This window comes from Dermochelys coriacea, chromosome 1 (assembly GCF_009764565.3).
Source record: "Dermochelys coriacea isolate rDerCor1 chromosome 1, rDerCor1.pri.v4, whole genome shotgun sequence".
NCBI lineage: Eukaryota > Metazoa > Chordata > Testudines > Dermochelyidae > Dermochelys > Dermochelys coriacea.
In genome coordinates, this window is record NC_050068.2 from 338,747,952 (window position 1) to 338,819,617 (window position 71,666).

At 43.8% G+C, this 71,666-nt stretch overlaps 2 protein-coding genes and 1 long non-coding RNA gene across 5 annotated transcripts in view; all 3 read left to right on the forward strand.

The window, feature by feature from the left end:
* The first annotated feature begins 9,059 nt into the window (after window positions 1-9,059).
* On the forward strand, window positions 9,060-28,235 carry PHYH (phytanoyl-CoA 2-hydroxylase). Of its 3 annotated transcripts, XM_038417945.2 has the most exons (9): window positions 9,061-9,419; window positions 14,929-14,984; window positions 15,947-16,057; window positions 16,273-16,441; window positions 17,332-17,413; window positions 18,547-18,728; window positions 21,587-21,733; window positions 23,512-23,646; window positions 26,979-28,235. In XM_038417945.2, the coding sequence occupies exons 1-9, from the start codon at window positions 9,336-9,338 to the stop codon at window positions 27,030-27,032; spliced, it is 1,020 nt and encodes a 339-aa protein (XP_038273873.1). In that variant the 5' UTR covers window positions 9,061-9,335; the 3' UTR covers window positions 27,033-28,235. The 3 variants fall into 3 exon arrangements, with proteins under 3 accessions (XP_043354292.1, XP_038273873.1, XP_043354296.1); XM_043498357.1 differs by lacking the exon at window positions 14,929-14,984 and having other exon boundaries at window positions 9,060-9,150; XM_043498361.1 differs by lacking the exons at window positions 9,061-9,419; window positions 14,929-14,984 and adding an exon at window positions 13,096-13,536.
* A 12,553-nt stretch (window positions 28,236-40,788) lies between these two features.
* On the forward strand, window positions 40,789-49,696 carry LOC122456834. Its single transcript, XR_006275924.1, has 3 exons — window positions 40,789-44,544; window positions 46,706-46,789; window positions 49,376-49,696. It is a non-coding gene; the product is annotated as an uncharacterized LOC122456834 (long non-coding RNA).
* An 11,746-nt stretch (window positions 49,697-61,442) lies between these two features.
* Window positions 61,443-71,666, forward strand: part of UCMA (upper zone of growth plate and cartilage matrix associated) — a 12,834-nt gene continuing 2,610 nt past the window's right edge. The window contains exons 1-4 of the mRNA XM_038417957.2: window positions 61,443-61,855; window positions 62,386-62,451; window positions 62,573-62,668; window positions 68,566-68,664. Of these exons, the coding sequence (XP_038273885.1) occupies window positions 61,798-61,855; window positions 62,386-62,451; window positions 62,573-62,668; window positions 68,566-68,664 (319 nt within the window). The 5' untranslated portion in view covers window positions 61,443-61,797. The remainder of the gene's footprint in view (window positions 61,856-62,385; window positions 62,452-62,572; window positions 62,669-68,565; window positions 68,665-71,666) is intronic.

The window sequence follows — 71,666 nt, forward strand, 5'->3', positions numbered from 1 at the left end:
ACCTCCAGGATAAGTCATCACACCAGGGCCCACCACATGGGTACTATACAGGATCTCAGCATCATCAATTTATCAAAAGTACCTCTAACCAGCACAGAACTATCTGTATTCTCCGAGGAAGTGAACTTCTGCACCACCACAGAACCTGATGATACCATACTAACATATGGAGAATTAGAAGAATTTTTTTGCCGACTCTACCTCAAATAATTATTTTACAACAACGACACCACCCAAAACTACCGTGTCCCACTGGCAGTCATAAGTAAAAAAAGAATCTTCTGATTGGACACCCCACAGTGGATGAAACCACACACTTGATCATTATGTTGATTGCTTCAGGAAAAAAAAATGGACTATGAAATCCTTAAGAAACATCCCATCCCAGAGACAATGCATCGGTGGGAAGGCATGTGGAGTCACATCCCCCCCACCCCTGAGCTGCTGCTTGGCTTGCACTGAGCATGCTCAGTAACATCTGCTAAAGCTACTGCCCTCACTCCATCCCTCCCCCTGCCCAATCGGTAGGTAAGAGTCATTTCTGCCATCCACCACAATCTCTCCACCTCTGAGAGGACAGCTGTACAATCCATGAAATCCAGCCACCAGATAGTGATCAAACTAGTGGACAAAGGAGGTACCATCATAATTCTCAACCATGATGACTACATCGGTGAGGCCAACCAACAACTCTCTGACACCACCTACTATAAAGAACTCAAAGAAGACCCCTCACCACAATTCACCCATGAATTTAAGGATATAATCAAATACTTCCCCAAACAACTCCAGGAGAAACTCTACAACCTCACCACCCATAAACCCACTGCTGGGATCTTCTACATGCTTCCTAAGATACACAAACAAGGGAACCCAGGTAGTCTACTCCTGAGGGAATTGGGCACAAATAAAATAAAAATTCTATGACAAAAATTAAAATTCTGCGCACAGTATCTTAAAATTCTGCAAATTTTATTTGTCAAATGTATGTGGAGGCTCCAGCATGGCATTGGGGAGCACACACTACTGGCTGCCCAGAGGTGGGAGATCACTGTGCAGCTCCCCGCACTAGGACACGGACTCAGCGATGAGGCTGCACCCAACCCTGACACAGCACAAGGACAGGGCCCTTGAGTATTTCTGGGGCAGGCCCTGCCCTCCATGCCAGGTGCACCAGGTGTGGGCAGGCAAGCTCAGCAAGGCAGGATCTAGGTGTGGAGGGGCTTAGTGTGGGGGGATACAGGTGTGGGTTGAGAGGGTTCTGTGTGGGGCAATCTGGGTGCAGGCAGCTAAGTGGGAGATCTGGGTGCAGGGGGGATCTTGATGCACAGGGCTTGTTGGAGGGTTCTGAGTGCAATGGTAATGTGACTGCAGGGGGGTCCAGGTGAAGGTGGTCGGGGCTCAGCGGGGGGTCTGGGTGTGAGGGGGAATAGAGCTTGGCAGGGGTCTTGGTATGGGGGTCTCAGATACTGTGGGAGTGAGGCTCGGTAAGGTGGGAATCCAGGTGCAGGTGGCTCATTGGGGTGGTCCAGATGCAGGGGGATTGGGGCTCATCAAGGGGGGGTTCTGGGTGCAAAGGGGTGAGGCTTGGAGGGAGGGTCTGAGTATGAGAGGGTCTGGATGCAAAGGGGTTGGGTGGATGGGGGAGCAGCTCCCTATAAAGTGATCCCTCCCCCTACAGCTGAGGAGTGATGGGTGCAGGAAGCGTGTGTGTTGGGGGGAAGAGTTTGCAGAGCTTCCTACAGCCAGGGGAGAAATCTGGGGGTGAGTCTGACATAGCCCCAGATGCCGTGCAGGGGAAAAGGAAGTACCGTCCTCCCCAGCCCAGCTGGGACTAGCAGATGAGCCTGATGCAGGGTAGGAACCACCAGCCAGGTCTTCCCCAGTACCATCCCCTGCCCCACAGAGATTTACCTCTCTGCCAGCTGACCTGGGCACCCAAAACATACAGCTGGGGCAGATTGCATGCTGCTGTTGTGGCTTCCCTTTGCTTCCCTGTCAGGAAGTTATTTTTCTGCGAGGAAGCAAAGAAATCCGCTGGGGACAATTTCTGCACATGCGCAGTGGCACAGAATTCCCCCAAAGGTAGTAGACCCGTCATAGCTGGTGACAGTACTTTTACAGAAGGAATATCGGGATTCATAGAAACCATCCTCAAACCACTCCCCACACAAAGGGCAAGCTTTCTCCAGGACACAACCGCCTTCCTCCAGAAACCCTGCAACATTAACAACCTCCCTCAGAACACCATCTTTGCCACCATGGATGTCTCCTCCCTGTACACCAACATCCCTCACAATGACGGCATTGCTGTCTGTCTCAAATATCTACAAGGTAATGGACAACACTCCGATATCCATCCCAGACTCATCCATTTCATCCTCAGCCATAACAATTTTACATTCAACAACAAACACTTGGTTCAAGTCATGGGAACAATCATGTTTATTAGGGTGGCCCTCCAATATGCCAGTCTCTTCACAGGCCTCCTTGAGGATGAATTTCTGGACAAACGCAGCATGAAACACCTGAGATACATGGATGACATTGTCATTCTCTGCACAGATGACCTAAACTCCCTCCTAGATTTCCACCACGCTTTCAACAACCCCACTCATCCATCAGACTTCCTCTAGAACACCTCTGCAACAGCATCAGCTTCTTGGCCACTATGATCAGTGTGACCGGGGTCCCAGGAGGGGCCAGACTGAGATTGCTCAATCAGGGCAAACAGCAACAAATGGGGCAGACAATCCCCAAAACTGGTGGTTATTCTAATAATTAGATTCACCAAGCCAGCAACAAAACAGCTTTTACAATACCTTACTGGTTAACCAGAAGCCAAAAACGGTTCCCTTAAAGCAATCCATCGTTAGGCTCCCACCCAGACAGCCAGGTCAAATATGAGGAGGATTACTGAAAATCTTGTTAATCATATATAAAGTTCTGCTTACCCACTAGGTCAATGAATATTTCAGATCTTACTCAAATACAGCCAATTCTTATTAACTAAACTGAGATTTATTAAAAAGAAAAGAGAGAGTATTGGTTAAAATATCATTTTAAATACAGATATGAATAAAATTCTTAGGTCTGCTTCATAGTAGAGGTGGTGAGCTTTAGAGCTGCAAAGAGTTCTTTGAGAATTAGTTCCATAGGTTAAATTCCAATGTCCAATATCAGGGTGATCCGGACTGGAGCTGGAGACCTGAGTCTTGCTATTCAAACTTCCCCTGAGGAAGCTTAAGCCGATCTGAGATAACAGGATCAGGGCCCTAGAGTTCTTTTATAGATCTCTGGAAGGCTATTGACAGCCTCTTGACAGTAAGTGAATAATAGGTGATCATCATGGCTTTGAAGACTTCCTATTTCCTAAGTTTCAGAGTAGCAGCCGTGTTAGTCTATATTCACAAAAAAGAAAAGGAGTACTTGTGGCACCTTAGAGACTAACAAATTTATTTGAGCATAAGCTTTCGTGAGCTACAGCTCACTTCATCGGATGCATTCATCCGATGAAGTGAGCTGTAGCTCACAAAAGCTTATGCTCAAATAAATTTGTCAGTCTCTAAGGTGCCACAAGTACTCCTTTTCTTATTTCCTAAGTACCACCAGTAATTAGCTGCATGGATTAGCATAAGGCAACTGCCCATCTCCTGCCATTTACAGGTAGTTTACTACAAACTTCAAAGAGAAATAAAGACAATGATACAAAAATATTATTAAAGCTAATGTTAAAAAAATTATATAGTACATAGGTTGGGAAAAGAGTGTCTGTACATCTGGGTATAGCGCTTAGATCATCCACAAATACAAAATTAGTTTTTTAAAAGTCATATGATACATAGAGCACATAATCAGCAATAAACCAAATTTAGGTGAATAGATTTAACAATACAGTTTAGCAATTAGAATCCAAATACTCAGGTACATCACTCATGAAAAGCTGTACAGAGATTTGGTTGTGGAAAGCAAAATATATCAATGAATGGCAATTGTCCCTGAGTAATTGAGAATTAGGTTGGTTGCCCATCTAGAAAATACTTTCCTAACTGCGCTTTTCATCGGCACTCTAGCTCATCCCTCCTGGTATTGCAGATGTCCAGTGATGTGTTCTATGTAGATATCTCTCGACCACATGATGGTGTCCGGACACCATGAGTTGCCACATCAGCTGAGCGTAGCATTGACCGATTCCGCATTCTCTCAGCACTCACTTGTTACTAGGGTCCCATGTGCTTAAGGCTCCGATGATCAGTATGTGTGTCTGCACCTGGTAACCCTTAGTTCTCAAGGTTTCGGCCAGAGGGGCATATTTCTCTACCTTGCGAGCTCGGGCATCTCCTTTTGATATTTGAATCAACAGAATGGGGTTCTCAAACTGGGGGTCGGGACCCCTCAGGGGATTGCGAGGTTATTACAGGGAGGATTGTGAGCTGTCAGCCTCCAGCATTTATAATGGTGTTAAGTATATAAAAAAGTGTTTTTAATTTATAAGGGGGTCACACTCAGAGGCTTGCTATGTGAAAGGAGTCACCTGTACAAAAGTTTGAGTACCACTGCAATAGAACATAGTGACAGACAGGAATTCTCTGGTTACATTGTTAACCTCTAACAAGATATAGTTAACAAAGTAGCAGCCGTGTTAGTCTGTATTCGCAAAAAAAAGAAAAGGAGTACTTGTGGCACCTTAGAGACTAACAAATTTATTTGAGCCTAAGCTTTCGTGAGCTACAGCTCACTTCATCGGTGTACTCATCCGATGAATTGAGCTGTAGCTCACGAAAGCTTAGGCTCAAATAAATTTGTTAGTCTCTAAGGTGCCACAAGTACTCCTTTTCTTTTTTGCGAAGATATAGTTAAACAGACACTAAAACAATCACTATCTTCTTCTAATTCTCTAACAATACAAGTCTACATTTCAAAGCTCTAATTTATCTAACATGGAATGGCCTTAATTACCCATTTACATACGTTTTAATACGTCTCTAAAGGTTGAATTTGGGTCATGTAGCCTGCTAGGTGCTTAACCCTTTCTGGCTCAGTGACACAATCAGCTTGACCAATGGAACCCTACAGATAACTATATACAAGAAACCTGTGAGATCACCATACCTACCTTCACACATCCAGTAGCCACCTTGTGATGATGTGTTCACCCCACACCAGTCCTGAAGGGACTAAGGTGGCATAGACAGGGCCAATTAACCTTATAGGCCACACCCGATTAAGAATCTGGCTTGACTGAAAATGACTAATGGCTGATCAAACCCAGCAGGAGGAGAAACTGGCTAAGGTATAAAGCCAGGAAGTTGGGGGCAAAAAGGGGTTGAAGTGTGAAAGCTGGTAGTCGCTCTCTAGGTTTAGGGAGGCAAAAGGAGGAAACCCTAGGGACAGAGAGATGTCCTGGGATCCTGGCCCTGAGGGAAGGATTTATTCAGAAGTTGTGAGGAAGAAACCCTGTGGGATATGAAGTAGGAAGCAGCCCAGTGAAAGAGCAGCAAGATTAGAGGTTGTGCAGACCTTGGCTGCTGATTGTAGGGTCGCTTGGCTGAAACCCAGAGTAGCAAGCAGGTGGGGTTCTACTACCAGCCGCTGGGAAGTGGCACAGGATTGTGGGGGACGTCAACCAGACAACTTGTCCAGAGGCACTTTGACAGCTCTGAAAGGGGGATTATATAGTGACCTAGCTGGAAAGCTGAGCCATGAAGAGAGAGAGAGAGAGGCCACAGGGTGAATGTGAGGTTCTAGGGTGCAATCTAAACTAATGAAGAGTTGTCACCTTTTACCCTGTACCCCTGAGTGCCTTATTATGCCTTGCCACTGTGGTTTGTCTGCCTGGAACACCCACAGACTGCAACAAGTATGAACTTAGTCTCTATGTATTATACAGCCCTAGTTAAATGCTTTGGATTTCAGGAGCCTGCCTGCCACACCACAGACTTCCAATGGTCTTCACCAGCATTGGTTAACCACTGGTAAAATAACTCCACATCTCCCCAGCCTCAATTTTGCCCAAAAACCTGGGTTCTGCACTGTCCAGCCCTCTCCAGGAAGCTGAGATTTTAAAGGTCCTGTTGTCCCTGTAAGAGTCAATATTCAGCAGTCTGCTATTTTAATTGGAGTTACTAAACAGTTCAGTTTAAACACAGCACTGAATTAGTTTAGATTAAAAATAAAATAAGTTTATTTAACTACAAAGAGAGAGATTTTAAGTGAGTACAAGTATCAAGTATTTAAAGTCAGAATGGTTATAAGAGAAATAAAAGTAAAATGCTTTCTAGAAGATAAAATTTAACAAGCTAGACTTGGTTCAAGATAAAATCCTTATTACATGTTCCCAGCAACATGACTGACCAAATTCAGGGCTGGTTCTTTTGTCTTCTTGGGCAAAAGAGAGATGAATCAGGGTGTTTTTGCCCCTCACTTTTATAACCAGGTCACCCTTTGAAATGCATTTTCCTGAGGGTTATCCCTAAATAAAGTTCATTCCAGTTGTGAGGAGGGAGACATGGAATCTCATGGTGAAAGAGGTTCCAGGCTGTTTGCTAAAATGCAGATCAAACTGTTTCTGCGCCCCTTTGTTGCCAAAGAATGGCTACTTGACAGGTGATGGCCAATCAACTTTGATGCCACCTGGCTAGAGGCACCAACTTGTCTTTTGTCTTTGATAATCCAGTTTACCCACTCTCCAGATTTGTCTGGTAAACCCATTGTAGTCATAATTTCAGTTTATGTTCATCTTAATATGCATTTCATACATACATTACAAAAGAATATTAATTATCAGTGTGTTGTTATTTTTAAAGGATATCTCAGTAGGCATATTTTGCACAAAGATTATTACAATAATATGCAGGGTGTGAATACAGGGGTGCTTTTTGTCACAGTGAGTGAATGATAGAAGAGGGCGCCAGACTGGATGAGAGCTGATACCCTAGACACAGCCATTAGGAGGGGCCCCAGTGGTGAGTGAACCCCGTTACACATCCCAAATACACCAAGAAATTTGTTACCTATAGCCAGGTCCTCAGACACCACAGAATATGCTGCGAGGAGAAAATCTGGGATAAACATCTTAAAACTGCCTTCACCAAACAAGGACACTCTGCAGAGAAGCAGATCGGCTCATGGAACAGGCTACCTGAGTACTCTGAGAGAACCTGCTTCAATACACAAAAAAAGCAACCCTCTGATCACACACCCCTAGTTGTCAACTACTACCCCACACTGAAACCCATACAGGGTATCATTAAACAATTACAACCCACATTCAATGGGGACCACGTCATGAAAGAAATCTTTCCTGAAACCCCTGTTCTGGCCTTAAAACCACCTCCCAGTCTTACAGAGCTCATCATCAGAAGCAAACTTTCCATAGACCAGGATCCACCAACTCAAAGTGGCACCAGACCTTGCCAGAATAACCGATACAAAACCTCCAGATATATCTCCACTGCTGCGATGATCAATACCCCCCAAAACACACCTTTCAAAATCCATGGTCCTTCACATGTCTGTCACCTGTGGTATACCTCATCCAGTGCACTAAATGCCCCAATAACAGTTATGGGTGGGTGAAACCAAACAATCACTACACTCTTGAATGAACTCACACAGAAAAATGATAAGTTTCAGAGTAGCAGCCGTGTTAGTCTGTATTCGCAAAAAGAGAAGGAGTACTTGTGGCACCGATGAAGTGAGCTGTAGCTCACGAAAGCTTATGCTCTAATAAATTTGTTAGTCTCTAAGGTGCCACAAGTACTCCTTTTCTTTCTGAGAAAAATGATAGACAAACACATATCACCTGTCGATGAACGCTTGTCACAAAACGAGCACTGTATATCTTATCTCTTAGTCCATATCCTCAAAGGAAACCTGCACAACACCTTCAAAAGATGAGCCTGGGAGCTGAAATTCATAACTTTGCTAGGCACTAAAAATCATGGCCTGAATAAAGATTCTGAATTTATAGTTTATTACTACAATCTGTACTCCGTTAACCCCCCTATTTTGATTTATGACTAAAGGGATGAACGGGCCACTTCAGTTTGAATTGTCCCTTAGAATATGTGTTAATTACTTTTGCTAAACTACCTGTTCCACCTCCTAGTTAGCTGACACTCTGAGTACCTTTTCCCAGACTGGAGGAAACTCTGTGTAAGCTTGAAACTTGTCTCTCTCACCAACACAAATCGGTCCAATAAAAGTTATTGCCTCACCCATCTTGTCCTTCTAATATCCTGGGACCAACACGGCTACAACAACACTGCAAAGATAAATTATGTTATTCTAAGGACAATGAGTCATAAAAATACCACTTTTAAATAAATGGAGTGAAACTACATTTGCCATGGCTTACAGGAAATGGAGTACCATTCAGGCAATCAGAACAGCAGATAAGTCAAATTTGCAAGCTGCTTTGAGGCTATAGGCAGACATGTTACTCGGGTGACCAGATGTCCCAATTTTATCGGGACAGTCCCGATTTTTGGGTCTTTTTCTTATATATGCTCCTATTACTCCCCACCCCTGTCCCAGCGGGTGGAGGGTAATACATTTCACATTTGCTGTCTGGCCACCCTACATGTTACGTCTATGTAAACTGACAAGGAATTACTTTAACACCAAAATCATGTGTGACAATTATGAACCGTTCTAGGGTGGTGGGTGGGTAATATCATTTCCAACCCAGCGAAGCAGCTGTCGATGGGCATTCGTGGGCTACAGCCTGCTTTAAGAATAGCCTCGTGGAAGGGGTGCTGAGCTGCTTCAACCACCCCGCTGTCTCCGCACCCTATATGGCCACCCCTGCAGCTGGCTCACCCAAGGGTGATAACTTTGATCCTGCTGCTGCTGTCTGGCAGCTCAACTCACCCGTCCCTAACCCCAGCCTCCTCCATCCTCACCCTGAGTCTGCCTATCTGCCCCTCCCCCCAGCTGTCTGGACACCCCCCCCCCATAGACACAACCTGGTCTCTGCACAAACTCCGCCCACTTCCCGGGGACCTGCCCTTCGCCAGAGCAAAGAGGCAAGTAAGTGCGGGCAGGCAGACTGAGGGCAGCGGCTTCAGTAGACCTCACTGAGCCTGGTCAGATCGCGGACGCATGCGCAGGAGCAGCCATCACCCCCATCATCATCAGAGTCGGACAGTATGTAACGCTACCCTTGAGGGGAGGGGCGGTGTGTGAGGCTCGGGCTGGGCCACGCCCCTCTGTGGGCGGGGCCTGGCGCCGCCCGGCGCCGCCCCGCCCCGCCCCGCGCGGAGGCGCGTCCCCAGACCTGCCTTGTGTCCCGCCGAGCTCCTGTCCCCGTCCCCGCTCCCGCCGCCGGCGTCATGGAGGAGGCCGCGTCCGCGTCCGCAGCCCGGCTGGGCACGATCCTTCGGCACCTCTGCCCCCGGACGGGCGCTGCCGCCCTCGTATCCTTCCCGAGCCGAGCCGAGCCGGGCAGCGGCAGAGCGGGCCCTGGCCCGGCAGCCTCGACTGCCCCGTTGCTCCCTCCGCCCCTCGCGGACTCCGCGTCCCCGGAGGAGGGGGTGTCTGGGGGGGGCGGCTCTGGGCTGCTTCCTCTCTTCCCGCCCCACTCCCCCGCCCTGGGCTGCCTCCCCCCGTCCCTTCCCTTCCCCCCCCCGTCCCCTCTTCAGCCCGGGCTGCCGCCTCCTCCCCCGTCTCCTCCCCCGTCCCCCCCCCCGTCCCCTCTTCAGCCCGGGCTGCCTCCTCCTCCTCCCCCGTCCCCGTCCCCTCTTCAGCCCGGGCTGCCTCCTCCTCCTCCCCCGTCCCCGTCCCCTCTTCAGCCCGGGCTGCCTCCTCCTCGTCCCCCCCGTCCCCTCTTCAGCCCGGGCTGCCTCCTCCTCCCCCGTCCCCCCCCCCCGTCCCCTCTTCAGCCCGGGCTGCCTCCTCCTCCTCCCCCGTCCCCCCCCCGTCCCCTCTTCAGCCCGGGCTGCCTTCCCCCTTGTGTATCCCCCCCACCCTTCTGCCAGAGTTGACTCCCCCTTGTGTGTGTGTCCCCACAGACACTGTCACTGTTCTGCCCGGTGATTGTATTAGACTGCAGGGTGTGGATCATGTCTCTTTCTGTGTACAGTGCTGAGCATGCTGAAGGGCTGGGTAAATAGCAGTGATTCTGCCACCCACTGCAGGCTGGTACCTTTGCCCTTACCCCTTGCAATCATCTCTCCGCAGTTGCTTGTTGCTTCAGAGAGTATTTTACAGGGAGCGGGGTGCTTGTTACCCTCCTTGTACACCCCGTTCCCTGTGCTTTCTTCCTGAAACTCCAGGCCTGTAGCTGCTGTTGGCCTTTGTACCTGTTATGCTTTCCTAAGGGGCACATGGCAGCCTTACTGTTCATTGGTGTGTTCCCCTGTTTTGAAATTGGTTTGAAATTGAATTGTTTTTTAAATGCTAGATATGAAAGGTCAGATTTTCAAAGGTGCTTTGAACCTATTTGTGCACAAAAATTGGATAGCCATGCAAAGGAGTTCCTGTTCTTGTGTACAGCTGTCTGATTTGCTCACATATATGCTAGTTTATGCACACAAGTCTGGGGAAGAAAGAGGCTTGTACATGTTAAGCTTTCTCTATATTTCCAAGAGTTTGTGGGGGGCTAAATTCTGTAGTATTCAAATTTCATGGTGAATCTTAGACCATGCTGAGATATGAGCATGTGGAAACAAACACAGAAAGGTTACAGGTTATGTATGTTCTATACTTCTGCAAACTTCCTTTAAAAACATTTTAAAAGTTCACAGGAGGTGAATGGGACGCTTAGAACATTGAAAAACACAAGGTATAGAACAGAAATGGGATGAGAGAGAGCTTTTATAGTGATTTTTTTTTGTATGTACTACATTTCAACTTAATAGCCTTCATGCAGTCCTTTGAGACACTAAGTATTCTCTATTTTATAAGTATGGAAATTGAGGTACAGAAGAGTCATGTAACTCAGCAATTGTAAAATACTTTGTTTTTGCTGCAGTTTGACTATAACGTGCAGTTAAATTCACAGCAAAAGTTGGGAGATCAGAAGCATACTTTTGAGTAATAATCTGGTGAAAAGATAGTGATAGAGAACGTCAGAAGTCTACAAATATCTGAAGGTTCTAAACACCAAGGGTAGATAGTAATTATTTAGAATGGCATATGAAAAATTTGATTAAATTAAGAATGGGAAATTTAAGCTGCATATCAGAAGAAACTTTCTGAGAGTGAGAAAGGAACAAATTCCTGATGAAAGGTCTAAAACTAGACATACAAACATACTGTAGGGAACAGTTTTGCATCTGCTGAGTATAGATGGGGTGATGTAATGCTGTAGGTATTTTCCATTATTTTATTATATTTGACATATTTTAGTGTCACCTAGAGGACTCAATCAGGTTTGAGTACTATTGTGCTGGGCATTGTACAGAAATATAACAAATGACAGTCTGCTCCAGAGAGTTTAGAATCTAAAAGATATGACCCAGCAGGTGAATTAGATAAATGAACAGGTGGGGGAAGTTGAGGCTAATAAAAATAAACAGGATGGGACTGGCTGTGTGTGCAATTCTTTTCCATCTTAAACTTCTGTGGAGGATTTGAACATGGTTAAAAGGTTGCTTCTTCTTGTAGAAAATGTCATTCTCTTTTTTTCAGAGTGGTAGCAGTGTTAGTCTGTATCAGCAAAAATAAGGAGAAGTCCTTGTGTTAGAAACTAACAAATTTATTTGGGCATAAGCTTGTAATTTGCAAACTGGATACCATCAGATTAGGCCTGAATAGAGACTGAGAGTGGTTGGGTCATTACAAAACCTAAATTTAACTTCCCCTTACTGTTACTCACACCTTCATGTCAACTGTCTGTAATGGCCCTCTCTCTTACCACTTCAAAAGTTTATTTTTCCTCCCTTGATATCCTGCTATTAATTGATTTCTCATTATACTGACCTCACACTTGGTAAAGCAACCCCCATCCTTTCATGTATTTATACCTGCTCCTGTGTTTTCATTCCATGCATCTGATGAAGTGGGTTCTAACCCACGAAAGTTTATGCCCAAATAAATTTGTTAGTCTCTAAGGTGTCACAAGGACTCCTCATTATTCTTTTTTTTTAATTCCCTTCAAGATGGCAAAGCCTCTCTATAGTGACATCATACATCTCCAGGGTTATGAAAGATTCAGATAGCCCTGAGACCATCTAACCTAATTCTGAGCTGGTATTGGTGGATATGCAAATGTATACATGTGTCTTTTTTTGTGTAATAATCCTTTAGTTTGTACTCCTGGTGCCAAAGCACTTCAGGCTCTGGTCTTGCCAAATTTTATAAGCTAAGCAAGGCGGGTCTTTGTCAGCACTTGGATCAGAGACAACTATGAAAAATGCAGGTGCTGCATAAAGTGGTGTTAGTGATTTAGAAGGTGTCACTTTTCCCAAGTAAATGCTGCAGGAGGTGCTGTCTTCTCCTTCTCCCCCCCTCCCCGCCCAAAAGGTGCGAAACTCAGGTCCTGTCCAGGTGTGTTTGTTTAAAATTAATCCCACTTCATTTTTTTTCTCCATCATAGAGAGGCAAACACCTGGATAAATTCCCACTGAATGTTACATTCTATGTGCCTAAATGGTTTTATATAGCACAGTGGTTCTCAAACTGTGATCCTTGAACTTTCCCTGATGGTGTCCAGAGTGAGGTTTTCAAGGATAGAGACGATCCAGGAGAAGATTTCTCATGGACACCTGAATTAAGAAGCTGGAGTACAATATACATTATTGCATACAAAAAAGCTACACACAATTTTATTTAGGAAATGCCCACTTACTATTGCCCATGCAACTTTAATTCTGCCCCCTTGTGTGTCCAAGCTTTGCACTGACTGAGGCAGGGGTTCTATGGAAAAAAAGTGAATTGTATAATTCACTGCATCATAATGATCCTACATAAAGAAGCAAAAGTAAGGTTGCATGGGGAAGCCTAAATTTGCCTTTCCTAACTTATGAGTGCTTATCTCTGCAACCCAGATAACATTCTTCAAATGCAAACAAATTATTTTTTAATTTCTTTAATTTTTATTAAAGGAAAAAAGTAAAAAGAAATTCTTATGTCCAACTGGAACTCTTGTGCCACTCTGCCCCTCCCCCCCATCATGCATTATTAGCAGGGTTTGAGGCCTGAACTGGTAGCGCTGTGGCATAGAAATCTACCACTTGTTAGTCCTGTAGCTCTAGAAACAGGACAAGATCATTATCTTAAAGGGAAGATGGACTGCAGACATACTTGTTTTGACTCTTTCTCCTCATCTGACTTCCCATCCCAGGAGGTGGGGGGCTTCTGCCTAATGTGGTACCTTCAGAGGTAGGGATGGGCTGCTGGGGCCATGTCCAGCATTTGAGATGGTTACTAGTGGGAGCCCAGCCCTGTACCCACTTGCTAGGTTGAATTGCCCCATGAGGTGCTCGTGAAGGGAAAGATCAGATGCTTATGCCTTGTGCTTGGTCTGGAGAGTGTGACTGCGGGAGGGACAGCCTGGCCCATATCCATCGCCTGCTGCAACAGCTACTCCAAGTAAGACACGTGCTGCTCTTTTGGTGATAGTGTGGTGTGGGCTCAGGGCTGTAGACTGTTTGTGTTCAGTTATTATTTTGACATGCTGCCAGCATTGTCCAGAATCCCTTCCACAAGAAAAGGGGAAAGGATGATTTTTAACAGTTCATAATTTTGCTTAATCTGAATGAAATTTCAGGAGAGGTGCTTCTCTTGCTTTTCCCCTGGCAGATTTCCAAATCCCGCTTCACACAATGAAGGTGTTAGAGCTTCTAAAACAAAGCTCCAAGGATTTTTTTTTTTTTATAACAATGGGAAGTGTTAGGCAACCTAAATGAAGTTGCTCTCAGTGAAGAGCACTTGGGGAAACTAGGAATGAGAAGGTTTTATGAAGGTATCAATTATCAGAAATTCAAACAAAAAATATTGAAGTCTATAGTGTTAGATATTTGTTTATTTGGTTTAACATATGCATTTTCCATGAATAAAACATTCCTGAAGGGAAGTGGGGAGAAAAAGGTATTATGTACGTGGTCTTATTGTTCAAATTAAAGATGAACATACCGTTTGTAGCTTCTTTATATTCTGTTCCATTTGGTTTTGTATTTGAGAAGTGTATGTGCAGGGTCTAGAATTGGTATGGTTTGGGGGTTATTCACATTAGTCTTTTACGGGACTGTCAAAGCCACACATAGGGTTGAAATTACCTAAGATTTTTTTGTTCTCTCGGTCTTGCAGTTCATAGATAGTTGCACCATCATGATAAATAATTTTGATCACATAAATGGCTCCGAGTAATTAAAATACCTAACCAAGGTACAGCAGAACTTCCCAAATCCATACTTCACTAATATGCACAAAAATATAACCATCTCTCAGCAGTGGTCTGATAAGCAGAAATGAAGCTGTAGTATCTCATTTAGTAGTAAGTGAGGCTTAATTGTTTTACAGATTATACATCACAAAGTATTAACTAATTAAAGCTAAACTTTTTAAAATATCACAAATTTACTTCACCTTAATTAATCTTCATTGGATGCTCATAGAGGGCCCTATCATGTGGAGTGCTAAGACCCCCTCATCTCTTAAGTCATTGGGAGCTGAGGATGTTGAGCACTTCAGGATGGGGCTCTAAGACGCTGATCTGGCTCCTGTTGGGAGTTTTGTATTTACTTTAGCATATGCAGGATCAGGCCCTTGGTAGTCTCTATTTTGAGTAGACAGTCTTGAAGCAAAGTACAGAAGAAGGGGGAGTGGATTCTAGGGAAAAATGGACCACAATCCAAAGCAAAATACATTTTTAAAGATTGAACCTGGATTACAACAAACTATCAGATTCTGGAATTCCAAACCAACTTTAGATCTGATACTCAAGTTATTGTACTTTATTATTTGCCTTAATTTATACTCTAGACAACATTTCCTACTTCAGCACAAATTGCTTCTGTTAAACACCCAGTGGAGTTTCAGTAAGTGATATTTTACTATTTTCTGCTATTAAATTTGAAGATTATTTTCTCATCTGTATATAATCTTCATTCTTATTTCCATGTCTTGTCTTGTCTTCTAAAATTCACCTGTTTAAAAGTCCTCATATAGTTTCAAATCTTGCAAGGACACTTTCTGAGCTGTTTAATTTGGCTTAATAAAGTAACTTAGAGCTTGATCTTGAAAATGTGAATAGTTTGACTTCAAGGGTCTTTTTACATAAGTACTGGTTCTATGAGTAAGAATATTGAAGATTAAACACCACCTTTCCACTCCCTCCTTTTGACAAGGTATAATTTTTGTCTCAAAATATCTTACATTTACAAATAGGAAAAACAATTGTGCTAAATCATGTAATGCATTGGATGTACTCAACAGGATTAAAGTACAGGTGTATCTTGTGAAAGAGCTTAATTTCCTCTACACATCTCCTTCTGGCATATTGTGTGCATATTACCCTACATCTCATCATGTTGTTCCACCCAAAACTGCAAATTTCTGAGGGCTGGGCCATTTCTATGTATTCAATATAAATTATCATGCACGTCTCTGGAGTTGTATACAAATATTAACTCATAGTAAAAATTACAGTAGGAATTATTTTTTCTACTGGAGATAAAAACTTCATGTTGAGAGAATAATAATTATTTTTTCTGACTATTTGATGTTCACAGAGCAGATTGTAAGACCAATGTGTGTGGGGTGTTGTTTTTTTGGGGGGGGGGTTTGTTGTCTTTTGAGGCTTGTTCTAATCTACATTAACTACTGAGAGTCTGCAGATAATTGTTGACAGAAGAAAACTAAATAAATTCTGTTAACTTCGTACTCTTCCTTTCAGGTCACTGCTGAGAAAATTCTCATCAGATTGCTTTTTATTTAGTCTTCTGTTTCTCCCCCGCCCCACAACGTGTACTTGTATAATTTCTCTTGTTTATCTTTGTAGTTACACCCTGGACAATAACCTTTTAACTCCAGAGCAGAGGCACTTTTATGATGAAAATGGTTACCTGCTCATTAAAAACCTGGTTTCTGGTGAAGACATTGAGCGTTTCAGGTACAGAACAGCTGTTTGGCTAGACGCAATCATATTGATATTTAGTAATGCTGTGAGGCTTTTTAAAACAGCATGAACTTGGGTTCTCCTAAAATGGAAGCATTTTATTAACAAATAACTTATTGCTTCATTTAATAAAAATGTTTTGGTATAGTAAAATAGTAGAATGTGTGTTTTGAAATGGTTTTTAACTGTTTTTTGTGTTTTTCCCCTAGAAATCAGTTTGCAAAGATCTGTAAAAAGGAGGTACAAGTGCCTGGTTTAATCATAATGAGGGATGTGGCCATTGCTAAATCAGAGTTTGTTCCAGATCAAAAAGCAGTTACTAAAGTACAGGATTTTCAGGAAGATGAAGAGCTCTTCAGATATTGTACCATGCCTCAGGTAAAAAGGGAAAAACCCTGGTGTATGTTTAAGTAATTGCCCATGAAAAGTAACTGAAATCACTTCCTATAATTTTTCTTAAAACAACGAGGAATCTGTGTGAATTCTCGGAATAACTGACTGAATTTTCATGTTTAGATGCAGCTTAACTTAAGGCATTGTACAGTTTAGAAAGCTTATGTTAATGCTCAAATAGCTTGAAGGAATTCTTGTGAACGTTTTTCGCTGTTCCTCACATTCCTCTTTCACGTGTATGTCCGTGGCAATGGATGATGGAGTATGGAAGTAATTTTTGGAAAATAAATTAGTCTGCTTGAAGTGCAGTTGCTATATAAATAAATCCTCACTTTGTAATCAGATTGTATTGCACATAGCAACCTAAAACCAGAAAATGTTGCTTTTGAAAGACACTTATCTTGCAGACTCTCTTAGAAAAGAATAGATAAATGCACAGAATGTTATAGTTCTTCTGTCTTTGCTTTAGCCAGGTATAAGTATATGTGAGTTCACTTTTTTTCTTAGCCACTTTCATAGCAGCAGACACTGCAGCTAGTTCTACACTAGGAATGCTTTGCTGGTATAGCTATACTGGTATGCCAGACTCAGCAAAGTGTTCCTAGTGTAGATGCAATTTTATAGTGGCAAAACTGCTTTTACATATCTTTTCCAACACACACACACTGTCTGTCTCTCTCTCTCAGGTATGTCCGTCATAAAGCACACCTCATCATACCCCTGACCAACATAGTTATGCAGGAAAAAATTTGTAGTGTATATTTGGCCTGCATGATATGATATGATCAATTTTGGTTTGATTGTAATACAAAATATATATATATTGCAGCATAAACATATAACTTTTTTTCTAATATATATATTCTTTACCTTAGATCCTAAAATACGTTGAGTGCTTTACAGGACCAAACATCATGGCCATGCACACGATGTTGATAAATAAACCTCCAGATTCTGGTAAGGGGCACTTGTGTGAGGAAGAAAAAGGAATATGATTTTGTATAAAGGGGACATGGTCTAGTTTAAAAAAAAAAAAAAAAAAAAAGAAAACAACCCACAGAACAAAACAATTTCTAAGACATTAAAAATGTTACCCTATTTTATTCAAACCAAAATAATTTTGAAAATTGAATAAAATTCATTTTGACAATGAAAATAAAGTAGGCTGTTTCGTTTTCTGGCTGTTAGACTCCAATTCAGCAATGTATACATGCCTAACTTTAAGCATGTCAGTAGTCTCATGTAGTGAATGCATGGCTCTTTGTAGGATCTAGCTCTTAGCAGCCTGGCTTTCAACAGCACTGAGTACTAAGCAGCTCTCGTTGACCTCAATAGAACAGAATAGAGGAAGAGTGTCCATCTATACGACATATGCTCTCTTTGGACTGAGAGTTTAGATATGTCAAATTTAGTTTGGACGTGTAGATACTCACCTCAGTGGAAGCTGTTGGGTGCTCTGAACTTTTGAAAATCTGGACATTTATTTAAGTGCCAAAATATGGATTTAGAAGCCCAACTTTTGGCTCCTCTTTTTGAAAATCTTGGCATTAAAATCTATGAGATACTGAGGTTTGGAATACTTTAGATACACTATTATGGCTTCATAATATTCAGCTATATGCTATTTTTATTATTCACAATGATCTTGCTTTGTATTTTCAGCAGATATTGATTTATGTCAAAAGATTAAAATATTTAGTTCATGCATACCATCAGCGCTCTCACCCCAGTTAAAAATACAGAAGAGCTACCAAATGAGTTTAGAAACATAGTAGATGGTTGATAGCCTTGCTCCATGTGGAATGCTATTTAAACAGCACAAACAACAATTTAAAAAAAAGTTAATAAAATTAATAAGCAGCAAAGGCAGAAGTAACCTGTTGGAAATGCAATGGATTTCAGTGTTTGTTCTGATGTCCCCTAAATACAGCTGTTCTTTTGATCAAATGCAGAGCAAGACTAAATCTTGCAGCATGCCCTGTCCCCTCAGTGGAATTGAACAGTGTTCAGTTTAAAATCTGAATCTCTGTTTAGTTTAAAACCATTTAATTTTTTTTTTTCTGATTCAGACTCTTCTCTTTTTATTGCAGGCAAGAAGAGCTCTCGCCATCCCATGCATCAAGATTTGCACTATTTTCCATTCCGGCCTGCAGATCTCATTGTGTGTGCCTGGACTGCCATGGAGCGGATAGATCGCAGCAATGGCTGCTTGGTGGTTTTGCCAGGAACACACAAGGGTTCCCTGAAGCAACACGATTACCCTGATTGGGAGGTAGGTCTATATGTGGGATTAATGGGTCTGCATTTTGGAGTTGGCGGAGGCGAGGGGATTTGTTTTATGGTTCACAACAGAGTTGGTGAAAGTTAGTCAAGTTTTACCAGGCAATTATGAATATTCTTTCTTGGTCAGAGACATGAAAAGGCTTTGAAGTTTTTCCACGTCTAACCTCGTGATAGTGTATGCTTACTCGGGCAGGGACTAACTTCCTCTGTATCTGAAAAGTGCTAGCTTGTTGTGGGTGCTTCTGCAAACAAAGTAATAATGATTGTAATATGTGTGCTTCACGTGAACCGTATGCAGCTGCACAAGCCAGCTGGTCACTAGGCTGACTTATCCAAGGTCAGTCCAGCAAACAGTAGAGCAATGGAAGGAGCCTACCCATATGCAAATATTGAGAAGGCATTATGATTGCTTATTGACTTCTTGATGATGTTTCATGGCATTTGGGTGTGTTAGTGTCAGAGATTCTGTCCCTGGGGATGGAGAGGAGTTTGGCCACGTATGAGCTATGCAGCCACCTCTGGAGGATTGAGGTTATTCTCCCAGCACTCCGTTGTCACAACGTCTGGACAGACCATTAACCTCTGTCAAGCTGCGTCAAGGTTCCTTCCCCACTCTGAACTCTAGGGTACAGATATGGGGACCTCAATGAAAGACCCCCCTGAGCTTATTCTTACCAGCTTAGGTTAAAAACTTCTTTCCCAAGGTACAAACTTTGCCTTGGCCTTGAACCGTGTGCTGCCAAGCGTTTTAAACAAAGAACAGGGAAAGAGCCCACTTGGAGACATCTTCCCCCAAAATATCCTACCAAGCCCTACAGCCCCTTTCCTGGGGAAGGCTCGATAAGAATCCTCATCAGTTGGTACGGGTGAACATGTACCCAAACCCTTGGATCTTAAGAACAATGAAAAAATCAATCAGGTTCTTAAAAAATTTTAATTAAAGAAAAAGTAAAAGAATCACCTCTGTAAAATCAGGATGGTAAATACCTTACAGGGTAATCAGATTCAAAACATAGAGAATCCCTCTAGGCAAAACCTTGCATTACAAAAAGACACAGCTTATTTTACCAACCATTAAACACAAAATCTAATGCATGTTCTAGCTAGATTACTTACTAACTTTACAGGAGTTGTAAGGCTGCATTCCTGATCTGTTCCCGTCAAAAGCATCATACAGACAGACACCCCTTTGTTCCCCCCACCCCACCCTCCAGATTTGAAAGTATCTTGTCTCCTCATTGGTCATTTTGGGTCAGGTGCCAGTGAGGTTCTTATTTTAACCCTTTACAGGTGAAAGGGTTTTGCTTCTGGCCAGGAGGGATTTTATAGCACTGTATACTGACAGGTGGTTACCCTTCCCTTTATATTTATGACAAGCTGTTTAGCAGATATGGATGCAATGTTTGGTCCCAGGATATTAGAGAGAGAGAAGGTGGGTGAGGCAATGTACTTTATTGGACCAACTTCTGCTGGTGAAAGAGACAAGCTTTCGAGCTTTCACAGAGCAGTGTAAGCTCAAAAGCTTGTCTCTCTCACCAACAGAAGTTGATCCAATAAAGTATATTACCTCACCCAACTTGTCTAGCATATACAAAAGAATCTAGGGCCTAAAAGGCTCTGTAAGTACATGTTTATCTTCCTAAGGCAATTGGGACCACACATCCATTTCATATCCATGTAATTATTTTTATATCTTAGCAGTGTGCATTTCTCATTAGGGTGATGTACAAGCTGAAGTTTGAAAATTAAGCTTTTTTTTTTCTTATCTGAGTAATGTTCTTGATGAGAACATTTTCTCAAAGCAAAAAGTTGTTTTCTTGTTTAGTATAAATAAAAGACCAACTGAACTTTAGCAGACTTTTCCTGTTACGCGCGCACACATGCTATCCTTTGGCTGGAATTTTTCATGGCTTTTATTCAAATCAAAGTCATAGCCTTTGAAATCTGGGAGAGTGCTCCCTTAACAACAGAGTCCTTATCCTGGTATAAGACTATAGTACCGGACATCATTCATTTCTGGATCAATGCCCTTTTTGCAAACTTTAACACAAATCCACCAGAGTTCTTTGTGGTGGGTCAGGAACTTTGAATTATATGGTGCATTGTTACATTTCAGACACGCACTGTGTGTGCATGTGCATGTAACAAGCCTTTTCCATCACACTGACCGCTCATTCCAATCTGTTCTTTTAAAGCAGAAAACAAACAATATGGCATCAAATATAGTTGTATGAAGTGAACATTTCAGAGGGACTAGTAAGGTGTTTATAGGTCAAAAGAAAGCAAATTAAGAAAGTGCAATGTGAATGTCATGTAAGACTAGAATCTTGTTTGTTTGTTCAAGGAATTCAGATTAGGATATTGGAATCTGAAAAGCAGCAGGTAAATTCTGACTTATCGACTGTCTACATTGCAATTAAAAAGCCATGGCTGGCCTATGCCAGCTGGCTTGGACTTGGGATAAACTAAGGGGCTGTTTAATTGTGGTGTAGATGTTCTGACTTGGGCTGGGACTCTCCCACCTTGCAGGGTCTTAGAGCCTGGCCTCCAGCCCAAGCCCAAAAGTCTACACCACAGTTAAGCAGCCCGTTAGGCCGAGCCCCTGGGGCCCAAGTCAGCTGCCATGGGCCAGCCATGGGTTTTTAAATGCAGTGCAGACATACCCTTAGGAGCTGAGCTAGATTTGGGCTTTTAGGGGTGAGAACACTCAAAGGCGAATAGGCAGACTCTTAGGCAGGCATATTGCATACTTTGGATTGTTATCTGAAAGAAAGCTGAACAGCGCAGATTTTTGTGTACGTTGTGTACGTTTTAATAATTATCCCATGACATAAACTCTGTTTTTAGGGTGGTGTTAACAAGATGTACCATGGGGTGCGTGATTACAACAAAAATTCCAGGGTTCACCTTGTTATGGAGAAGGGAGACACAGTATTCTTCCATCCCTTGTTGATTCATGGCTCTGGAATGAACAGAACTCAAGGCTTCCGGAAGGTAGGAAACCATTTCAAGTTACAGCCATTGAACATGTTTTAAAACAGATTGCATAACACTAAGACTCCCTCCAAATTTATGGAGACTTCATAGTCTCTTGCATATGAAATAGATTTTTGTAATTTTGTTTTGGTTTTATAGATTTCTGATGTAATTTTGATGTAATGATACTTAATCTTGGATAACTAGTTTTGGAAAAATTATATAACCTGAGTTAGATTTCCTGGTAGGTGTATGTTCCAGCTCTGACACAGGGAAGTGATTAAGCACGTGCATTCCTTAATCAGGACCTTAAACATGATGGTGGTCAGTTTTGGATTCTTCTTATGCAGAAGCAAAAAAACAAGGTCTCTTCCTCTGTCCTGACTAGCTGTGAATGAAATTTTTGTCATTCTCTTTTCTGAGCACTGGAGGCCACTGTAATCTGATTATTAACAACATAATTTAATTATTAATTACCTGTATACATGGCATAACACTTTACAGAAAAAGTAAATGGAGTTACACTGCACTTCACTCTAAGGACATGTCTACGCTTACCAGGGATCATTACTGTGGTGATCGATGCATTGGGGGTCGATTTAGTGGGTCTAGTGAAGACCTGCTAAATCGACCACAGAGCACTCTCCTGTCTACTCCGGTACTCCACTGGAATGAGGAGAGTAAGGTAAGTCGATGGGAGAGCATCTCTTGTAGACCCAGCGCCGTGTAGATACTGCAGTAAGTTGACCTAACCTATGTCAACTCCAGCTACGTTAAGCTGAGGTCGACTTACCCCTGTAGTGTAGACAAGGCCTGACCTGAGAGTAGAATCGGACAAAGAACTTACAAAGAAGGGCCTGATCCTGCATCTCTCACTGCTGGACTTAGTGGTGGTGGTCGTCTCCTTGTCTTGTGTACATCAGCATAGCTATACTAAAGACAGTGGGATTGTGCCTATGTACGCTAGCTGAGAATCAGGCCCATTGACTTCCATTTTAGTAAAATGGAGCAATAGTTATAAATTGTTTTTTTTTTTTTTTTTAATAAAAACTTGGAGTGTTATGAGGATTCTTGTTTAACACCTTCCATTAGCCTCCTTCAGGGCTAAATAAGAAGGAAGAGTAATATGCAATGTTATAGCTGTGTTGATCCCATAATAATAGAGAGATGGTGAGTGAAGCAGTATCTTTTTTTTATTGAACCAACTTCTGTTGGTGAGAGAGAAACATTTGAACTTACACAGAGCATAAAACTATCACTACTCCAATTCCATCAGCAGCATAGAAACTTGGGTTTTCCTTGGAGATTTCTTATCCAAGTACCCATCCAACACAATTCTGTTTAAGTTTGAGATCTCATGAGATCAACACACAAGATTGTGTAACAATATGGAAAAAAGCAGTTCTCTTTGCTAGCGCGCTTTGTGTTTTTCCTTGTTTCTTTCTCTCTCCCAGTCCAGTTTTCCTTCTACTTACCCTTTCAGAGAAGTCATAGTCAGGTCTTTATCATGTGCGATATCATAAAATGGGTGCTTTGACCTCACCGTATGAGTGAGGAGAAGATGGAGAAAGTGATTCATTAAGCTTACGTTATTGTGCAAGTTTTCTTTGTGAATCTCTAGCAAAATTTTTTCCAAGTGAACATTTCCAAAAGCATGAGAAACAGAGAAAATATTCAAATTTGGTTACAATGGTGATATTTGCATTTAAGATAGTGGTGTGTTAATACATGTCACTGATCAACAGTTCTTCACTTAACAGCTACACTGTGATTTATTCCTGACTTCCTTCATGCAGGCGATATCTTGTCACTATGCTAGTGCAGGTTGCCACTATATTGAAGTCAAGGGCACTAGTCAAGAAAACATTGAGAAAGAAGTTGTAGAAATTGCACAAAGAAAATATGGTGTGAGCACGCCTATCGCTCTGAAGGTAAGCTTAAGTGTCCTGCAACAACAGTATATTACACGCTAACCCTATTTACACAGCGAAAGGTTAGTTACATTTTACTTTTATAAGTATCTCTTTACTGCTGCTTGCGAGAGTTTGTGCTTTTTATAATTAAATTCATAAGCAATTTTAATTGCATCAACCCATCCAATCATATATAACACTGTGGGTTTATGTAGGACTGATCCTGGGTCTAAGCAGATACTTATCTGGGGGGCGGGGAATCTTGATTTCCTTTGGAAGACAGTTGTTATGGTGGCTGGCAGATTAGTTGTTCTTCATTACACCTTTTTATTAAAGCACCTCTCTTTAACTGGTTTAACTGTTTTGTGTGGAATGGCAGAGCTACCTTGGGAGATGATAGTGTGCTAATGAGATGACCCAGTATATGGCAGCGTGGATACAGATTTCATATTGCTAGCCACACTCTTCCTTCTAAGATTAATGGTGTGGGTGAATATCTAAAAATTAAACTTAAAGCTCTTCTCAGTTACATGTGGACTGCACAGAATGGACATTAGCAGCTGGAAGGTACTTGCCCTCCTAATTTGCAGATGCAATTTTTGTACTCATTAGCAATAGGCTGAATGCTACTATGTTCAGAACAATAATAAGATTAGAGCATGATTATAGAATTAGAGCAAAATTCTGTCTTTAGGTAATGGGTGTGACTCCTGTTTGAAATCAGTACCTACACCCATATATCTGATGGTAAACATTGACTCATTTTAATATAATCCAGTAGTAATCACTTAAACTTGTGGCATTTTGAGGCAGTGGATGCATGGGAGGTGACCCTTTGTGCTCTGATCCATTCCAAAAATAATGAATGCAGCAAGTTCTTCTCAAATCCGCAGCATAAAAATCTGGTTTCTACAGTGGGGTGACAACTGGAGGGGGTTAAATCCAACTATCACTTGGGTTTTGGTGCCACCTAATCTTCCAAACTCAGATCTACTGCATTTTTAAACGACCAATCAATATAGTATCTGGAGGTTAGATTTAAAATATATGTGTGTGTGTGTATTTATTTATTTAGGCACCTAGTGGACTCGTTTCAAAAGCTGCTAACTCCTATTAGAAATCAATGGTATTTAGGCAGAAAGGTGCGTTTCTATGTGCTTTAAAAATCTCACTAGGTGCCTTTCTGCATCTTTAGGCCCCTAAGTATCTAGGGACAGATTTTTAAATATATTTATCAGAAAAGCATAAGTCTGCTTTGCCTATGACTCCTGCATTACTAGTTATACACTGATATTTTGCGTGTTAATGTAGGAACAGTTGCTTGTTTAAATGAGCAATTTCTACAGTTTGCTTGCTTACATTGATAACACTTTGTATCTAAATTAGCTCTGCGCATTTCACTGTTACTCCTGGGGGAATTCTGCATCACTGCGCAGGCACAGAATTCATATGATCTGCAGATTTCTTTGCTTCCCCACAGAAAAATGGGGAAGCAACAAAATCTGCGTTTGACATGTGCCCCTTCCCTGGCAAACCAGGCGCATCTGTTTGAGCGCCTGGAGCAGATGGCAGAGGTGTAACGGCAGGGCGTGGGGATGTGTGCGCGCTGGGCGTGTGTGGGAAGACATTAATCAGTGCCCGGGGATGGGGCTGTGCGTGCAAGTGAGACACTCTGTCCCTCTCACACATCCGGCATGGAGGACTAGTGGTTTTGGGCTTGAGGTAGGCTCTGTCCCCTGAGAGAGAGCAGAAATGTAGCAGCCTGCCTACGTAGGTGTTAATGATCCTATTGTTAGTTAGTTGTTCCCATTCTTACTCAATTCCCCCAGGAGCACAAAACACATGTAAACGTTTTAAGGCTCCTTTACATTGCCCGAGTGGTATAAAGGAGCCTTATTGTAAACATTTTATCAGGGAATCCTCTGCTAAGAAGATCTATGTGCTTTCTTGCTTCCCCCCCCCTCCCCCCCCCGTGCCAGGGTGTCACCTTGGTTACAACTCAGGATCTATTTTACTTACCCATTTTAAAAAAAAAAAATGACTGAGGGCAGATAAAACGTTTATCAGGCAGTCAGTAACATGTCAGGACAATCAGCACTTCCCAAAGTAGCCAGTCAGGATTATAACTGGAAGGCAGGGTATGGGTTACCAAGTATTTGTAACTTAACTTTCATGTGTTTAGGAAATACTGGATAGTTATTGTGACTATTTCCTGTATTGTAGTTTAAATAAATTACCAAAATAATTGAAACTGGTGTGATTATACTGTATTTTGACAAATTAAATATGCAGAATTTAATTTTTTGGCACAGAATTCCCCCAGGAGTACATCATACTTTGTCTGTTTTAATCAGATTTTAAACTTTCTCTGAAGAATGCTTAGCACTTATTTTTAATCTTCAAAGCATTTACAGGCATGAACTAACTAATCCACACAGCATCCTCCATTCCCATACAGAAGCTGAGGTAGAGAGGTTTCGTGACTTGCCCAGGGCAAGAGTGAGTTGCTATCAGAACTGCAGTTGAAGCTGATTTAATAGCTCAGTTCTGTGCTCAGCCTCAGCCCATCACTCATCCCCCATGCTATCTTGTCAGTTGGCACCACTGTGACTCTTTTCATTGGTTATCATGATTGCTTTGTGATAGCAAAGTGTGAAAGTTCCTATTTATGGTTGATATTGGTCCACTGAATTCTGTTTTAAATCTATTCCCTCCCTGCTTTCTGTGTGGTGCATAAGTAGAAGGATTGCATGCCTACGTAATGTTCGTTGCCAGCTGTAGATGGACTTTGAGAAATCCAGTGTGCTTTTTGAATTGTAGAGAAGATAGGAGCAATTGAAAATGTGTTAAGGAGGCATAATATAATGTGTACAAGAAAATGAGAAGGAATGTTTGTTTTTCCCTGTCATCTGGCTTGCTCCATTTGCAATACAAGGATGATGCTAGCCAGGCACATTATTTTATAATGTGACAGCTTTTTGGTTTTGGTTCGATAATTTCAGTGTAGTGCTGTTTGTGTATCTCTTCCTGTTGCTGCCTTTCTTGATTGCCTTTTATGCATCATGCAATTCATATAAATCTCACAAATGAATTCATCTTTTTGGTGATCTTCAATATTTTTGTTTAACTTTACCATTTGTTGCATTATAATTTATTAATGTGTTCAGAGCCTATGGATTTGAAGGGAAGATCAATAATTCTGTTGATACTGTACTTTGTTTTTTAAAATATGTAGGTAAGTAGAGAAAATAACTTCTGCTTTATTCAGAAGTAAACATTGTGGCTTGGTTTATTTAATAAGCTCTTCTTTCTTTGCTTTTTTTTTTTTTTTTTTTTTTTTTTTTTTTTAGGATACTTGGATGGTACGAGCGCGGCTTGTAAAAGGAGAAAGAACTAATCTTTAGAACAGTTTTTGAATGGCAGTTAGAAAAATGTGTACTTGAGTATTGTTTTCCCTGATCAGAAACCATGGTCCTCACAAATGTGCATTGCTTTTTTGTTAGAATTTATCCAAATACTTGTCCCGGATGTTCATTTACAACAAATTAGTCATACAAAATATTGTAATATGAATGTACTGAAGTTTAACAATTAGCTAATATATACTTGGCATATTTTTAACCTATTAACTACAGTAAAGGCTTCTATTTTTGTAATTTTAAAAATCATTTGTTTTAAAATCCACTGCTTATAAAATGGATGAGAACTCCCATCAAATCAGCTCTTTAAATACTCAACACTGTTACTTAAGAACCAATTTGGATTCAGATGTGGCTATCCTGATATAATTTTGGGCTGCTATTAATGTAACTTTTATGCTAACTCATGGCTATAGTGAGTCTAACCCTGGGTGGAAAAGACCAGTTGCATCATCTAGCCCTTTACCTTTGCTGGAGCATGACTGTATATTTTCTAGTCCTTTGTCCAGTTTATTAAATGTCTGAAGCGATTGTGCTTTTACCAGTTCCTTTGGGAGGCTATTGTGGAGTCTAATAGTTCTCACTGCCAAGAAGTCTTTCCTAATATTTAGCCTCTTTAATTTTCTACCATTACTCTCTATCATCCTAAATAAATCTTCTGTCCTCTTTACTTATGCTTCAAAGTGTGTGTGTGTGTGTGTGTGTGTGAAATTCACAGTAACTATCATGTACTGTATTGAAATGAACACAATTTGGAGAAAATGCCCTCTACCCCTTTAAAGACATATTCTGATCAGAAGCAAAGTAATTTTAACTGTGGTATGGTAGTCACTGTGACAGTGGTTATCTCTGTGGACAGTGAATTCATTTGAAACTAGTTGTGTGGGATTGAGTAATTTTATCTTTAACCTTACTTGCATCCTTTCCCATTTTAAACAGAGGAGGGGTTACCTCTTTTGACTCTGGCATCTGTAAGGGTAGGCTGGGTAATTGACTCCAGTGCAGGAAAATTATACAGAATGAAAGAAAATAAACATATTAAATAAAAATTGGAAGAATGGGGATGCTCATCATAATTATCACAAGGCATAATATCTGTGGTGTATTGAAATGCAGTTTTTTAAATCATTATTTTGTTTCAAAAATAAAAAATGTTTGAAATACAGATTAAACTAGAGCAAAAACCAAGTATGGGCGCATTGTTGTATTATTTGTACGTATTAGTCTGGTGACAGATGCTATAGAAAACCCTTATGACAGAAAAATTGTGGGTTGTGGTGATTGATGATCCTGTCAATTTCATGATCCTTTTAACAGGTAGCCTTAAAACTATATTCCATAAATAGTTAAAATATGCTTAACCTGAAAACCTGGAGATCATTTTTCTGTGGCATCTTTGTGCCCGATGGAAAGCCCACTGAATTTCTCTCCTGGAGCCCTCTTCAATTAATTGAAGTCTTTCTGGTGACTTCAGTAGGCTTTGGATCAGGCCTTTTCTAACTACCTTCATGGGATCTTTGTGATGACATCTGACAGCAACACCTTAAAGACAAGTTCACTAGCAGACTTGATTCTTTAGGGCTCTGTGCATGTAACTTAGCTGACAGCAGAAGGAGCTGTGGCCATGGAAGAGCTGCAGATTTTCTCAAATTCCCAGTCAGCAAACCTTTTTTAAAGATGGAGTTAAGTTTTAGTTAAATTTATCACTTCAGGAAAAACCCCTTAAGTGAATGTTACAGGAGTCTGTAAAAAATCATTTTGGCTGCAAATTCAAAATTACATTTTCACGTTCCTTAAAGAGTATGGAAAGCACAGTTAAGATCACCTGTATAACCTAAACTCAGCCTTTATACTACCTGTGAACCACCAGAGTTGGAAACAATGACAAAATGTTCATTGACTTCAGTGGGAGCTGGATTGGGCCCAACGTGAGCCTTGAATTGTGTGGGTGTGCACACATGGTATAGGATGCAACAATTAACACATTTCATTAAGTTAATTTAGCCTTCATCAGGGATAGCAAGCAGTTATATCATCTAAACCATACCTGTGCCATGCAAGTATCCATTCTGTGAATCCCACCCTCAGGTGCTTATTTCTCCCCATTCATTGTGCAGGGAGCCAAGGCACTTAACTTTGTGAATCCCAGTGATTTTTCTAGTTGCCCAAAAGTTAGATGTTGCCATGTTTCCTTGTGACTCCCATCTGATGTAGATCATAGGTCATCCAAATAGCAAATGAGACAGCGTCATTCCCTCTGTACACAATACCAGAATGAAGCCAGTGGGAAAAGGCTTGTTGGCAAATAGTGTTGGAGTGCTGCCACGCATTGTGCAAAGCAAGTTGTTGAGCTGTTAGTTGGTCTTATGGGAGCCAATCAGAATCGTGCCCTGGAAAAAGGCCTCTCCCTCATCTCCTTGGTACCATCCCGTTCACCCCCTAGCAATTTGTCCCAATTTCTGTTCCCTTCAGTGCCTGCAGACCCAGCTCCCTGTACCTCTGTATTCTCCCCTCCTCATTGCCTCAGCACCAGCAGGGGGGGGCACTGAGAATACAGTCTAGACCAGTAGTTCTCAAACTTTTGTACTGGTGACCTCTTTCACAAAGCAAGCCTCTGAGGGTCACCCCCCCCCTTATAAATTAAAAACACTTTTTTACATATTTAATACCATTATAAATGCTGGAGGCAAAGCAGTGTTGGGGTGGAGGTTGACAGCTTGTGCCCCCTGAGGGCTCCCAACCCCCAGCTTGAGAACCCCTGGGTCATAGACAGCCTCCCTCCTTTCTTGGCCCTACAGTTGCCGGGAGCAGCAATTGCAGGGTTGCTCCTGCTCAGCTTCTGTAGCTGTGAACTGGAACATGCCCAGTTATGCTGTGGAGATGGTCTATGCACAATCCAGTCTGCACATCTCAGCTGTGGGGGGATGAAGCACTATTAGTCGCTGAAGCAGTGACTCACTCCCAGGTGAGTGCCCCTCTGGGCTGGGCTACAAGGTCATATTTTTTTCTCTCTCTCTCTGTCTAACCCCCATCCCCAATGACTGATTAAGCACTGTATACAAAGCGAAGAAGCTTCAATAGGCAAGACTGAGATACCCTATAGCTCAGTGGTTAGGGCAGTCTTGTGGGAGATGAGAAACTTCAGTTCAAGTCCCTGTTCCACATCAGAGGAGGAATGTGTACCGTAACTGCCCACTGCAGGGAGTGCTATAACCAGCAGGCTATTGGACGTAAGGGGGAGAACCACTTCCTCCAGCTGTGTTTTGTGCAGGACCTGATCCATTAGACATGTTTTGAGGCCACCTAAGAGCACATCCAATGGATTAGGCCCCCAGGTGAGACAGATGGGGGAATGCCTACTATGTGACTCCACCGCGAGGAGTTGGGCACCGAACTACAGGATTTAAGAGGCTGAGTGCATCCCCATTGGCAGAAATTTAAGCATCTGGAGGACCTTACTGGTGGAAACTTAGAGGCTGGGGGATTTTTAGGTACCTATAAGGTTAGGCAGCAGCCTTGAAGCTGTCAGTGTCCACATGGTGGTGTTAGGCACCTAAAGAGGCAGATAGGTGCCTAAATATCTTTGAGGCTCCAGCCCTTCGTGCCTCATTTCCTTTTATGTAAAATGGGGATAATAGCACATCCCCCCCCCCCCCAGGGGTGATGTGGGGATGGGTCTTTTCAAGATAGTGAGGTGCTCGTATAAGTACCTCAGATAAGCAATAGGTAGTAAAGGTGTGAGAGCACAGCAGCATGGGGGGAATCATTCAGAAAGAGCTGCTGCTGCCTCCACTGCTCTTACCTTGGAGTGTCATGCTTGTAAATTACATCTGACTCCAGTGCAGGTTGACTAGGGCCTGGTCTACGTTACCAAGTTTTGCCAGCATAGCTGTGTAAGCTAGGAGTGTGCGGGGGGAAAAAAATCACACCCCCTCAGCTAGCTTAGGTGGTTCCCTGCTCCTCTGGCTGGCTTCTAAGGACCCCTTTCCCAGGGTATGTCTACACTGCAATTAAGCACCTGTAGCTGACCTGTGTCAACTGACTCGGGCTTATGGGGCTCGGGTTGTAAAACTGGGTTGTAAAACTGCAGTGTAGATGTTCAGGCTTTGGCTGTAGCCTGAACTCCAGCAACCCGCAAAGGGGGAAGGTCCCAGAGTCCAGGCTCCAAGCATCTATGCTGCAATTTTGCAGCCCTGCAGTCTGAGCCCTGCAAACCTGAGCTAGCTGACATGGGCCTGCCACAGGTGTTTAACTGCAGTGTAGACATACCCTCAAGTGCCTAACTCTCCATGTGCGTTGTATTACTCCTGGGGGAATTCTATGCACAACATTTTAAAATTCTGCAAATTTTATTTGTCAAAATAACGCAATATAATTGAAACTGCCCGTTTCAATTATTTTGGTAATTTATTTCAAAATATCTGTCAACAAGTATGTACAATACAGACAACAAAGATGATTCAGGAAATGTTTTTTGACAAATAGATTCCTTACTAGGCGTATTAATGCAGATACTTGAATAATAATTCAGTTAACCTACAACATTTATAGAAATGTGTTTCCTGGACTCCCCAGAAGCAGTGCGAAGGCTTGGAGGTGTCAGGAGGAGCTGAGGGAAAGGGAATTCCTGGGAAAGAGCCTGGGAGTGAACCTGGAGGGCTGTTGGATGTGGGTAGGAGAAGTACTGAACAAGGGTTTTTTTGGGGGGGGGATTGTTAGGGAGGTGGGGGAACCTCCCCTATGCAGACCCTGGCTGACCCCTAACCTCTCCCATTCAGTCAGGCACATCTGCCCTCTCCCCATGTGCCCCTGCCCCTGTCCTCATCCATCCCTGCACGCCATTCAGCTATCCTCACCTCCTCATTCCCATGTGTTCCTGCACCCTACTCAGCTACCCTCTTCCTCATTCCCTTGTGTACCTGCACTACCCTTTGTGGGGACTGATCGGTTTAGATTTAATTTGTTTTGTTTGATTATGTTTATGTATAAATGAAGATAATGTATGTAGATTAACAAGTAGCCTTGTTATTCAGTAGAGATTAAACTGCTATTAATTATTAGTTATTATTATAAAATGTTATAAAGTTGGTACTTAAGAATTCAGTTTGTTCTTTTCAGGCTTGATTGTGGAGCGGCTGACCCTGTAAAATCCTTGCTGGAAACCCTCAGTGACTGAATTCTGGCTCTCCATGGACTTTTCTCTAGGAATTGTGTTGAAGCGCCAAGAGAGGAGAGGTAAAGCAAACTCTAGCCCAGTAGTTCTCAACCAGGGGTCCGAGACCCCCGGGGGGCCATGAGCTGGTTTCAGGCATCAGAGAGGTCTTGTGGCTGAAGTGCAGGACCTCAAGCCCTAGCACCTCCGTGGGTCTGAAACCGGAGCAGAGCTGCGGGGAACTCTGAGCTTGGATGCCCCCTGTGGGGCTGAAGCTGGGTGCGGAGGCACAGGGCTGAAGCCCTGAGTCCTGGTGCCCCCCACCAGGCTGTAGCCCCGAGCTCAGGCACCCCTGCGGGGCTGAAGCTGTGCGCGGAGCCATGGGTCTGAAGCCCTGAGCCTGGTGCCCCTGTAGGGCAGAAGCCCCAAGTCCCCCCTGACCCTGCAGCTGAAGCCCCAGCTCTCCCCTGCCTGGTGGGTGAAGTCCAGAGCCCCAACCTCCTCCCCTGCAGCTGAAGTCCTGAGCCCTGCAGGGGCTAAAGCCTCGAGTTCCCCCCACCCCTGGTGGCAGAAGCCAGGGACCCTGAGCATCCCCCCCGCCACCTCCCGTTGGGCCCTGGAGTTTTTATAGTATGTTGGGGGGGGTCTCAGAAAGAAAAAGTTAGAGAACCCCTGCTCTAGCCCACCTAAAGCTTACATGAACACAACAGGGATGGAACCATACTCAACACAATTGTGTTTAAACGTCCATTTGAAATGAATGGGCATGGAAACAGTTTGTACTGTTTGCCCATCTCTAGTTATATGTGTTCAAAGCTTGTACAATTTCTTAACCATTTCACCCCAATCCTAAATGTAACAAACCATTTCTCAGGGCATTAGAGAGAAAACCAGACATTCATGACCTTAGTCACCTCTCACTTAATGTCAGTCTTACAATGGTATAAATCAAATTGACTTCATGAGAGTTGCTTTTGTTTTATGATGGTTCACAAACTCAATAATTAACTAAATATCTTATTGCTGCAGAATTGTCTAATTTTTCCAAAAATGGAAATCTAGAATCAGTAGAACTGCTGCGATGTCTGAGTGTGTGAAAGTTCTGCACTATTCTGTTTTCTTTTGGGTCAGGATCCCAAGTATTGAATAGCAACCCTAACCATCTGCCTATTGGCCTGGTAGATAGTCTCAATCTGATTCAACCACTGAAAGTCAAAATGTACCAGTGGCTAACAAATTTTCTCTAAAATGATTTTATCATTTGACTTGAGACGAAAGAGAAAAGTGGTTTAATGAGCAAGTTCCCTCTCTCATCGCTTAAGAAATATAGAGAAAGCCATTGTGAAACAACTGGGGACTGCTATCGTTGGCCTGTGAGTAGATCACGCGCAGGAACTCGTCTGTAACAATAAAATCATAATAAATAGATAAATAGCAGTTGGGGTAAAAATGCCTTTCTTGAGGTTCTTGTTTGGTAGACCTCGAAGTTGATGTTGATGATAACTAGCTGTGTCTGAGGCTCACAGCTAAGTGGCAGATCCTATGTATTGCTTGGAATACATCCAGGGGTGAGGATAATGTTATGTGAAGGAGACTTTGTCCACAAGGTATTGAGAGCTCACAAGTGGAAAAAGTAAGATTTTGTATGAACATGTTCTTGAACTGCATTGGTTCAAAATTTCCAGTCCATCATCTCCAAGCTGTAGGCAACCGCAGGTGAGTTCACAGAACACTGCTATTGCTTGGGGGACTACCTCTCCCCACCCCGGGCCATGCTGCCAGAGTTATAATTGGAAGAGGCACTCAAACTGGATTCCCCTTAAAAAAAAAAAAGAGAGAGGGGCAGGTGGTGGAGTATTCTCTGTGAGGGGCTCTTCACTCTGGAACATGCTTCCCTCCACTCCACTGATCCAAAAAAGCCTGGTTCTACTGACCTAGTCCAGCAGTTCTCAACCAGGGGTCTGAGGCCCCCTGGGGAGCTGCGAGCTGGTTTCAAGGGTTCAAGGGGACTGGTGGCTGAAGTGCAGGGCCTCAAGCCTTGGTACCCCCATTGGGCTGAAACCAGAGCATATATCTTTCCAAATATAGACCAGAAATACTTATTGAACACTTCTGCTTTTTCTTCATTATCATTAACAATTTTTCCATCTAGTAAAGGGGCTGTCCCATTGCTAGGATTTCTTTTGTTACTAATACACTTAAAAACTTTCTTATTGTTGTTAATCCTGCCAGCTAGGGAGTTTATCCTGATGTCTTTAGCTTCCTTTATCAATTTTGTGCACTTCATAACTTCTAGTTTATATTGATTATCTGTTTCCTTTGTTTTCGATTTGTTATATATCACTTTTTTATTATTATTTCTGATTACTGCCTGTGCTTTGCCACTGAACCAGGATGGCAATTTAGCCAAAGTTATCATCTTTATTGACTGTGGAATTGTGACTTTTTGCCAGATATCTAACAAACTCTTTTTAAACTAGTCCCAATTTTCATTCACATTTTTCTGTCTAAATTTTTCTTCCCAATCAGTTTTGCTCAGAATCTTCCTGGACTTTGGGAAATTAACCCTTTTGAATAATTAAGTATATATATTATTGGTGGGGACTGTCCTCTGTTTGCCCAGATTGAATGTAATTAGATCATGATCACTGGTCCCTAGGCAGCCACCGACTTCCAGTCCAGTGATTGATTAATCTTTATCCATCATAATAAAGTGCAAAATAGTTAGATGCAATAACTTTTGTGTTAGAAAATCACCTATAATTTTTAGAAACTCTAATGATGTTTTATGAATTGGCTACATGAGACCTCCCTCCGTAAGATGACTCTCAAAGTGATGTCCCCCATAACAACAGTTTTTCTTTCCAGAGTACAGAGAGGTGTTTAAAGAGTAATGTATCCTGTTCTCTGGTTTGATTCTGTCGTCTGTAACAGACACGTCACCCCTGCCCCCAGTATCCCCTCCAGGGCTTTGTCTGGGAAAATATGAAAGTGGAAGGCCGTTATGATCAGGGCTATCCTTACCCATATGCAAAGTATGCATCTGTGCAGCTGTGTGCTGCTCCAGCCCCTTCACCGGCTTTTCCCCAGGCTCCCGCCCCTGCTCTGCCCCAGCCCCCACTCCCCTGAGCTCTGCAGCCGGACTGGGCCTGCACTCACCAGCAGTGGCAGTGCAGCAACCCGGCTTCAGCTGTGCCGCTAGTGAATGGTCGTGGGTGGTTCCCTCCTGCCCCCCAAGCCAGCCCTGTGTCCCCCCCACCCCGTGGAGACCTGGAGCCAGCCCAGCCCCGCGTGGAAGCCTGGGGCAGCCACCCCCACTACCCCCTCCACTCCATAGAGGCCTGGGGCCAGCCTCCCCTGCTCCTCCCCTACAGAGGCCTGCCCCCTGCCACTCCCCCGCAGGGGGAGGCTGCATAGGGCCGCAGAATTGCTAGGGATGGCCCTGGTTATGATTAAAGGGATCATGAAATGATCAATTTCATGATTTTAAGGAAAGGAAGCAGCAAGAGCAGCATAATAAAAACAATGGATTTCAAAACAAAAGCAGACTTTCATAAACTCGGAGAACTGGTTATGTAAGGTCCCATGGGAAGAAAATGTAAGGGAAAAAGGAGTTCAGGAGAGCTGTCAGTTTCTCCAAGAGATACTATTAAAGGCACAACTGCAAAAAATTCCAATGCAAAGGAAAGGAACAGACCAATATGGCTCCATCAGGAGCTCTTTAATGACCTGAAAATCAAAAAGGAATCCCACAGAGTATGAAAACATGGACAGATTGCTAAGGAGGAATGCAAAAGAATAGCACAAGTATGTAGGAACAACATTAGAAAGGCTCAGTACCAGGTTTACAATGGCACCAGTGGTGCCATGGTGCCGGGCCCACGCTAGTAAGGGACTCATAATCCTTCCCCTTACTAAAATCGAGCAACTGTAGCTAGCTGGCTGAGATGGGAGACTTAGGGAGGATGATCTGGGTGCATTTTTCGCTCAGCATCACGTTGCAAACACTTCGGTCCTCCTTCCCTTCCCATCCCTGGATCAAAGAAGCAGAGGTAGCTGCTGGAGGGGGAGAGAGCACCAGAGACTGAATGGCAAATACAGCCGCTCCCCTCGATCCCCAGGACAATGGTGCTGGACATAGAGAATGGTAGGTCAGAAGCCGAGGGGGGTGAGATTGTGCCAGCGAGCTTACATGGCTCCTGTCCTCTCACTTGTCTGTGGCCGGATAGGCAGAGCCAGCTGCAGGAGAAGACAGTTGCTGTGTGCATGTGGAGCAGGGGCAAGTGCATGTCACAGTTGTTAGTGTACAAATCAGAGCAGGCTGGCGTGTGTGTGTGTGTGTGTGTGTGTGTGTGTGTCTATATGGAGCGGTGTCTTAAGGGAGGGCTTGGATGACTGTTACTAAACTTGATAGGATTTGTTGGATATTTTCTTCCCCGGCTCTTATTTAATAAGAACAGATTTCTTCCCATTCACATTATGTTTGCTCTCATTAGCAAACGGGATTTTCTGTTCACTAGATCTTTCTGTCCTGGATTAGATTTCCTGCCTCTTTGAATTCATTAGTTTCTGTATTTTCTGTTCTCCCAGCATGTCCACTGTCTGTCATCTCCTGTTATGTATTTACCCTCTTGCCTATTTCACCCTCACACACACCCTCTCATCTCCAACTCCATCCCCCCTTTATGGCTCTAAATCTGCTGTTAATGACTAAGAGCGCACAACTTTGCTAAACTGCTTCACAAAGGGCGTCTTCTTGGCTTATTGTGAAAAAGGATTTACTTTTTAAATGAGGCTGGAAACAAAAGGGGGTCTGTGTATGTGGAAATGAGAGAGCTGACTGCATGCAAGTTTAGATAAACCATGTGCTTATTGTCAAGACTTGCTAGAATTTCATTTGGACTCACTTGGGAGCAGGGAGGGAGGCAGTGTTTTAGGCAAGATTGAAAGACTATGACCTTGTCTACACTACCAAGTTTTGTCACCAAAACTGCCTTTTGTCGACCCAAACAGTGAGTACAACGTGACTTTTGTTGGGGAGAATGCCCAGTTTTGGCAACAAAATACATCCACCCTCACGAGGGATTTACGTCTTTTCCCTCCACATTGTTGTCGACAAAGTGCAAGTGTAGACACCATGCTTCATTTCATCACTTTAATTGGCCTCCAGGAGATGTTCTACCATGCCTATCCTGTCCGCTCTGGTCAGCTGTTTGAACTCCACTGCCCTGCAGCCAAGTAAACAACTCTCCATTAGAAGCCCCGGGAATTTTTAAAATTCCATTTCCTGTTTGCTTGGCGTGGAGAGGTCTCATCACATCTTCCCAGGTGAGCATGGTAGGCTATCGCACCAAATGCTCTCCCGCATGGACCATTGCAGAGCTGTTGGATCTGCTCAGTACATGGGGAGAGGAGGCTGTGCAGTCCCTGCTGCGTTTGAGCCATAGGAATTGGGATATCTATGGGCAGATATCTCGAGGCTTGTGCGAAAAGGGCTATGATCGGGATACGCAGCAGTGCAGAATGAAGATAAAGAAGCTGAGGCAAGTGAACCATAAGGCAAGGGAGGCAAACCGTCACTCGGGTGCTTCACCTAAGACCTGCCGGTTTTATAAGGAGCTGGATGCTATCCTTGGTGGCAACCCCACCTCCATTGCCAAGAGTCACATAGATGCTTCGGAGGCCACAGAAAGAGGAGTGAACCCAGAGGATGAAGTTATTGATGAAGAGGTGGAATTAGATCATAGAATCATAAATTATCAGGGTTGGAAGGGACCTCAGGAGGTCATCTAGTCCAACCCCCTGCTCAAAGCAGGACCAATCCCCAATTTTTGCCCCAGATCCTAAATGGCTCCCTCAAGGATTGAACTCAAAACCCTGGGTTTAGCAGGCCAATGCTCAAACCACTGAGCTATCCCTGCCCCCCCCAAGTAATGGACCAATACCGTTGTTAAGTATTGTTTTGTTCCTGATGTACTTAAAAAAAACAACCCTCCTTCTTATTGTCCTTAAGTCTGCTGGTCATAGATTCTCCTTGGGGTCTTTTGTGTCCCTTATTAATACTCTACAGCTTCTAGTTTCTTATTTATATTCATTCTAATCAACTTTCCCTAGGTTGGCTTTTTAACCAGTATAGCTTTCTTTCTCTGTCAGCCCTGGTCTACACTGGGGGGGCTGAGACAGCTCCTGTTGACTCCACTTGCTCCTCTCGTGGTGGTGGAGTTCTGGAGTCGACGGGAGAGTGCTCAGGGATCAATTTATCGCGTCTAGACTAGACGCGATAAATTGATCCCCAAAAGATCGATTGCTACCCACCAATATGGCGGGTAGTGTAGGCCTGGCCTCAGATTGTGGCCTTTGGGGCATCTTGTAAAGTATTCTTAGAATTTAAATAGAAAAATATGAATGATGATTGGAAATTTCTTTCAGCTGATTTGGCTCAATTATTAAAATTAGTTTTGTGAAACTGGCTTTTTAAAGCACCAACTATATATGTAGCTTGTTGAGATTTTGTTCTGTTTGTAAATAATAAATGTAACTGTGTCATATATTCATTTCCATCTAAGTAACCATCAGCTTTTAATTCTGTGATCAGTTATCTTTATCTGTCAAGACGAGGGCTAAAATAGAATTCCCTCATGTTGGAAGCAACACTTACCCCCTGAAAGCTTATGGATCAATGTGTCAGTGACTCAGAAACAGGTAATGCCCTGTTTTGACAGAGTACCACTCCTCCATCCCTTTTGCCTATTCAATCCTTCCTAAATAGCTAATAACAAGTGATTTTAACATTCCAGTCATGCCAGTCTTCCCACCACAGTTCAGTAATACCAACTAAGTCCATGGTTATGCTCATAAACAAACATTTCCAATTTCTCTTGCTTATTATCCAGGCTCCCAGCATTAGTGTATAGACAGATGAATGCAGGCCTAATGGTGAAAAAACTCTACCTAACAGGGCCAGGGTAGAAAGGCTCAGGTTGACTTGGAACCCCTAACTCTGCCTAGGGGGTCTGGAGTTGGCCAGAGCAGCCCAGAAATTGGAGCAATCCAGCCAGGAACTTAAAGTTGCTCCTGCTTGGTGAAATCCTTGGGAGTGAATCTGCCGTATGGCACAGCTGCCCCTACAGGCTCAGGGGTACAGTCACCTCATCTCAACCAAGGCCAGCAGGGCAATATAACTAGATGTAGTTCCACAGAGTTTTTAATTGGTTGGTAAACTTTGTTGAGTCAAAAAATGTTATGTCAATGTCAGTCATTATCATTATCACTAACTTCCAGAGCCCTGGCAAAATGCCATCAAAGGCCATGGGGGGTTACCTTTGCCATGATGACAGTGGAAGCAGAGTCTGAATGAATTCTCTGCTGACATCTAGTGATGAGCTGTGGACAAGGACTGCAGGAGCTGATCTTGTTTGCCAGGGCACACCCACCCTGCCTAGGTGCTCAGCACGATGGGATTGCTTGCCCAAATGATCTATTTTGGCCAGTTTTGGATCCCCAGTCTCCTTGTTATTGGGGCAGGAGTAATTAGGGGTTGTTATCCTTGTTGTGTGAATCGAGGGTAGCAGAACTATACCTGGCATATCCTGATGGAGGGACTCACCCTCAACTAAAATGGCACTCGCTAGGCAGGGGAGGGGACGTGGGCCCCAAACCTGGGGGATAGGGGTTGGCAGGAACTTTTATTTTTTTGTGGTGTGGGCCCTGTTTAAGGGTTGTAGATACATTTCTCTCCACTGTGTAATAACAGAGCTAATTTAGACTCAATTGAGAGTCTTGTTGCACACTACAGAGCTGAAATCACTGATATCTAGGTCTAAGTATTAGACCCGCTTTGGGACAGTGTCTCTGATGCAAGAGACTGCCCAGTGTGCACCAGCAGTCAGGCTCCCCAACTAACAGCTGAAATCAGCTGTGTAAGTGGTAGGCCCTGAAGACATCTTGGTGAGCAGCGTGGCTGAAGGAGAGACGTGGCAAGTGGCCAGCAGGGTGGTTGGCAGAGAGGGTCAGAGCAGAGCCCCGCAGAGAGCGAGTGCCTGAGCAATGGAATCATAGAATCATAGAATATCAGGGTTGGAAGGGACCTCAGGAGGTCATCTAGTCCAACCCCCTGCTCAAAGCAGGACCAATCCCCAACTAAATCATCCCAGCCAGGGCTTTGTCAAGCCTGAGTAAGGTGCCTCCTTACCCTCCACCCCAGGGTGGGAGGTGAACTCTGCAGATGCACCTCGGAATTCTGGGTCTGCACTGACCCAGGACAGCAACTGTGAGTGGTACAGAGAAGGGACAGGCACATTAAAGGGATTTTTGGGTTCCTGGACTTCAGAACGTGAGGGGAAAAGGACACTGCCCAACTTACTTGGGGGTGGGTCTTTTGCTGGTGGTATATGTTTATGAACCCTAGTTGTGGTGTTTTCCCAAATTAATGCCAAGTTACTTCCCTCCTTTTATTACAAGTTTTTTTTACACTCAGACCCTGTGCTTGCAAGAGGGGAAGTATTGCCTCTTAAAGGTGCCCAGGGGGTGGTGTGTAATTGTCCCAGGTCACTGAAGCTAAAGCTGATTTTGTGTTGTATTGTTGAAAAGGAGCCCCTAGATACTGAACCCCGCCCTTGTTGCTGCCAACTCCGATGGGCAGAAGGGTTACAACAGAATACGATTGTTTATTAGTTCTCAGTAGATAATGAGGCCAAACCACAAAGTTTGGAGCTGAATTTCCCAATAGCTTGAACTGTTCAGATCACAGGCTTTGGTTCAGGTCATTATAGGCCCACTGGCTTCCAGATCAAAACTATCCAAGGGCTCGGGATGTTCAGATAGGGAGTTTGGATACAGTCCCATTTCTGGTTGTCTGTAAAGTTACAAGGCCAAATTCTCTCCGTTATGCTATAGCCAGTCCATTGGCTTCAGTGCAATGGCACCAGTGTTAAGAGATTAGGCCATACCATTTATTTACTGATTACATATTAAATACATGTAAATAAATACCGAGTTGAAAACAGACTGTCCCCAATAGACAGTTGTATATTTCACCTGAAAGAATCTGAACGACTAAAGACAGCTCACTGTGTAATGAAAGAAGCTATGCACACTTTTCCGCCAGTCATGCTTTTTTAATGAGAAGCTTTGCCAAGCAACAAAACAAAAGGTTCCTGCAATCAGTTTACTTCCACAAACAGCAGATTAAGAACCAGTTCTAAACTTAGGGATGCAAAGTAACTTGCATTCTAACAGCAGGTTTTTGAGGGCTAGTAACAGATGCAAAACCTGCTGTGACTGGATGGATTATTTCAATACAACAGAAAATGATAGTGGGGTAAAAAACTATGCAACAGCCGATTGAAAAGGAAATTTGTTTTTCTTCTCCAAAAATATTACTGATAGTTACCCATTTTTGACCCGGAGCAGTTAACTAAAATTTGGGGCCCTGCAGATTGATTCCATTAGGAGGATAAATTGATGATGAAGTCAGCTGTCTTTGATGCAACCGTGTTGATTTTTAGAATGTACAAAGTCCTCTTTCCCTGAACACTGGAGGGATCAAACAGAAAATAGTTACTTTGCTTACAGCATCAAGCCTTTTTGCTCACAGCTCCAAGCCTCTTCTAGGCAGCACTCTGCCCAAAAGCTCTGTCATTTACCTTTTTCTCAAGGTCATGCTACTAATGCTTCTGTTGCTACATCCTTCTCTGTCCCTTCTACTGTTTCTCTCACCAAACAATAGTCAGTGAAACCCCACTGCTCACATGTGCCTTTGGTTTAGGTGGTGACAATGTGCCTCTGTTTGGGATGGAGAATGCTACCCAGCTACATAAAGGAGCATCTTACAACAATCTGAAATGTAGGGCAGTAGGTACAATGGATTGGGTTTGAAAGTGGGGCATGTAAAACAGACTCTTAAGGAGCTGACACGTATAATTTAACTAACCTTACTAGTGTGCTGCAGCAGTAAAGAAAACAAATAGGGTGCATGGTGCATGCATAAAGGGGGAAGAAAGTCATATGGAAAATCTTAGTGATACGATATATAACTAATATTAAACTCCCTCATCTGCCATGCAGTGGTGTTTTTGGTTACTGTTACCTGAGTTAACAAGAGCCAGAGGGATGATATGGCAAAGGTTCAAAGAAGGGCAATGAGAATTACTCTTAGAGGTTACTCTTAGAATATTTAGATTGGCTAGCCTTTTTGACAATGCCACTCCCGTGCACCAACTCCCTTGTCCCAATTTTGTATAAAAAATTAGTCAGTGGAAGGGGAACTTGTACTTGGATCTCCAACAGCCCAGTCAAATGCCCTTACCAGAGGACTGTGGAGTCCAGCTCATGTTTTCTATGGCCTAATGATTTATATTTATGCAAAGTGGAACAGATTCAACAGGCGAGACAGAGAGACCCTGCACCCAAATATCTCATAGCCCCGTGCTTAGGGCACTCACCTGGGACCTGGGGTCAAATCCCGACTCCACATGAGGCAGAAGAGGCATTTGACCCCGGGTCTAGCACTTCCCAGATAAGTACTCTAATCAGTGGGCCAACAGCAGGCTCCGTCTCATATATTTTGAGAAAGGGCTTAGATACCTACCTCCAGCAGAGGGCTCACAGCTGTGAGTCCTGAACAGAGAGAGGCACTCCCAGCAGCTCCGAGTTAGGTGCCTAATTCCCTTTGAGGGATGGGGTGTAGACCACACCCCTTGCCTCAGCATTTCCCTGTTGGCTTGTTTAGGTGACTCCCAACTCAGCTTGCTGGCTTCTGTGAATCTCACTCTTAGGTGACTAACTATCCCTGTGCATTGTATAGGGAGCCTGGGTATTTACTCAGGGCTGTGGATGGCACTAGGCGGCAGGAGTTAGGCGTTGCAACATGAGTTTAAGTCCCTTTGCGGATCTAGCCCAAAGGGACAGTTTTGAACTGCCCTCTCTTTCTTTCTTTCAAAGTGTCAAGCTGCCCATTCACCAATCATCTGTGGACTCTCGGCAACTCTTTTAACCCATTTTACTCCCAATCCTGCAAAACTTTAGTAGACAGAACTTCCATGAATTCATTGGCACTAGTGGCATGAGTAAAGTGAGCAGGATTTTGTTAGAGGTATGGTAAGTTAGCCACTACATATGTTAGGCACAGTATACACCTTTTTAATAGGTATTATGTGCATGGTTTTAATATGATATATGTGTGTGTGCTGGGACATTATGTTTACTGGGCACAAGCAAACAATATGCATTTTAATACAGCTAAATGTAATGTATACATCTAGGAACAAAGAGTGTAGGTTATACCTACAGAATGGGAGACTCTATCCTGCGAAGCAGTGACCCTGAATGAGATTTGGGGGCTATGGTAGATAATCAGCAGAACAGTAGTTCTTTTGGCCAATGTCACACTGGGAGCTTATGCAATCCTGGGATGTGTGAACAGGGAAATGTCAAGTAGGAGTCGAGAGGTTATTTTACCTCTGTATTGGCACTGATGCAACTGCTGCTAAAATACTGTGTACAGACCTAGTGCTCACAAGTCCAGGCAAATGTTGATTAATTGGAGAGAATTCAGAGAAGAGCCATGAGAATGATTAAAGGATTAGAAAACTTATTTTATAATGACAGACTCAAGGAGCTCAATCTATTTGGCTTAACAAAAAGAAGGTTAAAGGGTGGCTTGATTACAGGCTATAAGTACCTAGAGAGGGAACAAATATTTAATTTGAGTTCTTCAATCTAGCAGAGAAAGATATAACACAATCCAATGCCTGGAAGTTGAAGCTAAACAAATTCTGACTAGAAATAAGGCGTGGATTTTTAATTGTGAGTGTATTTAACCATTGGCTTTAATCAAAGGTCATGGAGAAAAATTCTGTGGCTAGATTTAGTGATAGTAATAACAAACCTACATTGGATGAAAGATGCTAGATCAGATAGTTCCTGAAGTCTTTACAAGCTTTATTAAATGACTGAATAAAACTATCTACTGCATTATTGCAGTACTGAGCGTGGGGTTTAGAACCCAAACTCTCAAGAAATGCAGAAGTTGAAGCTCCCACAAAAACATTAACTTGCCCACGTTGCACATCCTGTGTTAAGTCATGGCATACATTGAGCAATATACAAAGTTATATATTGGTAGGGCAGAAGGAAAACACCTGTGCTTAGGGCACAGAATTGGAAGTATGGAGACATGGTTCTAACTTCTAATCCTATATCTGCCCTAGGCTTCCTGTGTGACCATGGGCAGCCATGAAAGCCAAGAGTGCTGACTGATTTGGGGCATCAACCTGGAACATCTTGGGATTGGTTTTCAGAAGTGCTGAGCACCCACAGTTCAAGGTGGAGTCAATGGAAATAAGGGTGTGTATGGCTAAATTAACATTTCTGAAATGCATTCTGTTCTCCAATTAGAAAGTAGCTATAGAAGTGCAAAATATTACCCTCTCTCAAAGGAACTGTAACATGGGCCATATAAGTATCTGATCACTTCATGATCCTTAACATACTTATCCTGACAACAGCCCTATTGGGGAGGGAACTGCTATTATCTCCATTTCACTGATGGGAAACTGAGGCTCAGACAGACCAAGTGGCTTGCCCAAGCTCACACAGGAAGTCTGTGGCAGAATAGGGAATAGAACTCAGATCTTCTAAGTCCCAGGCTAAACCCCCCAACCACTGGACCATCCTTCCTATCTAATCAATACAGTATTAAATATGTAATTGAATATAATAAGGGTATTATATTAAACTACATAATTAATAAGAGAAGAGTAGAGAAAATTATGGATGCAATATGGATGAGTTCATTGTTGCAGAAAGCTGAAATTTATCATTTCCTGCAGAGATGACCCAAGCCTGCAGATATTGGAGAAGAGGCAGAGTGAGGGCACACAGCTTCAGCCGTATTACTGAGCACGCTCAGTACAAGCTAAGCCACAAATTTGGGGAGGCAGTTTTTGGTCACAAAAGTATAACCCTAATATTGCCTTAACAGAGATTTTCACATTTATTTTCTTTTTTAATTTAAAAAAAGTGAGAAAAAGACTTTAAAATTGAGGAAAAAGTTTGAAAACCCTTGAGGCATCCTAAACTTTTAAGTCCATTAAAATTTTAAAGTAGTACAAGCTTGTAAGTATTTTAAATCCTTTAAATGCATAAGTGCTAAAAGCTCCCTTAAATCCTCGAGATTTAGGAGTGTGAATTAAGGACCTGGAGGACTGACGCAGACACTAGAGCAGCGGTTCTCAAACTGTGGGCCGGGACCCCAAAGTGGGTTGCGACCCTCTTTGAATGGGGTTGCCAGGCCTGGCTTAGACTTGGTGGGCAGTGGGGCTGAAGCCAGAGACCCACCACCCAGGGCCAAAGCCAAAGCCTGAGGGCTTCAGCCCTGGGTGGTGGGGCTCAGGTTGCAGGCCCCCTGCCTGGGGCTGAAGCTCTTGAGCTTCAGCTTTGGCCCCCCCTTCCCAGAGCAGTGGGGCTTGGACTTTGACCCCAACTCAGGGAAATGGGGCGTGGGCAGGCTCAGACTTCAGTCCCCCCTCCTGGAGTCATGAAGTAATTTTTGTTGTCAGAAGTGGGTCACGGTGCAATGAAGTTTGAAAACCCCTGAATTAGATTGTAGATAATGAGGCAGCAGCTGGGTACTACTTCGAAATCAGGGTTAAAAAAATCCTTCTTGGGGTACCACTGACTCATCCTACCAGAAATGTCTCATTCTTGGTGCTCATGACAATGCATCTGATGAGCAATTTTCCACCTTTGGAATAGGAAATTTGTTGGTGATTACCTGAAAATGTCCTCTCTTCAAGTCATAAGGTCCAAAGAACTCTTACAAGGTTTCTTCAGCCTGCTTGAAGTTTAGGGGCAAAGCCAGACCTGCCAGTCACAGGGAACAGGGGAATGCCCTGCCTTTTGAAGGTCTTTCCAGTTGAAATAAGTACCACAGCCAAGATAATTCAAATCTACTTTCCTAACTTAAAGGTTGTGTTAGCTATACTTTGAGGAAAAAGTACAGCAGATTTCTGTTTCTGCAGAGTATAGGAAATTCCCACTAGTTGTCAGTTTTCATCGCTATTCTGAGCGATCTATTTGTCTGCAGTGATTCTCAATCTTTCTAGACTACCATACCCCTTTCAGGAGTCTGATTTGTCTGAGTATGCTAAGATTCACCTCACTTAAAAACTCGAGCTTCGGCTTTCTGCCCTGGGTCCCAGTGAGTCTAACACTCGCCCACAGTTTAAGAACTCCTAATATAGTATATAGAACAGTATAAACATGTTTTTGTATGAAATTTTAGTTTGTACTGACTTTGCTAGTGCTTTTTATGTAGCTTGTTGTAAAACTAGGCAAATATCTAGATGAGTTGATGTACCCCCTGGAAGATCTCTGTGTACCCCCAGGGGTACATGTATCCCTGGTTGAGAACCACTGATCTGCAGGGTGGCCCAGATCTGTGGACCTTATTACTCAAAGGAAATTTTCAGATAAACATGGATAAATATCCCTATTCTTCACACAGCTCCATCACAATGGGATTTTCATAGCATTGTGCCTCCAGTATGGGAAGCAGGATCATCCTTTAAATGTGGACATTCCAAACAATGTATGTTTTATTATTGTATGTGTAACCCTTCTGCTAGGTGGAGCCAGCAGCAAGCAGGGCTGGGGTCAATATTTAGGGGTTCCTTTTCAACAATACAACACAGAACCAGCTCAAGCCCCCACCCAGTAACCCTGTAAGAAAATTATACACCACCCCCGGGGTGCCTCTGAAGGGGAATACTTCCCCTCTCACAAGCACAGAGTCTGAGTGTAGAAAATAAACTTTTAATGAAAGGAGGGAAGTCACCCAACATTAATTAGGGAAAATGCCACAAGCAGGATTTATAATCATAAAACTGTGAGCAGGACACCCCACCCTAGAGTGCATGGGGGCAGTGCCTTCTGCCTCATGTTCTTGAGTTCTACAATCAAAAGTTTCTTTTCTGTGCCCCACTCTGCTCCCTCACCATACCCCACTCAGTGGTTGTCCTTTGTAAGTGAGGACCCAGGGTTCAGAGGTGCATCTGTGTGAGTTCACCTGCCACCCAGGGAAGAAGGCACCTTGCTTGCTCTGCCATCTGAGCACTTGCTCTGGCTGGCCGCCCCGCCAGCCGCTACTCCTCAGCGCCTGGCTGCCCTGCCAGCCACAGTTCCTCTCTGCTGGCTGTGGTTCCTCACAGCCTGGCTGCTTCACCAGCTGCTTGTTGCCTTGCCAGCTACTTGTTAGCCAGCTGTCAGTCAGCTTCTGCTGCCACCTGCCTCTCTGCTGTGACCGCTGCACATCAGTCTCTTAGTAATTTTCAGCTCTTTGCAGGCTAGACAGAAACACTGCCCCATCTCAAGTGATTTCAGCTCTCAGTGATTTTTTTAGCTCTTAGTAGGCTGGGCAGAAACACAGTCCCACCACAACTGATTTCAGATCTCATTGAGCATTTAAAATAACAGAGGCTCCTAATAAAGCCTATGTAGCTCTTTCTTTGAAGAGTGGGGAGGAATAGGTTAAACCAGTCCAGGAATCCTTAGGGAAATCCACACCTCCTGCCTGGGACATCTGTTCTCACCCCATCTTACTTTCCTAGGCCTCTGGCATTCGAGCCTCTGGCTTAACTAGGTCCTTTCAGCTCAGGGTGATCCCCTTGAGACAGGTTAAGTGCAGTTCTGCTCCCCTTTATTCATACAGTAATGACAACATTGGTAACAGCATTTTACTACTCCTGCATTCAATACTAAAGAGATTTGTAATCCAACACCAGCCAAAGTTGATTACTTTGAGCAACACCACTCCATCTGCTGGATAGCTAAGCAGAGTAGGTGTGTTCATGTAAATACAGTTTGCTCCTGAAGTCTCTCCCCATCCCAGCTAGCTTGTCAGGGGAAAATTCATTCAGACCCTGCTTACATCCGTGGGACAAATAGCACCGCATATTAATAAGTTTTTGCTTGACACTTCTCATTGTAAAGCCCTGTTTTCAGTTGCTTATAACTTTGCCAAACTAACTATTTGGGCTGATATTTATATACCTCAGACTGAAATACACATATTAAATTTCTGCCAAAATGAGGATAGGGTAAAATACATTGTTTTACCCATGGTAAGATATTCTAGTGACCTAGTCTTTGAAAAGCTCTGCTTTGAAGTAGAGAGATGTGAAACTTGGCAGGGGATGGCCTGTGTAAGGGATGGCCCTTTTACCATCCCTGTAAAAATCAGCTCAAATTTAACCAAGTTATAACCTTTTGAAAAAAATTGCAATTTGTGCTTGCTCATTAGAAATTTCTTCAATTTTAGCAGCTAAGATCTCTGAAGATTACATCCTCACAGAGCATGCTTGAACCTATCATAGCTCAGATTGCTGACTAGACTGTGCATGTACCATCCACACAGAGCGAGAGATCAGGCTTCAGCCCAGAGCTACAGGAGCAAAGCTGGACTTTCCCCATAATGGCTGCTCCAGACTGGGGTAGGGCCAAGCTCTGGAAATGAGAGCAGGGAGCTTGTCTCTCCTGTGCCCTCAATGATCCCCCTGTTGCAATTCATTCAGCATGGAAGAGGAAACTACCCAATTTGAATGCAGATGGAACAAAAGCCAGACCAGGGGATGGAAAGGAGTAGGTTGGGACAAGGAGTGTGGTGAGACTGGGTGTGACATTATCTGATTAGAGTATGACCATGCAAATCATTGTTGCTATATAATTGCAACAAATCTTACACAAAGTGCGACACATGGCCAGAAAGGGTTAAACATTCTGCAGGATAAATGGCCCAGATTCAACTTTTACAGACATGTTAGAAAAGTATGTAAATAGTAATTAGGGCCATTCCATGTTAGATAGGCTAGAACTTTGAAGTGCAAACCTGTATTGTTAGAGAATTAGAGTTGATACTAATTGTATGTATTTACTTATATCTTGTTAGATGTTAGTTCCTGTCTGTCACGATAGCTATTGATTCAAAGATCAAAAGGAATATTAACAGTTAAATGAATCTTGGGTGAAATAATGTCATTGTTTATATGTCTCTCTAAGGTTTGTGATAAACTGCCTGATGGATAAATTGCTTTATGTTAATCCATGTAGCTAATTACTGGTAATGCTTAGGAAATAGATCTACTTCAAAGTCTCCATAATTGCCTATTGTTCACCTAAGGATTCTGACCTGTCAAAAGAAAGCCTGGAACTGTATAAAAACACCTTGGGTCCTGATCCTTTTCATCTCAGATCTGCTTAATGCTTCATGCAGGGGAATCTTAAACCATAAGGCCGAGATCTCCAGTCCTAATCTGGATCACCCTGAATATGAACATTGGACTATAACCTATGGATTAATTCTAAAAGAACTCTTTGCAACTACAAAGCTCACCATCTCTACTATGAATCTAATCTCAAAACTGTACTCGTGTCTATATGTATAGTGATCTTTTAACCAATAATCTCTCTTCTTTTTAATAAATTTTAGTTTAGTTAATAAGAATTGGCTGTAAGCATGTATTTGGGTAACAGCTAGAATATTCATTAACTTGGGAGGTAATGTGTCCAATCCTTTGGGATTGGTAGAACTTTCTTACATGATGAATAAGATTTTCAGTAATCCTCATCATATTTGACTTGGCTGTTTGGGTGGAGGCCTAAGGTTGGGTTGCCTTAAGGGAACTGTGTTGTTGGCTTCTGGGTAACCAGTGCGGTATTATAGAAGCTGTTTGTGCTGATTTGGTAAATCTAAGTATTGGAATATCCACAAGCTTTGGGGATTGTCTGCCCCATTCTTGCAGTTCACCCTAATTGAGTAACTCCAGTGTGGCTCCCTGGGACTCCAGTCACTCTGGGACTGGAGGGTGAGGGTGGGAGAAAAACTGTGACTAGCTCAGCAAGGAAACTGGGATTGACTAGATAAGGAAAGGGAGGAATGACTGACTGGGAGCAGGAGGGTAGGGGAGACTGGGACTGGGACTGGTTGGACAAGGTGACTGGGATCCAGAAGGGGGAGACTAGAACTCAGAGCCAGTGAGGGAAATGTGAGGCAACTGGGACCCAAGCAACTGGGTTGCGGGGAGACACTGAAATCAGACAAGGAGCTGGAGGCAGGGGAAGAGACTAACCCTGGCTGGTCAAAGAAATGGGGGTTGGAATGGGAGTGGGATGGAAGGGAGACAGATCTGACAAGGAACTGGGGTGCCGAGAGCTTGGGGTGGGACTGGCTGGGCAAAAAGACTGAGACAAGAGCTGGAGAAGAGGTGGAGGATGACACTGAGGCTGGATGAGCTTCTTAGGGAGGACGACTAGGGTTATGAGTTGGGGGGGAAGGGAGGGGAGAGAGTTTGGACAAGAAGCTTGGAGAGGGAAAGTGGCACTGTCTGGGCAAGGAGATTGGGGCCAAGTAATTGAGGAAGGAGCAACAGGCTGCACAAGGAGACTGGGATGGGGGTGAGGAGAAGGAAAGACAGAATGGGGGGGACATTAGAGGTTAGAGAGTGAGTTCAGAGGGAAAGAATAGGACTAGCTGGGCAAGGAGATGGGGATTGCTATGAGAAGCCTGAGAAATAGAGACTGAGACTGGATCAGGAAGGAGAATGGGGCACTGATAAGAACCAGGGGTGGGAAAGAGACGGGATTTGACAGGGACAGGTTGGAAGGGCAGGAGTGGGGAGAGAATGGGCAGAAGTCTGTGTCCATGAGGGAATATTCCTTAACCTCAACTGGAACCCAGGATTCCTGATTCTGACCATTCCTCCGCTGTTAGAAAATATCTGTGAAGCCCACTCATCCTTCTGAAGGGCTGGTCCAGACTGTGCCTGAAAGTGTCACTCCTCTGGTGAGTTTCCTCCTCCACCTCCTTCTTCTTTAATATATTTTACAATTTTAATCCACTGCAGCCTTCCTCCCCTCAGAAGAAAGAATTCCCTCTTGAGTGAGGGTGTACTGGGCTTATGTCTCCCATTCCCCCAAATGAACCCCTTCTGGGTCTCTCAAGGAAGGTACTGGCTTGGCACTCAAGGATGGGCTCTCCAGACACTCTACCCCAGGGGTGGGCAAACTTTTTGGACCGAGGGCCACATCTGGGTGGGGAAATTGCTCACAGGGCCATGAATGTAGGGCTGGGGCAGAAAGTTGAGGTGCGAAAGGGAGGGAGTGTGGGGTGTGGGAGGGGGTGTAGTGTGCATGAAGGGGCTCGGTGAGGGGTGTAGGAGGGAGCTCAGGGAAGGGGGTTGAGGTGCAGGAGGGGGTGCACAGTGTGGGAGGGGGCTCAAGGCAGTGGTGTAGGGAGGGGTGCAGAGTGTGGGAAGGAGCTCAGGACAGGGGGTTGGGGTGCAGGTAAGGGGCTCAGGGTAGGGAGTTGGGGGGCAGGGTGCAGGAGGGGTTTGGGCTCCGGCCCGGAGCCACTTACCTGGAGCGGCTCCAGGGTGGCAGTGATGCCCACCGGGGCCAGGGCAGGCTCCCTGCCTGCCTACCCTGGCCCTCGCACTGTGCCAGTCCAGGAAGTGGCCAGCACCACATCCCTGCAGCCCCTGGGGGAGAGGGAGCAGAGGGCTCCACGCGCTGCCCTTGCCTGTGGGTACCTCCCCTGAAGCTCCCATTGGCCATGGTTCCCTGTTCCCAGCCAATGGGAGTTTCGGGGGAGGTACCCACAGGCAAGGGCAGCGTGCAGAGCCCTCTGCCCCCCTTTCCCCCAGGGGCTGCAAGGACGTGGTGCCGGCTGCTTCCTGGACCGGTGCGAGGGTGCACGGTGCCACCAGGGTGGCAATCCCGTGGGCTGGATCCAAAGCCCTGAGGGGCCGGATCTGGCTCACAGCTGTAGTTTGCCCACCCCCTGCTCTACCCCCTCTAATGCAAGGGATCCACATGAGCCAGATGGCTGTCAGCTTGGGATATGAGTAAGGATCCGCTGGGGGTAGGGGGTTGTTATAGAGGAGGCAGCATGAGGGCAGAGCTGGCCCTGAAGGCCCCTTATCCACTGTCCAGCCTCACCAGTGTCCATGCTGTGTCTGATGTCCTCCATTTGTACCCTGCGGGGAAGTGAAAGGGGACGAGGCGCCTGAGCGCCGAACTCGAGGCATAACTGCTTGTGCGGACTTTAGGGATTTGGGCACTATCTTCCATCTGGTGCTCTGCCCTTCTGCGATTACTCCCCTTCCAGAAATGGGGGAGTGGGAGGTGCTTGACCCAGAGCCATGTCTTTTCCATTCCTGCTTGGCTTCTTTCCTGCTGGGCGAAAGAGGACAGAGGTGACCCCTCCCAGCCTGGGCTGCATCTTACCCAGCAGAGCCAGCATCTTCAATCCTGCCTGCCCCTTTCCTGCCTGGGAAAGAGGGACAGGAGTGACCCCCCAGAGTGGGCCAGGAGGGAAACAGCTCTCTGCCCTTAGAGCCAGCTACGCTTCCCAACAAGAGACGCTCACTAAGGGTATGTCTACACTATGAAATTAGGTCGAATTTATAGAAGTCGGTTTTGTAGAAAGTGTTTTATATAGTCAACTGTGTGTCCCCCCACACAAATGCTCTAAGTGCATGTAGTTGCCGGAGTGTGTCCACAGTACCGAGGCAACCGTCAACTTCTGGAGTGTTGCACTGTGGGTGACTATCCCACAGTTTCCGCAGTCCCCGCCACCTGTTTGAATTCTGGATAGAAATCCCAGTGCCTGATGGGGCTAAAACAGTGTCGCGGGTGGTTCTGGGTACATATTGTCATGCCCCCGTTCCCTCCTTCCCTCCCTCCGTGAAAGCAAGGGCAGACAATCATTTTGTGCCTTTTTTCTTGAGTTACCTGTGTAGACGCCATACCATGGCAAGCATGGAGCCCGCTCAGCTAACTGACACCGTATGTCTCCTGGGGGCTGGCAGACATGGTACTGCATTGCTACACAGCAGCAGTTTATTGCCTTTTGGCAGCAGACAGTGCAGTATGACTGGTAGCCATCGTTGACCTAGTTCTGGGTGCTCTTTTAACCGGGTGCCTGGGCAAACATGGGAGTGACTCAGCTAGGGAATTTCCCTTGTTTCGTCTCATGGTGATTGAGTCCGACCGGCAGTGCACTGTCTTTTAATCTGCAGCTAGTAGAAGACGATGGCCAGTAGTCATACGGCACTGTCTTCTGCCAAGCACCCAGGAGATGATGATGGTCATACTGGACAGTCTGCTGCCAGCAAGATGTATAAAGATAGATGAAGTGGCTCAAAACAAGAAATAGACTAGATTTGTTTTGTATTCATTTTTTCCTCCCTCCCTCCCTCTGTGAAATCAATGGCCTGCTAAACCCAGTTTTGAGTTCTATCCTTGAGGTATTGAGTTCTATCCTTGAGGGGGCCATTCAGTTTCTCGCAAAGCCACCCCCTTTGTTGATTTTAATTCCCTGTAAGCCAACCCTGTAAGCCATGTCATCAGTTGCACCTCCCTCCGTCAGGGCAATGGCAGACAATCATTCTGTGCCTTTTTTCTGTGCAGACACCACACCACAGCAAGCATGGAGCCTGCTCAGATCACATTAAACACCACACGCATTATCCAGCAGTATATGCAGCACCAGAATATGGCAAAGTGATACCGGTCAAGTAAACAACGTCAGCGCGGTGACGAGAGTGATGAGGACATGGACACCAACTTCTCTCAAAGCACGGGCCCTGGCAATGTGGGCATCATGGTGCTAATGGGGCAGGCTCATGCGGTGGAACGCCGATTCTGGACCCTGGAAACAAGCACAGACTGGTGGGACCACATAGTGTTGCAGGTCTGGGACGATTCCCAGTGGCTGCGAAACTTTTGCATGCGTAAGGGCACTTTCATGGAACTTTGTGACTTGCTTTCCCCTGCCCTGAGGTACAAGAATACCAAGATGAGAGCAGCCCTCACAGTTGAGAAGCAAGTGGCAATAGCCCTGTGGAAGCTTGCAACACCAGAGAGCTACCAGTTAGTTGGGAATCAATTTGGAGTGGGCAAATCTACTGTGGGGGCTGCTGTGATGCAAGTAGCCAACACAATCAAAGATCTGCTGATATCAAGGGTAGTGACCCTGGGAAATGTGCAGGTCATAGTGGATGGCTTTGCTGCAATGGGATTCCCTAACTGTGGTGGGGCCATAGATGGAATCCATATCCCTATCTTCGCACCAGAGCACCAGGCAGTGAGTACATAAACCACAAGGGATACTTTTCAATAGTGCTGCAAGCACTGGTGGATCGCAAGGGACATTTCATCAACATCAATGTGGGATGGCCAGGAAAGGTACATGACACTTGCATCTTCAGGAACTCTGATCTGTTTCAAAAGCTGCAGGAAGGGACTTTATTCCCAGACCAGAAAATAACTGTGGGGGATGTTGAAATGCCTATAGTTATCCTTGGAGACCCAGCCTACTCCTTAATGCCCTGGCTCATGAAGCCATACACAGGCAGCCTGGACAGTAGTCAGGAGCTGTTCAACTACAGGCTGAGCATGTGCAGAATGGTGGTAGAATGCATTTGGACATTTAAAAGCGCACTGGCCCAGTTTACTGACTCGGTTAGAGCTCAGCAAAACCAATATTCCCACTGTTATTACTGCTTGCTGTGCGCTCCACAATATCTGTGAGAGTAAGGGGGAGACATTTATGTTGGGGTGGGAGGTTGAGGCAAATTGCCTGGCTGCTGATTACGCACAGCCAGACACCAGGGTGGTTAGAAGAGCACAGGAGGGCGTGGTGTGCATCAGAGAAGTTTTGAAAAACAGTTTCATGATTGGCCAGGCTACGGTGTGAAAGTTCTGTTTGTTTCTCCTTGATGAAACCTCCCACCCCTTGGTTCACTCTACTTCGGTGTAAGCTAACCACCCTCCCCTCCTCCCTTCAATCACCACTTGCAGAGGCAATAAAGTCATTGTTACTTCACATTCATGCATTCTTTATTAATTCATCACACAAATAGGGGGATGACTACCAAGGTAGCCCAGGAGGGGTGATGGAGGAGAGAAGCACCAAGAGGGGGGTGGTGGAGGAGGGAAGGACAAGGCTACACAACACTTTAATAGTTTAAAACTTTAAAAATTATTGATTGCCAGCCTTCTGTTGCTTGGGCAATCCTCTGGGATGGAGTGGCTGGAGGCCCCCCCACCGTGTTCTTGGGTGTCTGGGTGAGGAGGCTGTGAAACTTGGGGAGGAGGGTGGTTGGTTATACAGGGGCTGTAGCAGTGGTCTGTGCTCCTGCTGCCTTTCCTGCAGCTCAACCATACGCTGGAGCATATTAGTTTGATCCTCCAGCAGCCTCAGCATTGAATCCTGCCTCCTCTCATCATGCTGCCACCACCTTTCAGCTTCAGCCCTCTCTTCAGCCCGCCACTTACTCTCTTCAGCCTGCCACCTCTCCTCCATTTTGTGCTTTTCTGCATTCTGGCATTGTCTGCCTCCACGCATTCGTCTGTGCTCTGTCAGTGTGGGAGGACAGCGTGAGCTCAGAGAATATTTCATCACAAGTGCGTTTTTTTCGCCTTCTAATCTTCGCTAGCCTCTGGGAAGGAGAAGATCCTGTGATCCTTGAAACACATGCAGCTAGTGGAGGAAAAAAAAGGGACAGTGGTATTTAAAAAGACACATTTTATAGAACAATGGGTACACTCTTTCACGGTAAACCTTGCTGTTAACATTACATATATAGCACATGTGCTTTCGTTCCAAGGTCGCATTTTGCCTCCCCGCAGCGCGTGGCTAGCCCCTCCCCGTGGCTAACAGCGGGGAACATTTCTGTTCAGCCACAGGAAAACAGCCCAGCAGGAACGGGCACCTCTGAATGTCCCCTTAAGAAAAGCACCCTATTTCAACCAGGTGACCATGAATGATATCACTCTCCTGAGGATAACACAGAGATAAAGAATGGATGTTGTTTGAATGCCAGCAAACATACACTGCAATGCTTTGTTCTACAATGATTCCCAAGTACGTGCTACTGGCCTGGAGTGGTAAAGTGTCTTACCTTGGAGGATGGAATAAGGCTGCCCTCCCCAGAAAACTTTTGCAAAGGCTTTGGGGGTATATCCAGGAGAGCCTCGAATGCCAGGGCAAATTAAACATTAAACATGCTGGCTTTTAAACCATGTATAGTATTTTAAAAAGTACACTCACCAGAGGTCCCTTCTCCGCCTGGCGGGTCCGGGAGGCAGCCTTGGGTGGGTTCAGGGGGTACTGGCTCCAGGTCCAGGGTGAGAAACAGTTCCTGGCTGTCAGAAAAAATGGTTTCTCTGCTTGTTTGCTGTGAACTATCATCTTCCTTGTCCCCAAAACCTGCTTCCATGTTGCCTCCATCTCCACTGAAGGAGTCAAACAACATGGCTGGAGTAGTGGTAGCTGAACCCCCTAAAATGGCATGCAGCTCCTCATAGAAGCGGCATGTTTTGGGCTCTGACCCAGAGCGGCCGTTCGCCTCTCTGGTTTTCTGGTAGGCTTGCCTCAGCTCCTTAAGTTTCACATGGCACTGCTTTGGGTCCCTGTTATGGCCTCTGTCCTTCATGCCCTGGGAGATTTTGACAAATGTTTTGGCATTTCGAAAACTGGAACGTAGTTCTGATAGCACGGATTCCTTTCCCCATACAGCAATCAGATCCCATACCTCCCGATAGGTCCATGATGGAGCTCTTTTGCAATTCTGGGACTCCATCATGGTCACCTCTGCTGATGAGCTCTGCATGGTCACCTGCAGCTTGCGACGCTGGCCAAACAGGAAATTGAAATTCAAAAGTTCGTGGGCCTTTTCCTGTCTACCTGGCCAGTGCATCTGAGTTGAGAGTGCTGTCCAGAGCGGTCACAATGGAGCACTCTGGGATAGCTCCCAGAGGCCAATACTGTCTAATTGCATCCACGGTACCCCAAATTCGACCCAGCAAAACCGATTTCAGCACTAATCCCCTTGTCGGGGGTGGAGTAAGGAAATCGATTTTAAGAGCCCTTTAAGTCGAAAAAAAGGGCTTTGTCTTATGGACGGGTACAGGTTTAAATTGATTTAACGCTGCTAAATTTGACCTCAACTCCTAGTGTAGACCAGGGCTAAGGGTTGAAGCAGGAGATACAACAAGGCCTTCCTGGTGCCTCTAGCGTTCCTTGGCCTGACTCTCTCCCTGAAGCCTGCAGAGGCAGGAGCTGCTGCAAATGCCCATGGAGGGGAAGCTGAGCCCACGAGCGTGCGGAGAGAAGGTGATCTCCTGGAAAGGTAAACGTAGCCCTGGGACACAGCTGGGAATCGGAGGGACATGGTTAGTTGGAATGTTTGTCAAAACACCTGCCCTCAGTACTTCAGTTTGTTTGCCAAGTGTTCTTGCCCCCTTCCTTGACTGTGGTTGTGGTTAGGGGAAAGGGTTCCTGTTTAAATAGGGAAGTGCATGAATAGGTTTCCTATTCCCTCTCCTCTCTCTTTGAGTACATGGGCCCCCCACTCCGTGGGCTTGTCACAGATGAAGAGGAAACCTTTGTGGGAGGGTCCTGTTAAAATATTAGTAACACATCACTGACCGGTTTCAGAGTAGCAGCCGGGTTAGTCTGTATCCGCAAAAAGAAAAGGAGGACTTGCGGCAAATTAGAGACTAACACATTTATTTGAGCATATGTAGTGCAAGTAGAGTAGGGGTGTTGGGGGATGAGAGCTGCGGAAGCGTTGTTCTAAGTCAGCCGTAAAAATGTTGGCATACTGTGGGGCCATGCGGGTACCCATCGCAGCGCCGCTGATTTGAAGGTCTAGATTGTCCCCAAATGTGACATAGTTATGGGTGAGGACAAAGTCACAAAGTTCAGCCACCAGGTTAGCCGGGACCATGCGTGGTTGTTTCAGGGGCTCATCTTGCACCCTGCCCTGTGGCAGCAGAGGATGCCCAGACAGAGGAAATGGTGTGGCTCTGCTGTGAAAAGTGCAGGAAGTTTTTTGGGAATCACAACGAGAACACTCCTCCATTCCCCCTTGGGACCTTACATGGTGAGGCAGGGGTTACATGGATTTGCTAGTCCTCCCTCCCTCAGGGTTGGGGTGGGGGTGGGAGCGGCCCATAAAGGTCAGTAGAAGCTAATCAAGCCAGACCATATGTGAAGGGAGTGAACTATCCCTTTAAGGGACAGGCTAGAGCATGCAGCTGGAACAGCCTGGGGCATAATCAAGGAAGCCTTTGGGTGGATGGGCTATTTAAACAGGAACAGGAAGCTGAGTAAGGAAGAAGCCTGTGGAGCTATTTTCTCTCTCAGGCTTTAGAGGTGAGATCTACAGAAGTATTTAGGAGCCTAAACCCCGGACTTAGGGTTAAGTGCTGAAGTCCCACTTCTGGTTCTACTGTGATCCACAAGACTCCCACTGAACCCCTACTGATCAGCTCATCCCCACTCCCTGCTTGGGTGCCAGGGTCCCCAGAAGCCAAGCTGGGTGGGGAGTGGAAGCCACCTCCTCCCCAGCCAGGCTCTTTCAGACCCTGACTGTGCTGGAAGAGTGCTCCCAGCAGGGTAGCCAGCAGCTCAGGGGCCCATTGACAGTTCTGCCCTGGGCCCCAGAATTGCTGTTGGCTGGCCAGCTCTAACCACTGGGCTAAAAGTTTAAGGAGAATGGCCCCACCATCACCTCCCCCTCCTCTGTGTGGAGCGAGGCAGGTGCCTAACTCGTTTCCACAAGGAACCCTTTCGGCGCCAAAGCATTGTCTGTTGGTGAATGGGCAGCAGAGATAAGGGTCTACTGTCGAGAGAGGGGTGGGGCTTAGTACAGAACCCTCCAGTCAGCACCTCCCATTGCTCCCCGCTTTGCAAGCTGGCTGTTGTGGAGACCATTCTCCTGCACCATTCTCTCCCCATTCACTGTATAAGGAGCCAAGGTGTGTAACTTGGCCTGGTTGATTACAGGGTTGTGCCTGGATTTTTAAGGTGCCTAACAGTTAGGTGGCGTCACATTCAGCACGTTGTAATGCATAAATCCCTTCATGGATCCCTCCACAAGAGACTAGCCTAAACTGACTCAGCCTTGGTGTTGTAGTCTTTAAATTCGTGAGCACTAAATCAGGCTCCTGATGAAAGGTTTATTGTAATTTCCCCTGCTCTGAAGCTTTATGAAACAGGGATGTGCTATTTTATTAGTATATGTTGGCTTCTCCTTGCCCCGGGCTGTTATAGCAAACATATTGCTGCCCCACTCAGGCAGATCCTATCTGCAGCACCACACTGGGTTCCCAAGTGGGTTCATGGGGACAGCCCACACCTTTACACAATAGCACAGGATTCTTTTCCCATGCACATCTGCCTGGGAACCAGCCTTGTCTGGCTAATTTTATGTTCATTAGTATCACTTCTCCTTTTATGAAATAATAAGTTTAATCAAATCTCATGCTTTGGAGTGGGAGGATAGAATTTCCAAACTTTGCACGCCTCCATTGTCAGCTCTTTTAATCTTCTTCAGGTATTGGCCACTACTGGAATCGGGATGCTGGGCTCTGTGTGATCCAACGTGGTAAATCCTGCTGTGTGTTATTGATTTTCCACCAGCACGTCCCGATGGAATAATTCTATATGATTAATTGTTTAGGTGGCTAATAAGCACATCATTTTAACTGAGGAAACACAAAACTGATATTTGTCTTTTATTTTTTTTATGGTGGGTAATTCATCATTAATAAAAGCAGACAGGATCAAGGATCCAGACAGGTCTGGTGACTTAACCATTTCACATACTGTATATAAGTGTGACACCCAACTTGTGCCAAAATGTCAAGGCCTGCAGGGAATTCCGAATACAAACCACGCATTCACTGAATTCTCAGGCTACGAAGCCAAGTGCAGAGCTCTAGCATTCACATTATTTATTTTTAAACCCTCATGTATATTCCTTTACCTGGCTACTGCCAACACAACTTTTCTGACCCTTGGAATGTTCAGTACAGCATGTGAATCATCACTGAAAGAGAGAGATCACCCCCTTTTCTATGTAAAACACCCCTTTCCCTTCACTCGGATTGTTTCTATGCTCCCTTCTGATATAGCGGGCAACATGAACTGAGGCAACCAACTAAATTTCTATCTTTCTTGACTTTAAATCATGTTGCAGTTTTCCCCTCTACCTTCCTAGAATTAATTTTCTTGAATTTACAATTTCCATCTAATACACACACATTTATATACTGATATGGCAGAAAGTATAGATATTTGTTACTAGAGGGCTCTTTCATCTAGCAGACAAAGTATGACAAGATCCAATGTCTGGAAGCCGAAGCTAGACAAATTCAACCTGGAAATAAGGTGTACATACGTAAAAGTGAGGGTACTTACCCGGTGGAATAAGCCAACAAGCGATGTGATAGATTCTCCACCGCTTGAAGTCTGTAAGTCAAGACTGGATGTCTTCTTAAGAGCTACGCTGAAGCTCAGCCTAAAGTTGTTGGACTTGATGCAGAAATCACTGGGTGACATTCTATGGCTTGTGCTATGCAAGAGGTGATTGTAATGGTTCCTCCTGGCCTTAAAATCTTAGTCTTATTTCCAGTATGTCATTTTCTGAAAGCCATTTCCACAGATGAGTGTCCTGCAATATGATAATATAAGAAGCTTAAAAGTAGCCCTAGGCAATATTCAGATTCTTTTGGAGTTCTTCAAGAAGTCTGGCAATTCCATCCAAACATCAACCTAGCTGTTACACTAAAACTTTGGTTATCTGAGCCACAATTGTCCAAAAATTCCTCTTATTTAAAATGAGGTCATGTCTCTCGACCTGCATCACGCCCATTAGGTAGCCAAACTCCTCCCAACCTTATCCAAATTATTTTTATATTCCACATGCTGTTAAGATAAACAAGGTTTGGCTGTCTGTTGCTACATGTTCCCAGCTCTGGGCACATACTTAATGGCTTTCCAGAAGATCAGAGGGATACAATTCCAGACACTATGTAACATACACCAGTTTTAAGGCCCCTTTATGCTGCGAGCACTATGTGAAGGGGCCTTAGTGCAACTGAGAATTCAGGCCCTAATGTTTATGCCCCCAGTGACACCTGTGCAGTCATATTGCCTTCATTGGCACTTGCACAGTGTAAATGAATGAACATAGTAAACCATTCTGCTAGTAATGCACTAGCAGCAATAGAATCAGGCTCCTGTCTTAGCTGTGCTGACTCTGGAGGGCTAATGGAAGTTAAAGCACTAAAAACTTATAGTCACTAAACTCACTAGATTTGACTCTGATACAGGCAGAGAGCAGATCTGCCGAGTACAAAGGGTTGGGTTTTTTTCAGAGTTTAATTGCACTTTAAACTATATACAATAGATGACCAAAAATAATATGCTGTATAATCTTTTGCTTGTAATAGTCATCTCCCAGCCAGGCCATCCCACCTGCCTGTCAGTTTGTAACGCTGACCTCCATCAAAATGCTGATGACCACAGGATATGTCTTATGTAGATGTTTTCAAGTTGCCTGAAACCTCCTTTGATCTGGCAATGAGCAGCCAACTGAAGTGTGACCCAGTGCCCCTCCTCTTTCCCACAGTGACATCCCAGCTCCCTGCTTCCTTTCCCAGCTAAAAGGAGGAATTTGCAAGCAGATCTCAAGAAACTTCTTGTGATATTCACTATTTTTCTGAGGAGTCAACTGGAGCGCAACAAAGATGAACTGGAAAGAAATCCTTTTTCTCTCTTGCCTTGCAACTTTTGTGCTCTTGGTTGGTATGTATGATCCAGAGTAATAATAGTGCTAGCAAGAAGCGTAGAATTTCAGCAAGGAATGATAGAAATCAGAACTTGTGTCGTTGTGGTAACATAAGAACACTGTCATTTACCACATTGCTAGTCAAATGAGCATGAGGGAGTATGTGAGAATCTAATCTAATCCACTGTAATCTATTACAATCTCTAAAGGATTTAGGCATCAAGTTATACTAGGAATACACAGACAATTTTTTAAATATAATGGGATAAACTGGACTAAAAGTCCTTATAAGCCTTGTTAATTGCTATTTTTAAGACTTTCTACAAAAATAAAAACCGGGAACACAAAAATATATATCTACAGAGCTGCTGATTGTACTGTTGCTCTTGCTGTGTAAAAGTGAATTTCCCAGGCAGGTTGTTATTGGACTGCAGGATTTTTAGGGTTTTAGCAGGTAGCAGCTTTCAACATCTGCTTGAGGTTTTTCCTGTGGGATGCTGCATTTCTTCACTGAATTCAATACTATGTTTGTGCTGTTATCATCCAGTTCTTGAGGAAAGCGACAGTGCTGCTGTGGGCACCAGGAAGGCAGCTGGGGAAGAGGACAAGGAAAGTAAGTGGAGCTAAAAATTTTAGGGGGGAGAGGAGAAAAGTTGCTCCTATGGCTTTTAAATGTACATTGATGCCCCTATTTACTATCCATGGCTGATCAAGTCCTCTCTCTTTGCTTTCAGGTGTGAAAAAGAAGATTTTTATACAAGAATCAGATGCCTCTAACTTCTTCAAAAAGCGTGGCAAGCGAGCCATCAAATCCAGAGATGAGCTCAATGGTGAGGCTGTTCAGGAGTGTTTATGGAAAGCTGTATTTTCTTTGCTCCTCTTTCATCTCCTGCTTCACTTGAGACAGTCCTAAGTTGCCTGCCACTCTCTACAAGGATTTATTCACCGATCAAAGTTGTTGTTGTGTTTTTTGGATTAGAACAGGTTTCTTCTCAATTATCTAAATTTTAAATTACGGACTGTACCTCAAATAGCAATGGGGGGGCAGCCAGAGAGATTAGTGTGTGAGGGAGACGGGGAGGAAATGTAATTTTTATGAATTGAATAAAAATAATATGGGAGAAGGACAAAAAATTGAACTTTATAGGCTTCCACTTTGGAAGATTTAGGGCATACCGAATCATTTCTGAGTGGGTGTAAGGAATCAGCCATTACTGAATTCTCCAAAATGAGGTTTGTTCTTTGGCATCTTTTTAAATGAGACAAGAGGTAACTTTGGAAAATGAAATATTTTTCATCTGCAAAATCTCTTGAAGTTGGCTAATAGATCTGAAGTGGATGCCAATTCCTTGGTTTTCAAAAGGGCTGAGACATCTAGCAGGGCAGACGGAGCTCAGCAGGCTGCTGTAGGAGGTGCAGGACAGTACGGTGAAGTGAATATAGGGGCTTATTTAGTTCCTCTCCTCAGCTGCTTTCACACCGTCATCTTATGAAAGCTGGTAAATAACAAGCAGGTTTCAAGCCCGGTGCTGAATGAATGTTTTCAGCTCTTCTTGGAAAACATTTTCAAATGTAGCATTAAGAAATATGCACCTGGCTTCCACAACACCGTTTTATTTCCACATGGGATGGAAAACATAACTGAATTCACATGGCTTGTTTGCTGAAGCACTGAAGAGGATAACAGTGAAATGATCTGTCCTCTGGTTCAATAAAACTTCAGCTAGGTTATTGGGAGAGATGTTAACTTTTCAGTAATAATCTGAAAATTAGCTCAGTTAAAGTGCAAGGGAGGGCTGATTTAACTGGTAACGCTTTAAAATACAGGGCACAAATATCATGTAATTACTATATAATAGTATGTTAACTGTTGACTATTTAATTATATTGTAATTACCAGGTAGTGTCCATGTAATTGGGTAATAAACATATAAGAGGAGGAGGATTACCATTACAGGTAAGTTACAACAGGGTCTATAAAAACAATACTTGCAGTGAGGTAACCGATAATGTGATATTTTAATGGGTTATATAAAGTAAGCACGATCAACCTTCTGCCATTCGATTGCTGATCTCAGTTACTTGATGGGCTATCGTCCAGAAGCAATATATCATATAGCCTATTTCCCCAGACATTTAATAAAGCCTTTGGGTCAGAATGTATTCTCATTTGCATCAGGGTAAACCCACTGAAGTCACTATTCCAATACACAATTCCACTGAAGTGAACAGGTTTACCCTGCTGTGACTCGGAGCAAAATCTGGCCCAGTGGTTTTATTAAATATGCACAGGCATGCAGATTATATCGTCATTACTTGTGGATGATGTTCCACCAAATAACTGAGCAGCGGGATTGTCCCATGATCAGCCTCCTGATGTTCAAACTGGGATCAGGCTGAGATACAGAGCTTCGTAGTGGTCAGGTCTGATCTGTAGAACTCCCTCTCTAACAAAGTCTAGCCAGAGTCCACAGAGTCATTGCACATCCTTTCTGTTTAATCCAGTTTAACCAAGAACCCCCATTTCCGTGCATCCTTCCATGCATTAGTGATCTAGTGATGGGGAGCTTTAGCTGGGACACCCGGCCCAGATTATGATTTTACTGTTGATGACCTCCCCTCTCACCATGTGAGAACACGTGCTTGGCAATAAGTGCTTAATAAATAAAACAGTTTCATGATATTTGTATCCTGTAACACAAAGGGCTAACTGTCAATTACTTCCTTTACTAGTAAGCGATATAGAAGTGTCTCTGAACCATGGCAGAAAAATAGGTTAGTCACCCTCCATCAAACAAGTACTGGTTTATTATATAAAGGGTTGCATCCAGATAGAGATACAGCCATGCTTTGGCTGATGGGAACCAGAACAATTTCCTCGCAATCAAGATAGTTTGGATGTACCCATTCTTGTCAAACACTAGCATCAGATGGCACAGTTGGCTACATTACCAGCCTTTTATCAATGCACAATTCCGATCACATCCTTATGTTATGGGTTAAGAGGAGCCTGGTGCTTTCTGTTCTAATCCCCTGGGAATATTTAGCATGAACAGAAAATTATACCTTGGAGATGTCCAGATGTCCTGGATCTGACTGGCAATTCGCATGGCACATCAGAATTGAGGCACATTCGGGAAGCTTATGGTACATCTTCCCTCTTCTGTAGCCTGATGTTTTAGAAAGAGGCACTGGTCCATATTTTTCTTTCAGTTACTCTGAGTGGTGTTACACTGGATTTATGCTGCTGTAGGTGAAAGAGAAATTTGACCCATCAAGTTTTTTTCCTATCACTCATCATAAAAAAAAAAAATGCAAGGAGCCTGTACCTCTCCAGCATTGTCCTGAAATAAGGATATTTCTAGTTGCCCAAACCCAACCTGAAACTCAACTGAAGACTCTGCTAAACTTCCAGTCTAATCAGATCACATCTGAACCGAGTCTGAGTAGCAACATAGATGATCATATGCTAAATATAAGGGCAGTTCTCCCCTTCACCCAACCAGCAAAGACCTGTACCCCAGCATTGGTACAGATTCAAAGTGATGCCAATGAGAAGGAGAATGTAAAATATTGTTTATTCTAGGCTGTGCTCAGAAACATGAGATCTTAAGTAGTTGGCAGACCGGAGCAGACCACAGGTCCATCTGTCTCCAACAGTGGCTGATATTACTGGATGTTTCAGAGGAAGATGCAACACCTTCCGAATATAACTAATTTTGCAGTGCTCTACCTTGGGGTCAATACCGCATCCAGAACTATGATAGATCTTGGAACAGAAGATTAACTCAAGAATACTTGTTCCCATCCATTTTCCTCAGCCATTCTCATCTCCTTCCTACAGTTCTTTAATCAGTGGTTATGTTACCTTCTTCTTTCAAGCCAATATATTTATATTCCACTTTCTCAAAGCTGTTCTTACATTCATCTCTTTTCCAATGTCACAAAGCAGGTTTCTCAACTTTCAGGTGTTCAGCTGCTTTTAAAAATACACATGGGAATTGATGTAATACCTATTATCAATATCTATACTTTAAACAAACCCAAAGAAAACGAGCTAATTGTGTTTTCTTTCATTGGCGCTAAGTCTAGCACTATACAGAAATTAGCTCTGCTCTGTTACGTGAACTCCTCTTGCTTATTATATCTGAAGGAAAAGCATTAATTTTCTACCTCCTCAAGTTTGCTGCCTCGATTAAATCCCTGCACTTCTACCCCTCACTTCTTTCTACTCATCTGAAATTCACTTTGCTCTGCCTCTGAAGCACTGGATTGGAATATTGTTCTTTCATGTTCTTTTTGCATTGGCTAAGGAGACCAGTTGGACCTTCTCTATTTTGAATACCTATAGTCTTTCGACTAATGACATGTAGGGCCATCAATACAAACAATTCATTTATTTATAGGATTAGTTTTAATTATCAGTATTTAACATTTACATTGCCCCCAAGATGGAGCCCCATTGTGCTAGTGTAACCCACACACCTTCTGGGTGTGGTGTTCTGTCCCATCTAGTGGCACCAAGACTAATTAAAGAGAGAGATAAAATGAGTCTGCATTACATCCTGAGCTAACAGGCAGTTGGTTTTTAGCTCATGCGATAGAGGCTCATGCACTAAGCTCCAGAGGTCCCTGGTTCGATCCCGCCCGCCGACAACTGTTGGCATTACATTAGGAACCATACAAGCATATGGCAAAGGCATTCTATAAAGTGGCCACAGCTCTTGCTTTCCATTGTCATTTTCAAGTCTTCCTTCCAAGAATGCCTCCTGGATAATAATGGCTCACGGCTATCTTTGGAATGGGCAGGATTAGCAAACTCTGTTGTCGTTCAAATGGGCTCCTTTTGCTTCCACCCTCAGTTATCCTGTAACATTCTTCAGTTCAGTTCCCAGTCCCATGTGTACAATGAGATTTATTCAATTGTCTGAGAGCCTTTTCTTTGGTTGATAATAGGGTGGGCAGGACAGGCTTGGTTCTTGAGAGTTCAACCTTTCTTGTTGCAAGTGTGGGTTGCTACCTCTGTGGCAAAGGACGAGTACAGGGGAAATGAGTGGTCTGTGGTGGGAACTTTTATCTTGTTGCTTATTGCCTGAAAAAACACTTGAACTCTATGGGAATTGATTCAATAAACTAGCTGGTAAAAATTCTCCTGGGTCCCTAAAACAAAGTTACTGTATCTAGATCTGTCCATCCACTGAGCAAGACCATAATTTCTAAAGCCATATTTTAAGAATGGCTGTAAATAGAAACTGGCTATTTACTTTGCATTTTCATGCAAGCCAACAGGTAAAAACAGAGAGAGAAAGAGTGATGTAATAAATAGAGGGAAAGAAAGTGATGTAAGAAATATGTATAAGCAAATGGACAGATGAAGCATAAGCATCTTGAGGATATGCACAACAATTGCATCTCTTACCAAAATACCTTAGCAAAAATCTTATCAAATTCCAACTAAAATTCACTTTCCAGAAAAGTTCATCTTCTGGCAGAAACCTACACCTTCTAAGATTGGACCCTAAATTATCACCAGGCAAGATGCAAATGACCAAACCAGGGCTAGATGATGTCATCTTCCTAGCTGTTTTAATGAGATTTCAACCCAAAATGGCAGAAATCTCACAAAATTAGTTTTCCCTGTTCACTTTCTGCCATCTTGGGCAGAAATAGTATGACTGAAGAAAGTCACACAAGATTTCCACCGTCTGGGGCTGTATCCAAACCAGGGCCAGATCCTTGGTTCAAGATCCAAAAGGTAGAGACAGAGGAGTATTAGGTCATCTTGTTGCCACTCCAGTCTTGGGGACAGCCAAGGTCTGGTTTGGCCCCCACTGCAATTTAGAGAGACTTGAAGGCTACTCTAAATTATGCTGGCTGTTTATAGCCCCCAGGGAGCTATTCTGTCGCCCAGGATTGCTAGAGCACAAGGGACTTTTGCCATGCCAGCTCCTGCCTCAGCATGCCCCAGAGAAGAGGAGATGACTATGCCATGAGAGCCTGCTATGCCATCTTTGCCACCCTGGAATTTCCCTGTGGAAGGGCAATTCTCCAGCCAGCTTTTTGACCCTGCTTTGTCCCACTTTGGAACAGCTGAAAGGGCACAGAGCAGGGTCAAAGATTGGGAACACAATCCCAAAGCCATGAGGCCAGGTTCAGAACCAAGGATTTGATTCCAATCCACATCCTGAAATTAAAGGTTGACTGTATCAATTTGGGCTCCTCTCTATTTGAATACACAGTGAACTTTTCAGCAAACATGGTATGCATTCTGACATTGTAATAACACCCCAAAACCAGCCAATGTCATAAGGTTTCATTTTCATTGGGAACTTTTCATTAAGAAGTTTTAGCTAGTAGGCATTTATCACAGGGTTTTAAATCATTGGACAAATATGGTAACTGTAATCCACCAAACTAAATTAGAACAACCTGTGTTTTTCCTATGGAATTTAAAAGGCATAACACGGGAGCTAGCAATTTCTCTACCAGCATCATTGCATGTATTGTTTCATTGTGCTGCACAATGGGATGATGAAATACAGATTGTCTAGTTCTTAGAAAGCCTGCTGTAAAGAAGGACTTTAGCAACTAAACCTCTAGTGAAAGCCCAGGATACAGGTGCTGCTGTACAAGGCTAATCAGATTCATTGGATTTTGAGGACAAAAGTTATCCTCTGGCTTCTTAAGATTTTTTTTGCTGCTAATACAATAAACATCTCTTACGCAGCGGAGACCCGGCAGATGCTGATTGCTGATGAGCAAAGGAGGGAGTACTTTGAAGAGCAAAGGAACAAGTTTGAGAATTTTGTCAAAGAAGAACATAAAGGTAAGAACAGCAAAACAACAAAAATTGAAACTTTAGATGCAGGCTGGTAGGATATTATTATTATTATTTATTATTATTAGTGTTATTTAACATTGATATGGTAGCAGCACCTAAAGGCCACAATGTGGTTGGGCCCTGTTGGCTAGGTTGTACAAAAATATAATAAATGACAACCCCTGTTCCAAAGAACTTACAATTAAACTCTTTGCTCAAGAGAGCAACTCTTGCCAAATTCTACAGGAGTTTCACATCGTTCATTCCCACAGGCTCAATATTCGGTCATATACCATATGATTTATATCCCCACCTACCGGTGATGCTCTAATTCTAGATAGGACTATATAATGGGATTGCAGGTTTGCATTTCCTAGGGGGGATTCTATGGAGTCTCTTCACTGTCCCTGCCTGGAGGACACTGCCACTGTGAAAGCCTATTCCATGAGGTTTTATTTATTGCCTTAAACTGAAAAGGGGATGCTGGAATGAGGCTTCTGTTTATTGGGATGGGATTTTAGGAGTGTAGAATGTCTCTTGGATTGCATGTCCTTACTACTTCCACACATTCTAGCCAGCAGAGAGCTCTGATAAAGTCACTGCTAACCACGATGAACAGCAACTCCTCCATGCCACACACTGTACCTGGAGGCCATCATTCCACATCCCACATATATGAAATCCCACTGGTTTCAGTTGGACTTTGCATCCTGCATGGTAACATTTCCGTCTGAGGAATGTGCATGATGGTAGCACCCTGTGTTTAGCAATAGAATCACTATACAAAACCCCAGGAGGTTGAAGAGTGGGTAGTTTTAAATGCTAGCTGCATGCAGTGTCATGTAACAAGGTGAGAAGCAGCTTTAACTAGCAGTTTCCCTGCATTTATCAGTTAAAGATTAGCACATGGATAAACCGATACACAGTGGGGTAAGTGTTTTGATGAAGGTCAAACAGCAGAACTGGGAATAGAACCCAGGTCATCGGACTCCCAGTCTGATGCTCTAAAAATTGGACCAAAAGCCCAGAACATGAGCCAATGACTTGCTGTGTGACAATGAGGAGTGACTTGCCTAGTTTACCCATCTGTAAAGTTAGGCTACATCAGAGAGGAACTGTGGGGCCTGATTAATTAATGCTAGTAAAACACTTTCGGATCCCTGAATGAACAATGTTAGAGAAAGGCAAAGTAGCATATCATAGAAATGTAGGTCTGGAAGGGACCTCAATAGGCCATCAAGTCCAGCCCCTCATGCTTACCAAGTAAACCTAGACCATCCCTGACAGATGTTTGTCAATCTGTCCTTAAAACCCTCCGGTGATGGGGATTCCACAACCTCCCTTGGAAGCCTATTCCAGAGTTTAATTACCCTTAGAGTTAGAAAGTTTTTCCTAATATCTAACATCATCTCCCTGGCTGAAGATTAAGCCCATTTCTTCTGTTCTACCTTCAGTGGACATTGAGAACAATTGATCACTGTCTCCTTTATAACACCCCTTCACATATTTGGTGACTGTTATCAGGTCCCCCATCAGTCTTTTTTCCTAAAGCCAAAATAAGCCTTTTTTTTCCCATCTTTCCTTTTAGTCAGATTTTCTAAACCTTGGATCATTTTTGTTGTGTTCCTCTGGACTTTCTCCAATTTGATCTCATCTTTCCTAGAGTGTGGCTCCTAGAACTGGACACAAACTCCAGCTGAAGCTGCCCTCGTGCCGAATGGAGCATTACCTCCCATGTCTTACATACAACACTACTGTTAATACACCCCAGTATGATATTAGTCTCTTTCGCAACAGCAACATATTGTTGATTCACATTCAATTTGGGATCCATTGTAACGTCTAGATCCTCTTCAGCAATGCTACTGCCTAGCTAGTTAGTTCCTATTTTGTGCATTTCATTTTTCTTCCCAAATGTAGTACTTTGCACTTATCTTTATTGAATTTCATCTTATTGATTTCAGACCAATTTTCCAATGTATCCAGATCATTTTGAATTCGAATCTTCTCTTCCAAAGTGCTTGCAGCTCCTCCTAGCTTGGTGTCATCTGCATATATTCTAAGCATACGCTCCAATCCATTATTCAAGTCACTAATGAAAATATTTTTGCTTCTTAGCCATTGAATTGATATAAGTGGAAAGATGTCCTGTTTCTTTGTACATCTATACAACAAAAGTAAGAGAATCTAGAGGGATTTCTTGAAGAGAACAAAGAGGGCAAAATTACTTTTAAATAGACTTTTTAGACTAGTTGTATGCAACTAAATAGTTCCTCCAAATTTCTGGAAATATACATCTAAATAAAACGTGAAGAGTTTTCATTCTCTTTGGTTGTCTTTCTTCCAGCAATGGCAGCATTTCTTTCTACGTGTATTTTTTTCCCTGCACTTGATACTTTTCTCACTTTGCCCATAACAAACTTTAGACGCAAGGCCTCATTGACAGGACATGAATGGGGGACATTAACAGTGCAGTTATTCAGTTAGTAAACCCATGGCTCTTGTGTGATGCACTCCCATTACTATGAGATGGGGATGGCCGTATGACAACAGTCTTTCAGATGCTCCTCCATACTTTTTCTGTATGGTGGAGACTATACTTGCAAGTAAGAAAGCATTCCATAACAGACCTTCCCAAAAGAAATGACCAAGTGGCCATACAGACATTTCAGCTAGTTCCCTCCAGAGAATGAGTAGTGAAAACCATTTGTGGGATGACTGTTCAGTGAAGTGGTTAAAGGTAAAGACAGCAATGGAAGGGACTGGTTTTCACTTGGCATAATAAAGACATCCATGGAGGCGTTTCTGAAACCTCACATCGAGGTGGCTAACCAAGCCAAATTCTCAGCAGCTCTGCCATACATCCTTTTAAAAGAGGAAAATGATTCTAATGGTAAGAACTCACCCAAAAGCATTAGTTATTTTTATTCCCACATCTTTATTGTATTTTTGATTTTATGTTAGAACTGTCATGGAGACACATGTACAGAATATGAGAGTCTATTGTT

What these genes read in the sequence shown, in the direction of transcription:
- PHYH (XM_038417945.2), top strand. Translation starts at nt 9,336, where the DNA reads ATGGAGGAGGCCGCGTCCGCGTCCGCAGCCCGGCTGGGCACGATCCTT. An exon ending in GATATTGTACCATGCCTCAG is followed by an intron (nt 16,442 to 17,331) that starts GTAAAAAGGGAA and finishes TCTTTACCTTAG; the next exon opens with ATCCTAAAATACGTTGAGTG. An exon ending in ACGATTACCCTGATTGGGAG is followed by an intron (nt 18,729 to 21,586) that starts GTAGGTCTATAT and finishes CTCTGTTTTTAG; the next exon opens with GGTGGTGTTAACAAGATGTA.